Genomic DNA, 72089 nt, shown 5'->3' with positions numbered 1-72089 from the left:
GACTTGACTTAATAGTGAGGGTGGGGGTAGAGGGATTCAGTGAGAATTGTGGTACGGGGTCTAGTGAGGAGGTGAAGAGATTCGAAGTTTGGTTGGTAGAAGAGTAGGAGATGGTGGTGTGTTTAGAACAGGGGTATTGAAGTATTTGAAAGGAAAAGAAATTTCATCTAATACCACATGGCAAACAATGTAGATGCACCCAGTGGAGGTATGTAAATATTTTTTACCAACATGGGATGGGCTATATGTGACGCCCCCAAATTCCGTTTGGGATCGAACGGACATTTGAAGCGTCGAGACATGCAACACAAGATTACCTGCCCCCGTTCATGACATATAAGATGCAATATTCCTAACATGCATATAACAATATGCAATATTCGCAGCGGATAAATTTTTTCTTTAGCAATACTATGCACCAAATTGAAAATATCCCAAATGCTTAAAACATACTTCATACATAAAAATCCATTGAACAACTAGGATCACAACACTAGTCCAAAATGGTTATGATCCAAAAAGTACTAGATATGCAACTCAATCGTACAAGTAGTAATTTACGTTAATTACTATATTAACATTTATGTCGCACCGTCACTTAGTCAACTGTGTCTAGTTGATCAGCTCCTGATTCTCCTTCAGGTCCTGTAACAAGATCTATCATTCGGGGGGAATGGTAGTTGAGACTACCAAAGTGAGATTTGATTACAAATCTCAGTAAGTTAACAAAAAACTTCCACACAAGCTAATAATGCATGGATGACAGTAAAAGCATAAATGCATAATCAAATTCATAAGTAATTAAAGCATAACTTGGCGTACAACATAGCATAATTGACATAACTTAAATTGAAACATGAACTGAACTTGACTTGACATGAATTTGATCTGAAACTTGACTTAGCATGAACTTGCTTTGAAACTTGAATTAACATGAAAAATACATACTCCAAGTTGTTGTGGCCCCATGTATTCTACACAAACTTGACTTAACATGAAAAATACATACTCCACAGTTGTTGTGGCCCCATGTATTCTACGTGTCACAATTGATGTGTCTCACGTAGTGTATGCGCCACAATTACTGTGACCCCATACATAAGTAATCAAGATGAAACGTGACTGGAATACGAAATGACTGAAACCCTGACGTAACATAACGTGACTTGAACATAACTTGAAATACATGACCAACTTGAGATAGAAATATTTCGTAACATGGCATAACATATAATAGATAACATATTGAACATGACATACTTGCAACAGTGAATATTACATGACTTGACATACATGTAATAGATGGCATACTTAGCATGACGTACTTGTAAGGTACAGTAATACATGACATAATATATTATGTAACAAATAAAAATTGATGACAGAATAAATTCTGTATAATAGACAATTACGTGATAACTTGGCATGGCATGACATATATGATAACACACATACATACACTGCAGTTCCTTTACTTAGCACACATACACAACAGACTGCTAGTAAGTTAAAAGCTAACTTACCTCGATCTTCGCATTTCTTATAAAACTTCAAGTGCGACCACGAGGAACTGTAATTAGTGATTCTAAAAATTAGAACTAAATCACTAATAATTTGAAATATGGAAAATACTAACTTAAAGAGTAAAATTTTCATTTTACTCTCTACATGTGGGAAAATAACCGTTTTACCCATAACTTAAGGATTTTGCATACTAACTCCAAAAGTTTCCAATATTTACATTCCTCATGTAAATTTTGTCCTAAACTTAAATATCAATTCAGAAAAATTTAAAACAAAACACAACTATGAAGAACACACTATGGCCGAAACATCCATAAGCCATTTCCCTTGATTTTTGTTGCAATTCCTTCCAACTTCAAAACTCATGCTTAAACCAAAATTTTGCAACAAACATCTTCCAATCTTAAGTTCAAAACCATACTTAAAACATCCATTTAGAAAAATCTAATAATTAACATCAAACTGTTTTGTAAAAAGATCCAAGCACTTGAATCACAAGTTTTGACCTTAAATCAAAACATCTCCAAGAATTTCAAAAATCAAATCTTACTTCTAACATATTCATAATATCATCCTAACATCAACCATGCTTTAAATCATCAAACTAAAGTCACCAAAATCACAAAATAACATTTGGATTTTTGTTTTTACACTTAGTCCAAAAACAGAAACTTTTTCCTCAACTAATTTTGATAAATCTCTTGATCTATGACTTATAAATATATGATCTTCAAACCAAACCATCACATGGTTTAAAAAGATGTCCTAAAACATATATAAGCTTCTAATTCAAGATCACATGGTTAGAAATTAACCAAAACATAAATTTAGCCAAGAATATCCACACTTTGGCTTATTTGAATATCTCTTTGCATAAAATTTCATATCTTTGAAACTGACATAAAATATCTTCAAAATAATAATATAACATGTATATAAGATACTTAAGATCCTCAAATAAAATTATTAAAGTCATTAGAATAGGTTTAGACCACCAAAGAGTTAAACTTTCTCAAAACAGAAACTGTTTTTCTTCTTCCAGTTTCTAAGTTTCTAAATCTAAGAAAGTCTTTCATCAAAACCTTTAATCATGCAAAAATCCTCAACCAATAGTCACATATACATGTTAACAATACTCCATAAAAATTTCGAACCAATATCTATCCATTAACTTGGTCAAAAACTCCAAACTATAACATATTCTCCTGTTTATCTCCCAGAATGACCTTTCTATAGTTTACACAATATTTGACTGACCAAATTATCTTCAAATAGGGCAAATAGGATATCCATGTAAACTAAACTAAAAAAGGAACAACTTATATGAAGGATATTTTATGATAAAACACTTACAAAAGCTTCGAAATGGGTGTGCAAAAGACCTCCTAAAAGCTGTCTGAGAGAGAGTGTTTGATATTCTTTCAATGGAAAGTGTAAATGAAGATAATTTCGTGGGGAGAGGTAGCTGGAGATACTTATGGATGAGATATGGAAGAGATGAGGCTGGAGTTGAGAGTTGAGTGTAGTTTTCTCCTACCCAAAATATCTATAAAAGATTATCTCATAATATTCTATCCAATAGTATTTACAAAAAAATCAACTTAAAATATTTTTATCTAATAATATCTATAAAAATCAACTCAAAATATTTTTATCCAATAATATTCATGAAAATTACCTCAAGATATTTCTTTTTATCCAATAATATCTACAGTTTTGAACAGACGTTTTGTCCGAAAATATGAAAAAATGTTATTGCGCCATAAGACTTTAAATAACCCTCCGAGTCTAATGGCACAAACCATAATACATTTTGACACTTCTAACTATCTCCAATAATAAAAAACACACTTCTGATACCATAGTAAATAATAACACTAACTATGTAGTTAGACAAAAACCTATACGATTAATGGATTCGTGAAAACTTATGAGGTTTTCACGAGGTTTCTAAACTTAATAGAAATTTTACAATTGAATTTCTAGCGGGCTGTTACACTATAGCCAAGAAAGACATAGAGAGAAGACCGAAATTGAAATTTTTATTTGTTGTAGGGACATAAGAATTTCCAACAAGTTGCACCAAAGGTGCAGAGAAGTATGTAGTCTAGTTCATAATTATAGAGACGTCGATATGGAGAGAGACCAGATAATGATGAAGAATGCATTCGGCTTATAGGGAAGCATGTCGTTTGCATGACATCATCCCAATATGACTAAGGAGCATGGCTATGGGTAAAAAGAGCAAAGCCAGTCTCGACAAGATGGCGATGTTTACGCTCTACAATACCATTTTGATGATGAATGTGAGGACAAGTGAGCCTGTGGTGAATTCCTTGGGAGTGAAGGAGATTATGTAAAGGTCCATATTCACCTCCCCAATCACTTTGCACTGACTTGATTTTGCATGAATGATAACACTCAACATGGAGTTAAAAATTTTGGAAAATATTTGTTACTTTAGATTTTGCTTTGATTGGAAATAGCCATGTATATTTTGAGTATGCATCAACAAAAGAGACAGTATTTATTTCCATTGCTTGATAGACAAGGGGTAAGACCCCATACATCAATAAAAATAAGCTCTAAAGGTGCATTGACATTAGAAATAATAGATCAAAATGAAGACGATGACTTTTGGCTTGTTGACATGAATCATTCACAGGTGATATTTTATTTGACTCAAGAGGTAAATTAAATTTGGAGATAACTTGACGAACAATGTGAAGAGCAAGATGTCAAAGACATGAGTGCCATCGAGCAAAGGATGTGCGTTCACCAACTAGAGCCAAAGGTGAGAAGAAAGGCACATTTGAGGGCCATGGATAAAGGCCATTCCTACTCTGACCTTTGAGTAGGCATTGTCCCATGTGCGGCAATCCTTAACACAAAAGGAATTAGTATGAAATTCAAGAAAAACATTGTTATCACGAGTAAACTGACTAACGGAAATAAGATTTTTGTTTATTTGAGGAACATGAAGAAGATTATTTAAGTGGAGGGGACAACGAGAGGGTTTTAGAGAAGTTGAGCTAATATGAGTCATTTTCAAACATTGACCATTGTCGACTTGAATCTGATCTGTGCCATGGTACTCCTCTAACTAGAGTGTGAGATTATTGAATTCTAGAATAAGGTGGTTGATTGCCCCTATGTCTTGATACCAAGTAGGATCAAAGTTTCTTGAATGCAAGGCAGTGTAGGCTCGAGCAGGAGCACCCGAAGTTTAGGATCTTTGGTATAAGGGATCATACCGATTGTAGCATTTTGCAACAATATGACCCACTTTTTCGCATACTTGATAGATGGGACGAGGTGCTCCATTGGTGGAGTTGTTGTGGAGCCCACGAACACGTCCGTGGCCTCTATTGGAATGGTGATATGATCTATAGTTGTTGTTGGAGCTAGGCGAGGATGTGCAAGAGGCTGCTCGATTTTTACTGGCAGTATTAACAGTAACGTTGCTTAGATCTAGAATGTATAATTGTTGGATGTTATTAAAGATTATAAAAATAAAAAATAATTAAAGAAATATAAAAATAATAATATTTTATTATTATATAGAGCATAATAGTCAATCTAACATAAATTTTAAATTTTAAGTAATTAATTAAAAAATTATATATTAATTAAATTTTAAAGATTGGAACGAGTAATGCAATATGAATGCTCTCACAAACGTAACAGTTGCTTGGCTCTCACAAAAGAGAAATATCATCTTTTTATCCCTTTTAGTTTTAGTTGTAATAAATACTCTTGGGTGACATTGTGAGAATCAACAGCCAGACACTGCTCATACAGATGTAGCTCTTCAGCTGAAAGGATCGCGTAGCACCTGAGTCGAGTCTTTTATAGGTACACAACAGACATAGATCCACTTTCAACAACTCTTTTTTTTTTTTTTTTTTTTTTTCTATTAATTATTTCATTCTTTTGATAGGCAATCATTTCAGAAGATTAGACCTGTTTCTATTCTTCATTCATTTATATATCCAGATATTTAGATCTGTTCTAAAAGAATATTCTTAAAAATTTATTTTATGTAAATGATAAAATATTATAAATCTAAAAAAATAATGTTCGGTTTGGAAGTAAAAAATTTTAAAATGAGAATTTTAAATTTTAAAATAAAATATTTAAATATTATATTTGTTTTAAAACTTAAAAAAATTAATAAAAATTAAATTATTTATTATATTTTATATAAAAATTTAAAAAAATTATAATGATGAGATAAAAATTTTAAATTTACAATAAAAAATTTCAAATGACAAACCAAACCAAATTGTTTGAACTGATTCAAAAATGGAACAACTAAATTATAGGCATTAATTCATTTCACATATATAATAAATTAATTAATTTCAATCTTATATCTCAAAAGATTTTTTTTTGGGTGGGGGGGCCATTCACAACCAAACCCAACATATTTTTCGTTGTCACCCGACACGTTAAGGCCACCCCGCCTTAATTAGAATATTACATACATAGATTAACCGGCATTCTCTCTCTCTCTCTCCAAATTGCTTTTGATTAAAGAACGGAAGAGTTTGTTAAACAAAGACGTGGGAAGGGAACACGTTCTCAGTCCAAAAGGGATCCGCCGGACTGACCGGAGAATCTTCCTCCTTCTTCCTTTCTAGTTTCTTTTTTCTTGTCATCGCGGCGGTGGCGGTGACGGTGACGGTGGCGTTTATGTTTTATATGGGTGCTGGTTTTGGAAGAGGAAGACAAATACTCCATACCAACCAAAAGGAAAAGCAAAAGCGAAATGGCTTACCGGAGAAGGCACGGCATTTCGAGAGCATCCACCTTCAAGGAAGAGTTTCATCACCCGCCCGACGACGATCATAATTTACCCGATTCATCCTCCTCTTCTCTTGCCGCTCAGGCTATTCGAGCCTCCGCTGCTCATCGAGAATCGTCTCTCTCCTCCGCCTACGCAGACTCTGCTCATCACCCCTATCCTTCCAAGGTCTTCTTCTCTCTCTCTCTCTCTCTCTCTTTTATGATCTCACTTTTGTTATCTTTTTTTACCCTCTCTCTCTTTTAAGGTAACGCAAAACTATTAAATGTCTCCGAGGTTTTTTCAACAAGCAGATCCTGTTTGTTTGTTCAATGTGGAATGTCATCTAGTCTTTTTTCATCTTTTCCGATATTGGAACCGCTATGATCTTTTTTTATTGGATTTTCTTGCTTCCATTTTCAACACAGGGCATGTTCTTTGTCAAAGATTGTTAGTTCTGCCGATGTTTTCCAGTTTTGATCAGAAATGTAAAAGTTGATCGCTTTCTTCTGTTTCTTTGCTGTAGCAAAATACTTTACCACATGCCACACAAATCCTCAACAATAAGAACAAATCATTGATTATTTGTGAGAACTGAATTTGATTAGTGAAGATATACAAATTTTGTTGTTTAGATTTTTCTGTGGATGTGATGCGATGTCATGTCTGAAAATACAGAGCTTTCCTGCCTATGGGGATGCATCAACAAAAAGTGAGTCCAAATCTGGATTTTGGGGTGTTCTGGCTCGAAAAGCTAAAGCAATTCTGGAGGATGATATCATGTCCCAGCAAGATAATGTGCCTGACCGAATGAGAGCGCCGGGCTATAATACCTCAACAGGTGGCCAGGTAGCATACAAAATTAACATCTTTTTCTTGCATGCCGTGAACACCAGCTAGCAAAGATATGATCACTTAGTTTTGAAGCTGGAATCCGTTGTTTCTATCTAATCCAGTACTACTTACATTTTGGCCATTTCATTCCACTTGCTGAGTTCCATTGTCTGATTTTATATATAAGCTGTCCTTTCTGATATCAATTCCAGCAATCAAATCCAGCACCTGAGAACTTCAGAAAAATGGACAATCCTAAATTACGGAAGGGTTTGGATGCAATCACATCTTCCCTTAATCACATTGGTGACACTTTTGAAAAGGCATTTGAGGTAAAATTTGTTAAATCATTTCATGTTAACGGTTTGTTTTCTTCAATTATGTTATTTTGCTTACCTTGTCATGCCAAATCAATTCTTGGCAAGTTTGACGCTGTATTCATCTCTAAATCTTATTCTCTTGTTTTCATTTTACATGATTAAAATCTTTTTTTTTTATAGGTAACATGATTAAAATCTATATCAAATATTGTCATCACGCCCTTTAAATTACATATATGATGGTTTAGTTATTGCTCCCTTTTCCAGCTGAATATTTTCTAACTGATTGTATTAATTAGGTGTAATTAAAAATTGAGCAATTCTACTCTTCATCTTAGATTTGTTTCCTCTCCAGTTACACCAATTGATTTGGCACATTTTAAGTGGGCTCATAAGTCAACCAGTTAAATGAAAAACTAATTAAAATATGTCACATCAACTGATGTGACTGGGATTATAAAATTCAATATGAATAGAACTGTCATCAAGCTAAAATGAAATCCTCATTTTTGTCCCAATCTCACATGATTTCTTGGACCTTGATGTGGTTTAGAGCATCGTAGAAGAGGTAGCTATGCTCCTAGCTTTATGAGAGAGAGAGAGAGAGAGAGAGAGAGAGGAAACTCAAGTATACTTCATATTTCATATATTTTTTAAGTATTGAAATGTAAATTTATTGCTTCACAATTTCCTTTTGTTTCTCCAGGAAGGTCGTATGATAGTGGAAAATAAGACAGCAGACATCATCCAAGAAACCCGAAAGCTGCAAATTAAGCGAAGAGGAGACAATTCTGAGGCACCAAATCAGGCGCCTGATGTGAATAGTCCATGGCTCATGCAAACAACACAACTGCAGATCCAAACCAAACATGAAACTCAACTCAAGGCATCTCGCGACGTAAGGTGGCAACTATGTAATTGTGCATGACTGGTTCAAGTTGTGGACATAGAGAACGTTCTAATTCATTAGATTCAATAAGAGTTATATTTCATGTCAACTTACTTGGCAGGGGAGGAATACCTCGGTTTATTGATTACACTGAGATCCAAACAGTGTTAATCCCCAACCCTTGCATCCTACATTTATACAAAGTGAAAGAAGTTTACAGCAAATGAATTTAAATTTATAAAACCAGCATTTAAAATAATAATAAAAAAATAAAAAAACTGTTTTATGGAATGCTTATGTGACTCATGCCCACATAAGAGAACACTCCATTGATTTAAGTTCAGGATTTGAGATATCGCAACTCTCAATTGATTTTGTTAACTATGCATGTCAGATTAGCCAATCCAAAGGTTGGTGATGGAGTATGCATCTCATTCAGACTGTTGAATTTGAGTTTTATCGGTTATGTATTTGCACATTTCAGTTTTTATGAACCTATTTTAGCTTTGAAATGCATAATTGGCCTTTGTGTGGGTTACAGGTTGCAATGGCAACAGCTGCCAAAGCAAAACTACTTCTTCGGGAGCTGAAAACGATTAAAGCAGATTTTGCTTTTGCAAAGGAACGATGTGCTCAACTTGAAGAAGAAAATAAACTACTTCGAGAGAATCGCGAGAAGGGAGACAACCGTGCAGATGATGACTTGGTAATTTTACTTTTTATTTGCTTTTGGAGCAACAAGAATAATTAATGCATATGCATCTGTTTCATTTGTTTATTCAGATGTTTAGAGTTCAGCTTGATCATGGATATTCTTATATTAGGTTGTTACATTATTTAGGCTAAGAAGCATGAAGAATGAATCTCAGGTCCACCGTCAACTGTTCCTAATGAACATATTTCTGATCTCAGATCCGCCTTCAATTGGAGACACTTTTGGCTGAGAAGGCACGATTGGCCCATGAGAATTCAATATATGCTCGTGAGAACCGCTTCCTAAGGGAAATTGTTGAATACCACCAACTCACCATGCAGGATGTTGTCTATATAGATGAAGGCATTGAAGAAGTTACAGAAGTTTACCCAGGAGTATCCAAAATGCTCTCCATTTCCCCACCCTCACCTACATCCCCTCCTTCACCATCTGAGGTTCCCCCATCTGTAAGCCCACCGGTAATGAAGGAAAGCTTTCCCGTGCCCATGCCGCCGCAAGAAAATAAGGATGTTCTAGGAAGTAAGGTACCACAGAGTCTGAGTACCTCAGTTTCCGAGGAAGATGATACAAAAAGACCCTCTGAATCTTCTTCCTGAATAGAGTTTGCTTTTATTCATCAAAGATTTAATATTTTGTTCTTTTATTTTTTATTTTTTTCCTTCCATTTTTCATTTATAGGAGAAAGAGGAGCAATGAGGGGAGTTACGTACTTCCTGCAGTTGGTATTAATTGGTGTTTTTATTTTTTTGATGGAGAGTGGATTGGTGTCAAGTGTTTTCTGTAACTCAGTACAGGTTCAAGTATTTTTCATGTCATTCTCGTAGTCCAAGCCAGCAATAGCAAGCGCAAATAAGTCTGCCGTCATTTCAGAGCAAGAAGCAGAACTTGTTTGGGATGATTTGTCATGTTGTTTTGTTATTTATTAAATTTTCATGACAGAAATGGTGTAGCAGCTCTTGCGTCTGTTAAATCATATTTGGGATTTGCTGTGCTCTTCAGTCCAAGTCAGTACGTTTTCCATCCTAAAGATAAATTGCAGTGCTTCAATGTAAAGATTTGGATTTACGAATTTTATTTGTTTATTTTAAAACGCAAATGAACTTAGCATTCATTGATGTTTTTATACCCAATTCTTTAGGCTGAGAACTAATTGCAAGTCATTGTGATGGATCATTGCAAAACAGACAAATATTATATTATACATCATAACTCAATGATGTATATAATTCTGTTTGATACATGAACTATGAAAAGTGGACTCTTCTTTCCGATTGCGGTTACCTGAAATCCAAACCATATGGGGAACTAATTGAAAACAGAAAAAATCACTCTTAATATACAAAGCAATCAAGCAAGAGACATGTTTGACATTGCATGTCTAATTAATCAATATCTCACGCATTCTAATTACACTTTCTTTTTGTACAGCTATTTTAAAATGAAAGTTACTCTTTATAAGATTGAGTACGAAGGAGAATCATTATTTTGTAAAAGCAAAAAGAAAATACTATTTATACTTGCAATTTTCATATATAATTATACGTGCTAACGTGTAAATGTTGAAAATTTTAAAATTCAAACTTAGAATTAAAAAGGGAAAAAAAAAATATCACTCATTTAAAAGGAAAGTATAAGAAAGTTGTCCCTGCCACCACTCATATTGATAGGGTGGTCCATAATGCACCCGAATGGTGAATACACAAGGGACACATTGGTTTAGACAGGTAAAAGGACCTTTGGTTTTGGGCAGTTCTACGGAGACCGATAGAACTGACCGATCATCTCCAAAATGCCTTTCTTTTTTTTCTTTTTTCTTTTTAATATTAAGAAAGATATTTCTTAACCGTTAAGGAAAAAAAAATAATTTAAATCATTTCTTAATAGTTAAGGAAAACTAAAAAGGCACCGATAATCGGTGCAAATGCTTAGCATTTTTCTTTGGCTTTTCCCTCTATTTTATGTTTACTTGAAGCTCACTCTTCCCACTGGAAATTATGTACAAAACACTCACAAGTACACTGTCAAATCACAAGCTTTATGTTGAACTACCGAGCCCGGTATCGTTCATGATCAGATAACATCGCAAAGAAAGAATATGAATGCTCGGTCTGCTACAGCTTTTCTCCCAACGAACTAAATAGCGTCGCACGTTTCCCACAGTTTGGACACATGAAACTTTTTAAGGTTCCACCACACAATAAATCGAAGTGCAGAACATTTCAAAATTGAGAGGTTGTGAGAAATAAACATCAGGCCCATCGAGGAGAATAATGATAAAGTGGGAGAACTGAGACAAACAGAAAGGGGGAAAAAAATCATCCATTCATGGGAAAACGAACAGTTACATATATGGCAAGTCCTCGCGAGAACTTCCTCCGTAGTTACATACATTTCCAACCTTTCTCAATTACAACATATGAACATATTGCCAGTTCGATTCTAGCCAGGCACTTAAAATTAACTTTCCAGAGCAACACATGAACATGGCAGAGTGGCCGAATTACCTGTTTAGATTAAAAGATTGGGAGAAGGCTGCTTCGAATAAGGATTCAGGTCTTCAAAGCAGAAAAACTCCCTGGTTTAAAAAGCAAAAAGAATTTAGAACAACTGGAAAAACAGACTAGTTGATCCATCCCCAAATGATCTGAGATCCGCAGGTTTGACCAAAGCCCTGCACAATGGGCACGTCCGTTCCCTCTCAAACCTGAGAAAACGGAACCATTAGTCATCAAATGGCCTAACAACGTAAGCAGTGTGATTTTGCATTGGAGCACCCCTACCCAATATTCACAGGTAATGCTAGCCTAAACCTTCTAACAATTTAAGGCTAAAAAAAGGGCACAAGTTTTGAAAACCAAAACCAAAAACCAAAAAATGATTTACCAAGCTAAAAGAAAACGTATACTAGGTCCTGGAAGTCCTTATAAATTTGGTCAACTATCAACTCTAAACTGCACAAAGCAGGCAAATTGACCACGCTAAGGCACACAACATCTAAAATTAAGACCAGCCAAGCCAACATACCTAAATAGCAAAAGCAGATAAACAGTATAGAGTGCAAAATTAACAGAAATAAACTAACCACTCTGATACACAGTCTTCACAAAATATGTGTTTACAACGAAGTAGGATGGGAGAATGCATCTTCTCCTGGCAAATAGCACACATGTCGCCCGCAGCATTAACCTGCATTAAATACATAAAAACTTGAAATCCCAGACAGGCCCTGAATTTTCACAAACACTGAAGGAGATGCAAAAAAACCTGAAAATCTTAGACTAAGCAGGGCCCCAATGAAAACTATCGATATTAAAGTGTGACATCACAACTTCAGCATTTTTATTGAGGCATTTAAACTCTACGTTTTTTTAATTTCAAAACGATGTAACATAAGAAAATGTGCAAGGAGCCCCTGCCAAACCGAGGACTAAGACAAAAACCAATGTTTTGTATAATTCAATTGGTTTGAACTATCCCAATGATAGGTTGGCATGGTGTTGCATGTGCAGAAAGCATGGGGAATTTGTAGACCACCTCTTACTCCATTGCAAGGTTGCTAGAGCCAACAATGGTGTAAATCAAGGTTTAACAAATCCATTCATATCTTTATTGCCCACAAAAGATATGTATACAAATTACAGAACTTACTGATCAAATTAAAAGGACAAGATTCGGGAAGAAAGTATGTGACTACTTTGGTGCCAAAATTGTTCCATTTTAATTAAAAGTTTGCAAAATTATCCCAATAAATACAACTTGTTTTTTTTTAAACAGTAAATAAAATTTTATTAAATATAAGAATAGGAAAGCCCAAGTACACGGTTCATGTACAAGAGCAACGCCCATGAGTGATGTTCTAGTGATACAACTTTGTATTATAAGTTACTGCTACCAGCTATCTAGTCTTGTGAGCTTTACAAACCCACACCGCACCGCATACCCTAGTATAAAAGAATAAAAAAAAAAAACCTTAATTTCATTTTATTTTCTCTCTTCTCCCTCTGCAATTTGGCTTCGACTCCTATCTCTCAATGTCTTCTCTCTTCTTCATCTTATCCTCCGTCGCCATCCTAACCCCGCAGCAGGCATTACGTCTTCTCCTCCTATTCTTCTTCTTCCTTTTCTCTTTTCCTCCTCCACTCTTTCTTCTTCGAGGTTGTGAGACACCCACGAGCACATCTTGGTGTGGTGTATATGGAGGGACGCGGATTTTAAAGACCACGAGCGGACGAGGTACAAGCTTAAAACCTTCTTCAATACTTTGTATCTTTGGGCATCTGTTATTGATTTTAATGGGCTGAGTTTTCATTATTTCCTTGTATCTTTTTTTCGTCTCTAATTAGGTGTTTCTATCTTGTACTCCATTTACATCATTCAATAAGATTTTTTTTTTTATTTTTTAAATGTCGGGGAACTTCTCCAAAGTAGGACCCTTGGGACCCACCCCTGCAAAAAGACCTAGGTCCCATGCACCGCACCCTCGGAAATTTCCCTATGCAAAACTGGTTAAATCGCTGACTTTTCGCCGAGGGGTGTGGCCCCAAAAGATTGTTTGCACCCATGAGGTGTTGAACCTTGGACCTTGAAGGGAGTGATACCCCAAGACCAAGGCCTTCACCACTTAGGCCAACCCCTTGAGGTTTTCAATAAGTTTTTCGATTTCCTATCACAAAAACAGGTCGACAAGCTACCTTGCAGCAGGCTTGTAGCTGCTTAAACCCGTACTGATATAATTACAAAGATGATGGATGACATCTGTTGGAATCCCTGGGTTTAAATCATATACTACAAATTAATAACTAAAACTAAAAGAAAAGGAAAAACTCAATCCTAGTGTAAAAACTTGCATTAGTTTCACCATATCGGTAAAAGAAAATAAGTATGGCATGCAACAGAAGAATGTTCCAAATATCAACATATGTACACATGCATACGAACCCAAACTGCACGCACACAAACATGCACATAGTGATATGCTGTTAAGGGAGTATGACAAGTAATCACATGTAAGATGATTTGGTTCTATGCATAACTGCTACAGAAAGGTAAAAGAACAGTTAATGGGACAGAAAAAAAAGCTGTGTCTGCAGCCTATCTGTTCCAAGCCTCAACTACTTTCTTTTGACATTGTGATAATTCCTTTCATACCCGAAAGAGATAAAAAGAAGCTGAAAGACCATGCATCTGTGTGTTTGGATGTGTCTGTGTTTGCATGTGAAAAAGGAAATCCACATTACCTGCTCTGATGTTGCATAAGCCCCATAATGCACCTCTTTACGTGATAATGCCTTTAATGCCGTAAAGAAGGATTGCACCTGAACATCACCACCCAGAGAAGGGAAAACAAAAGGAGGGTTGGAGGAGAAGAAAATGATCTCATGTCAAAAAATGAACTCTTACCAGAAAGTTAATCCTTTATGAAAAGGTCAGAAACATTGTAACATACAAGAATATAGGGAAAAAAATAACTAACAGAAAATAATACCTTCTCGACAACGGATGTAAGCTTGAAAGTAAGATACAACCCTGTCATCAGTGATGAAAAGAGGCTTCCATATTCTTTGTTTAAGAAGAATCGATACCAGACTGGCGTAGGCAGTAAGGCACGGTAGAGCAGCAGCAAATACTCGACCAAAGTAAGCATTTGACCCTGGAAAATATAACACCTCTGGTCAGAAGTTAATGGCAAATAAAAGTTATATATATATGAATCGTGTTAATCTAACACTTTTTACTTCATGGAAAGAATGGGAAAATAGAACAATGATTAAAAATGCTCAAGCACAGAAAAGCCCAAATAAGCTTTTTAAAAAAGCCAGATTCTCACCTGCTTACGATAATTTCGGCCTCTACTGTTCTTGTAATACATCAATAGAATACACTTGAAGATCATTGCTGCCTGCCGAACCAAGGTATCTGAAACAAACGCCAACCTAAGAAACTATTGCAATGCTCCAGAACACACCAGCATACTATCATGATGTATAAAAAAAGACTAACCATACAAAAAAATTCGTAAAATAAGAAAAAGAAATGAAAACTCATAAGAAGCATCCGCACTAAATAATATTATGTGCTTGAGTATTCTGACTAAGACATGATGCAGACAATGAAATTTGCAGTGACGATAACAACAAATTACCTCCTTACCATAAGCACAAAACATAAATATAAAAGGCCATAAAAAAACAGGGTAAGTCTGCCCTTCACTAAAAGTGAAGTGTGTAGCTGCAAAAAATTTTGCTATGACAAACTCCCATGCCATATACACAAACATATACTCCCCCAGATATGTGGGAGCACAAAGAAGAATGAGTTTGAAAGACCACTCACTAGTAGAAAATGAAATGTTCATAGGAATACAAAATTCAGAAGAAAATTAACAACATTTCCACAAAGTGACATGTTCTTAGAACTTTCTCACTGATATACAATGAAGGATCTACTGAGTGCATGTTGAATCACTAAATGTATCCCCCCAACTAAAATATCAATGATTTTATTAATTCACAATAATAGCCATAGAAAAACATACCATTCACCATAATGATGAAAATAGCATGCCAGAAAGGTGGAATAGCTTTTGGAGGAAGCATCACCAATGGATACAAAAGATCATCATTTTGATACCACCAGTATACGCCAACAACGTGAATTGTAAATGCAAGAGATATCCCAGCCAGAACAGACAATTTTCTCTCTCCCTGCAGCCACCAAAAATACCCTTGGTTAATAATGGGAAAACATTTTTTTAGTGATGTAGAACTTCACAGGTAGGGCCCTTAAATCCCACTCCCATAGAGAACACCCCGGATACATGACCCCACAAGCCATAACCATATATCAGGTAATTTAGGGGAACTCCTAGTGTGGAATTAAACCCAGGATGTTTGAGTTTACAGTTCATCCCAGGCCAGCCACTTGATCAATAGGCTGCACCCTAATGGTAGGCCATACCAAAACATTTAAAATACAGATATACAAATTGTAGTACCTTGAGAGCAGTCTGTTTACGTAGAATATCATTTGACTTGAACATGACAGCAGCAATCCATATAGTAACAAAGAAACCTGTAAACCATAGCAGAAAGGCCAAGGTCACTAAACTTTAAAGGAAAAGGGCTTAAAATGTGAGCATTTTTTAGCCCACATTTGTTTTCTTATAAAACAATGTGGGCTAAGACATGCTCATGATCAGAAACCCCAATGCACACAGTTCTAGAAAGGAAAATTTACTTCATACGAACAAAATTTGATTTGGAAAGCAACAAAAGCAAATGCATGCTCAATTCTTCTGTGATTTTCTGATATATAATCTTTAACAACCTAAAACATCAGAAAAGACACTATAAGTGAGCATTTACACTTAATAACTAAGGGAAAATTTTTAAATCATAAACTTATCATACATACGACCTTGGCCAAGTAGCTAAGGGGACAAGAATAGTTGTAATGATTCAAGGAAATACTCAGACCATGCCTAAAATTATACTCCAAAAAGACTAGTTAATGTTATAATTGGAGCCCCTTGGAATCATTATAAAAGGCGAGAATTTCAAAAGCATCATTAGCTGCAAGCATAAAAATAACTTCCCATGGAATATTTACCCTGTGATCATCATTCAATCTATATGAACTTCCTTCAAGCAAACTAACTATCATCAACAACTAATTAATGATATCCTGAAGATGAATATATCATCCAACAAAGCTTGCCATAGAAATTCAATATCATTGGCCCCTTTCCTCCAAAGAATGCATTCACCACCACCATTGTGGTACGGAGGTGCAAGAAATGCTCAGTATTCATATGAGGTTGAATCTAGGGATGTGCACAAATTTTAAAATTCTGACTCCTGCTCTCTACTCAGATTGGAGTTGGAGTTATCAAAGTTCCAAGTCAGATTCAGAGCTGGACTTACAGAAAGTTGTCAAGAGTTGAATTCATAATTCAAGCAGAAGTCCGAAAAATTTCAAACCCAACTCGACTTTAATTAATAAATAGCCCAGCCCTCCTTTCCCATACTCTCCCAGCTAGCCCAACCCCACACATATCAACTTAAAAATAAAAAAAAAAAAAGTTTTAATTAAATAGGCCTCCCTCCTTCCCCCCCCCCCCCCCCCCTCTCTCTCTCTCTCTCTCTCTCTCTCTCTCTCTCTCTCTCTCTCTCTCTCTCTCTCTCTCTCTCTCTCTCTCTCCCCACTGCATACACCTTTTGTCAAGCCAAATCAAGCCTCCTGGGGATTCAAGCGAATCAAACCCGCCATAGCCACTATCCTTCCCATCTCCTCTATCTCTTTGAGCGTTGCCCTGACATTTACAACACCTATTACCGAATCAAGACTCTTAGGATTTCAGGCAAATAGGACCAAGCATAGCCACTATCCATCCCATCTCCACTAGCTCTCGAGCTTTGCCTTGACATCTACCTCCCTAGTCTATAATGATGATGCAAGAATTGATGCTGAGCTTTGATTAGGTGATCCATAGTTGCTTGCGGACAATAACAAGACTCCCATCAGCATTCTCTTCATGGTTCATTTGAAATCATTATCATCTATTTACAGATTTGTTGTGTTAAATTAATTTTGTACAGAATATTTGTTGTCCACCACTTTTTATTTTTTCTTTGCCTTGAATTATCTTAGGTTTTTACACACCCGAGACTTTATTCAAGGGAAAAACACGAATTTTATAATTTTTTTTTCTTGAAATTATTATTATTTTGATATTATAGGCTTTCCTTGAATCCTTGCAAAAGTGGCATCAGAGCCTAAGTTGCTGACTCATATGTCAAGAAAAGCAAGGAGAAAGGAAAAAGACCTTAGATAAAGTATTCCCTAGGACATATTCTAGCATTAAGGTTTGCATGCGACTTGGTTCTGGAAAAATGATGTTTGCTTGATTCAGTTTGGGAAGAAACATACTTATCCCAAAAAAGAAAAAGAAAAAAAGTTTGGTAAGAAACATAATATTTTTTTTTATTAGTAGTAGGGGAAGAAATATCATAAGGTATAGAAACCTAAGAAATATAAAACTCTGAGAACCCAATATTTGTAAGGGAGAGAGTTTGTCAAACCTGAGACTTAATTAAATTTAAAATAGGAATTTCGTAATTTTGCTTTGTTGTTGTTGTTATGATCATATAGGTTTATTTTATGGACTTTGCCAATAGTCACAAATTTTATATGTAATGACTCAAGGAAAGCGCCAAGCACATCTGGGCTAAATCTAGAGACTAGTCGATTTAAAGCGTCCATAAAATCACTCATAAAACCCAATTTCACCTAGTAAATAATCAATGCAGGAATTAGCATACATGACCACCTACTTAAAAAAAAAAAAGAAAAACCCATCCACGACCGCCTTTATAGCTTATTCACTCTGTGAGTCATTTCTGTTCTCAATTTGGGACAGGGGTGTTACACATAGCCCTCTTAAATTATCAACACTCTAATATTACATGACTGGCCTTACTAGGTGGCTTTGATACCACATGTAACAGCTGAGGGAAAGAGCTAGTTTTGTGCCATAATACCACAAGGACTAGTCAAATTGAAGCTTTCTAAAATCATTGGTAAACCCCAATTTCACCTCGTAAGTAGCCAATGTGAGACTTGGCGTCCATCACCACCTTCATAACTTACCCAATCAACATGAATCATTCCTTTTCTAATGCAGGACTTAGGTGTTACAGGCCTCTTTTGCAATATACATATGTTGACGCATTTTTCTTAATATCTAGTTACTAACAGGGATTTATCTCACAAAATGAGAAATTCTTTTAAAATCTCAAAATAAATAGAGAAAATCATATGAATAGGTTTCTGATTCCTATCTGGTATCACATGCTCAATCGATCAACTAATTTCATTCACTTGATTTGTTGTTTTGTTTCTAGATTTTATTCAAATTGGGTGAAAAAAAAAATTTGTGTGTCTAATCTCTTTCTCATCTCATGGGACTCTTAAGGCTCCAACTCCGACTTTGTTCCAACAAGAAGCATTCGGGGCAGAGCTGAAGCTAACTTTGCCTGAGTCGAAGTCTAAAAACAACTCTGACTCTAAGCAAAGTGAGAATTCAAGTTCTAGATTCGGGCTTCTTTGTGTCCGCCCAACTCTGAGGCACTTGGGGAAAATGGTAAAACTTTCATCACAAATTCCTAAACGGATCAAGCTAATAATATCATATCTCTTCCTGGCATATTAAATAAAGTAAGAACAACAAAAAATAATGTCAATATCAAAGCTTAAGTTGGAAAGACAATTACCTTGCAGATGCTGCCGAATGAAGACCACCAAAAGAAGCAAGGAGAAGGGAAGGACCTGCTCAATCCACCTAGCAGCTTGCTGAATATCATATCTCTGGTAAGAAGAATCCCTCCCATTAGCCGCACTTGCATCCGCAGCTTCTCCATCAGCACTTGCATTAACAGACTGGGAAATTCCATCTCCCACACCGCCACGCTCAATCCTAGAGTCTCCTTCCCGAGTCTCCGATGCCATGCCAGCCATCTCATTAGAAGCAGCGACCTCTCCACCCTGATGCTGCCCAACAACCAATCCAGTAGCAGTGGCAGTAGCCGTAGCAGCGCCAGTGGCAGTGGCTTCCCTGTCATCATGGTCGTGCTCCCCTGCACCGATTATCCTAATGGAGACCTCCCCATGATTGGTAGCACTCGCCGTGGTAGGTTGGTCCAGCTGAGCATGAAGAGAAGATACACGCCCGTGAGTCAAACCCTCGGTCTCTTGGTGATTAGACCTGGCAGTGCTGCCACGAACAAGGCCCGAGTACTCCAACAACGCCGAGAGTGGTGCCTGAATGATGCTGGAAGCAGATGGCAATCCGTATCTTCTCCTGTGCGGGGTGTCGGGATTGTTGCTGGAAGTATCCATTCTCCCGAATTCCCTAGCTCTAACCCTAATCATTACGTCATAATCAATATCATAATGAGAACGACAATCATCTTAATCAATCCAAGAATATCGTCAATCACAAAAAACGTCTGTTCATGAGAGGATGGGATAGCATATCATATTCGTGCGAAGCAAGAAAAGGTTGAACCATATATATTCTTTCTTCATTTTTTTTACTATTTAAAAAAAAAAAAAAAAGGCGATGACATTGAAAAAGTCAAGCTTTTACCTTCGAAGGCGAAACTCCGTGGAGGACCTCGGAATTTTAAATATTCATCACGGTCATGCGAGCGCTAACCCTCAGATGCAAGAAGATAGAGGTTCAAGTAGAAGGAAATCGCATATCCGCTACTTCGAAATCGGGGCTAATATGTATCATAAATATGGGGGGATCAAGGATCAGCCAGCCTCCCCGACCGACCGATGAGCGGGCAGAAATGGGAAAACGAAAAAGAAAAGGTTGGGGCTTCGATCGGTGAAAAACTGGGAAATGTGGAAGGGACGAGGGGTAGGAGGAAGGTCAGTTAGGGCAAGGAGTGGGGATCTCTCGCCTCGCTGACCTTTCGGGTTTGATGAATGGAGTTTGGGCCCTGAGAGTGGGGGTTTGGTTTCTTTATTTATTTATTTATATATATATATATATATTCCTGTCTATCTTGCTCGTTCAATAACGAAGGGCGGACGGGGAGAGAGAGAGAGCTCTCGGAAAGAAGAGAAAAATTCCTCTCTCTCTCTAAGCTTCAATAAAATATCGTAAGCATACATATATTATGTTATAAAAATAAAAAAATAATAATGAGAATAAGATATGAGGGAGAGAGAGAAGCATACGTAATATAGGAGTCATGCCAGTGGTGGCTCCCGCTGGGAGTCCTGCTTGGCTCTAGAATTTTTTTTATTTTTTAATTTTTTTTTTTAAATCTTGAATATTTTTAAATATTTTTAAAAATATAAAAAATTTATAATAATTTATTTTAATCATTAAGATAAAAAAAAAAAAAAAAACCAACGGTGGCCCAGTAAGAGCCAACAGCGGTGGCCTAAGAATTATCCAATAGGTGAAAGAAGGGTGGTTGGCCAGGTCTTATTTGTTTATGAAATCTGGGGCCATTTTATTTATAAAAATAATAAAATATTAAATAATAATAATTAATAATAAAAAATAAGTAAAATATAACGATAAAATAATAAATAATAATAAATATTTCACCACCCAATTCAGCCATTAATCATCAGAGTCATTAATTATGCTACCTATTTCATAATGCAATACATACATACATACATATATATATATATATATATATGTGTGTGTATATATGAGTCAAAAAATGGAGGCGTGGCCTTGCTGGAATAGATATATTAGACCATATGTGCATGATATATACATCTGATTATATATCTATCTATAATACCATTTCTTTATTTGATAGTTTTTCATTAATCACCTACTCAAATCCATTGATCTTTATATTTTATTTATTTAAAAGCAAACCCCATATTCATATATATATATATATATATATATAAATTAATATATATTTATATATATAATTCCTTCTCATCATTTTGCATGCATGCATCCTAATCCATATTCATGACTTATAAATCAAACGAAATGATAGTTGTAATCTTGATTGTGTAAATATCACAATCACTTTGTATAAAAATAAAAAATAAAGATTCATATGAAAAAAATAATAATAATAATTTTTTAATAGTAGATCTTACTCTTTTTCAAAACGACTGTACAACACATTAGGGCTATGCAAATTTTTGACTATTCCAATTTCGTCCGAACTCTGCTCCGATTTTGACTCTATAGAGTCGGATTATTCGGAAGTCAAAGTCAGAATTGAAATAGTTCCGATTTATGTAAACGGAGTTTGGAGTCGGAGTCGGAGTTAAGAGTGACTCCGAACTCCGACTTTTTTAAATAAAAAATATAGATACAAAATGACATCATTTTGCTCTTTTTTTTAACTCCTAACTTAAACTATACAGTTCCATTTAAATAGAAACGACGTCATTTTCCATTTAAGTTAAATGCCTTGCCTCGTTGCGCGTTGCCCCTTTCCCAGTTTCCCTTTGGCCTTTCTCGATTCTTCTTCATTTCTTCTTTAGTTCTTCTCACTCTCAGTACTCTCGCCTTTCGGTCTCAACTCTCACGACTATCTCAATCTCTTTCACGGTCTCATTTCTACACTTCTTTATTTCTTCTTCTCTCAGAGTCAGTCTCAGCTCTTCACGCCACTGTCGCCGCTATGCCCACCATTTGCCAATTTGTCGTCATCCTGCCATCTTCCCAATTAGTAATTTTAGGGCTTTTTTTTTTTTTTTGTTCAAATAATGTTTCCTTAATTACAAGAAAAGTGAGAAAAAATATGGGATATGGTGGAAAATTTTGTGTTGTAATGTTGTTGCAATTTTTTTGAAGGGGTTATGCTTGGTTGTGAAGTGGGTTTACATGGTTGTGTAGGCAATTGCAATGAATTTAGTATGCTTAATGTAATGGTCCCTTTTTCTTCAACCTAAGAGATGGTGTATGAATCTAGTTGACTATATGTAATTAGGATGGAAATACAGTAACGGAATGAATGTTACAGGAATGTAAATGGGGTTGTATGCAAACTATTTGTGAAGATGCCTCAAGAACAAAGTGACCTTCGAAGTATCTCTACCTGATTACCAAGAACAAAGTGGTACAAAATTGATAAACAATAATAATTTATATGAATTAAATTGATAAACATTAATAATGATAGGTATCAGTTTGATGTCCTTAGTATCTTACTATCTTGCATGTGAAGTTTCAGATTCTTGATCTCGTGGAAGTAAATCTCTTTCCACGAACCTCCCAATATCTTTGATTTTTTATTTTATTTTTCTTTCAATTTTATAAAAGACAATGAAATACTTCACAGTGGACAGGAAGTCCAACTCTCTCTCTCTCTCTCTCTCTCTCTCTCTCTCTCTCTCTCTGAGAGGAAGTCTTCCTATTAAATTCCACTGGCCTCGCATATGCCTGAATTGCCATTACTTCAAACTGCCATTTTGTTATACTTACATTACCATTAAGTAGATAAGGATGTAGTCACTAAATGATAAGAGCATCAACATGACTTTTGAACTACAATAATCAGTAAAAGCAACCTAGCTAGAGTTATCTTTGATCACTGTAATTTAGCTGGGCTATGGATTTGTCAACTACCTTAAATTGGTCAAGTTTTTGGTGCTTTTAACGTACACAAGTGAATTTCCCATTTTATTATTACGTACTCTAATTATTATTGAATTGAAGGTTAATTAACAAAGCTTGTTATTTCTTGGTTTTTTATTTTATTTTATTTTTATTTATTTTTTTTTTTTTTATAGATATGGATGCTTCACCTAGTGGGACTTCACAAGGGAATCCAGATGCCACAATTCCTACACCGATACCGAGATCTAGACCTACTTATAGAACAACTACTTAACTTCTTATGCAAGTAGTTGATTCTCACTACCAATAGACATAAAAGATGATGATGAATTTAATAAGGAAGATGAGATAGGCCACCTTAGCCACGAATTCCTAAAAAAAGGTATTGAACATGGGAACATTTCACTAAATATTATGGTGATCGTGAGAGCCCACATGCGAGATGTCACCATTGTGGGCAACTTTGTAGATGTCATTCAAAGAAGTAAGGCACCTCTGTCTTAATAGCACATTTTAATGGCTGCCAGCGGTATAAAATAGCGAAGGGATTGGTGGCCACTAATCAGACCAAACTCAGTTACGAAACTTCTACGGCTATTGATGGTAGATGGGTTAAGAAAATGGTCATCTCTCAATATAGTGAGAAGATGTTGAGGGTTTTGAGGGATGTTCTTGCAAAGATGATAATTGAAAATAAGATGTCTTTTATCATAGTTGACAAAAGAGGCTTCTGAAAGTTTGTCAAGACTAGAGGTGGCAATTTGTTACACGACCCGTTAACTCAACACGAACACGATACGATAATAGCGGGTTAGGGTTTAGTCTTAACGGGTTCAGGTCAAAACGGGTTGACCCGTTAAGACACGATTACTTAACGGGTTGATAACGAATCAACACATTTTGACCCGTTATGACACGTTAAGAAATTTAAAATTACAATTATATCCTTCTACCCAAAAGTAAAATTGTTAGAATTTTAATTTCGATATTTTTATTGTTTAGATTGTAATTTTGGACTTGTATTTAGTTTTATAATTTTTATAGATATTATAATTTTAACAATTATAGAAAATTATATTAAATTTAATCAAGTCAAATATATTAATTTCAGGCCTATTCAATACATTTACATAAACAGTTTGAAACAAATTGTATTGTGTCGTGTCAACCTATTTAGTAATATTCACTAATGGGTCAAAACGGGTTGACACGACACGACACGTTATGTTAATGGGTCGTGTTAGGATTTGAGATTGTGACACGATAAGCTTAACGGGTTGGGTTAGGGTCTACCTATATGGTATAATATATATGCTTTGACACGACACGAACACGACCCGTTAACACGATTTGACACCCCTAATCAAGACTACTGAGCTACAATTTTCATTGTCATCACAGTATACAATGATGCAGAATTTAATGAAGAGGCATGCAAAAGACAAGGCGGAGATGAAGAAGATGTTTATTACCACTGGCCAAAGAGTGTCATTTAGTACTGACACATGGACGTCCATACAGAACGTTTCCTACATGTGTATCACAGCATACTACATCGATAGTAAGTGAAATTTGAAAAAACAGATTGTTGGGTTCAAAGAAATTATTGATCATAAGGGTGCATCCATTAGGGCGGAGATGAATGATTGTTTAAATCCATACAGAACGTTTCCTACATGTGTATCACAGCACACTACATCGACAGTAAGTGAAATTTGAAAAAACAGATTGTTGGGTTCAAAGAAATTCTTGATCATAAGGGTGCATCCATTAGGGCGGAGATGAATGATTGTTTAAAGGATTGGAGAATTAAGAAAGTTCTATGTATTACAGTTGATGATGCCATTGCCAACGACACTGCAATTGAATGGTTCAAGCAAAATATGAGTGTGAAAAATGATGTCATTCGTAACCACGAGTTTATTCATGTTTGATGTTCTGCTCATATAATCAACTTGATTGTTGTTGAGGGGTTAAAAGAGATTAACAATTTCATTACTAAAGTCTACAACATTGTGCAGTATGTGAGGGCTTCCCCTCAAAGACTATCCAAATCCAGGGCAATAACATAACAATTTGGGATTTTATGTTCTAGGACATCATGCTTGGATGTTCCGACTTAATGGAACTCGACATACACTATATTGGATGTGGCACAGAAGTACTAAAGAGCATTCGAGTGGATGGAAGTCGAGGATAAGGGCCTTAAGTATGTTTTGCTGGAGTCTGCAGGAAAGGAGATCAATGCGCTGGACACACATGATTGGACTAATGTGGGGTACTTTGTCACATTTTTGTGAATTTTTTATGATATCACTATGCGGATATATATCTAGATCCGCATATATGACTTTAAACTTGTGGTTCAGCAAGGTCTCAACTCTACACCACCACTTGCAAGAAAGTTATGATGACCTTAACGGACTGTTATGTGGTATGGCTGAGAAGATGCAAACCAAATATTATAAATATTGGGGCAAGTTGAAAATATAAATAGATTACTATTTGTAGCTATGATCCTTGACCCCCAAGTTAATTTGGCCGTGATAGAATTTTGGGCAAATTCCGTCCTCAAGGCAATGAAGGTTGCATCGTTTATTACAACGCTTAGAAGTAATCTCGATGACTTATGCAATCACTACAGCAATAGTGGCCAGCCTTCATCCTCAGCGGGTTTCTCACACTTGATTCTAACACCTCCTTTCTATGACCTTAGCTTAGATAGAGCATTGTGTCCACGTCGTGAAGGTTACAACATTATGACAGAGTATCATCAACTTGTTGCATCAAAGAATATTGTGTAGTATACTTATGAGGTTAAACAGTATTTTATAGAAAAGGTCGAGGTACCTAGTGCTGTATTTTAGATATTAACTAGGTGGAAGGCTAATTCCACAAAGTATCCAATCCTTTCCCTTGTTGCCCAAGATGTGCTAGCCATTCCTATGACTACGGTTGCATTTGAGTCGGAGTTTAGCACTAGAGAGTGTTGGATGCTTACCGGAGTTCATTATCACTGTCAATCGTGGAGGCCCTCATTTGTACATAGAACTAGATAAGTGATACACTCATTGGACTAGATACCATTAGCATTGATGCTGAGAGCTATAGGCTTAAATCGAGTGACCTTATTTTACTTGTTTTCTTATTATTAAAGTTTATTGAAAGAATTATTTAAGTATTTCAATTTCTTTATTTAATTCTTTTTATGATTTTATAAATCTATTTAACTTCCATTTTTTATAATTTTATAAATATCATTGTGAACCCTAGCATACTTGCTGATGACTGATAGTCTGAGTTTGAGATGGATAATCATTAGGAGTTGGATGTAATTGATAGAGTACTATGGATAAGTTTTAAATTTTATGATTTTTGAATCAATTTTTTTTCCTTTTATTGATTCAATTTGTTTATGATTTTTTATCTTAATTTCAAGTATCACCAACGACCAAACACAATGATGCAGATGATTTTTACTTTTGTAAACTGTTTAATATGTTTTTCCTTATAGACTATTTGAAATGGATTGTGTTCATTATTGTAAATGTTTTGAACTATTGTATAGGATTTTTTGAATGATGTAGTACATTAAATTTAATTATGATTTTTTTTTTAATTTTAAGGCTCGGAATTGGCCCAATTGGGCCCAAGACAAAATCGGAATTCCGATCGGAGGTCGGATTTTTGATCTCCAAATTTACCTCTGATCGGAGTCGAAGCAAAATTTTGACTCCACTTTCGACTCCAATAGGGTCGGAGCCCAAGCCTACGATACTTGTATATTCTACAACTGTACATAATATTACTCATAGATCAAACCTAGTGCCTATCATTGATATTTTTTCACAAGTTTATTAATTAAATTGGAGAAATTAAGTTTATCGAGTGCATTATTAATAGCTCTTAAACTTTTAAAATGTTGCATTAAACGAAATAAGACAACTAATTTTCATTTTCATTTTGGCTTCAACAAATAAATTAGCATCATGATTAATGTGTTTTGAAAGATTCAATGTATTGTACTACAATTGAAATAGTCATAATGTCAACATCGTGTTTTGTATGCTCTTGGGTCAGGTTCCAATGACTCAAGTCTCTAGTAATGAGCCTGTAAAACTCAGAGAAGGTGAAGCTAAAAGAGGGTGGCCTAGGGGTCGAGGAGCCTCCGATGTCAAATTTAGTAACGATTCTCGGACAATGGCAAATATATGCTAAAGTAAAAAAGTAGAGAGAGTTAGAGAGAGCTTTCCTCGTACCTCAGGATGGGTATTTATATTGGTGTCCGAGGAGGGGGGTAGATCCCCTTTGTCCCTGTGGGTCCCTTGTCCACATCATGACTCCTAGTTCAGTCTCATTAATGCAGCGTGCCTCAACTGCAACACCATTAGTCTGGCACTTAGATTGGGATAGATTACCATAAATGCAGCGTGCTTTAGTAGAGATGATATAAATGCAGTGCTAGGCTTGTCTAACCTTATCTTATACTGCATTCCTCTTGTTCGTCTGTTCTCTAAGGTTTGGGATCAACGACTTTCCTTTCCTTGGTCTTCTCTCGCTGGGTTCAATCTCCAATGGGTGGGATGGTGGTGCAGTGTTTAGGTGGCTGGTCACATCCGTTCCCTGGTCGCTCCATATTCACACACAAATCCCTCCTGGTTTGCCCGGGCTATCGTGGGCTATTGTTGGGGGTTCTTGGGATTGGTTGAGTAAGCGATGAGCCTTATTGTTGACAAGAAGAAAAATGGGAGAAATCTTCTCACACATCACATCAGCAAGTAGCACATGAGATGTAAAGTATATATAAATAGTTAGGAATTAAATCAAAGTTACATATAATTAATTAATTCAACTACATAAGGACATTTAAATGCATGCATGGCCCCTAAAATATAGCTACATGGGTCATTCGATCAGTTTGATTTGAGCTAGCTATAGCTAGGATATATATATCTATATATATTCCTCTGCTCACGAGCCCAACTAGCTACTTCTGATGGACTTTTCCACTTCACTAAAAATGTACACAACAAATAATCCAACAGCTCATCTGATTCTTCTGCTCCCAACCAGGGCTCCACCCTCACCTCACCCCACCCGTAATTTTTGTGGCTACATCTACACGTGGATAAAACGTTAGCAGATATGGCAAATGCACGTCTAGTAAGATGTATTCCTATATAGGCTAATTGAGGAAAAAATGTTAATTGCGGCAACATGATGGGGTTAGTAGAAATTTCAATTTTTTCAATGAATCTTTGTGGCAAGGAAATTTTGCAGTTACACGGAGACATCAATAAATACTATTTCCCATAATGTGCTTTTGCAGCAAAAACTATATTATTGAGAACATAATTCCTTGAAATAATCTACTTTCAAGGAAGGACTATTTGCGGGATAAAGATTATATTTGTGGTGACATGAGCAGCCAATATTGATCGGATTTCCACGAATTTGATTTGTCATAGTAGGTTTTTTTTAGTATTCAACGTCTTGGGAAGAGACCTCTTGCGGGGAAACATACATCACGACAAATAAGTTATATTGAGAAGACCAAATGATTAGGTCCATATATTTGTGACAACGACATTACTTGTGGAAAAAAAAAAAATTAGTTTTTTCCACAACAAATCCAAGCTATTGCGAAAAGGTCATAATTGGCGTTGTATTATCTAAAATTATGTGGCAGTAGAGAGAAGCCATAAAAGATAGTTTTTTGGCCCGTTTTATTGCCTATTATAGTGATTTCTACTGCCGCAAGAAGCCACAAATATTGTAGTGCAGATTGATTTTGATCCGTTTTGAGAAAAATTGAATCGATACTGGACTAGACCGAACCCGATTTTTCTTTTTACCCCTAATCATGGTCTCCTACTTAGACGGTGCAACTCCCTCACACTTGAAGCATTCTTGGACATTGACTGAGCCAGTTATCTTGAGATCGCCTCTCCACTAGGGGTGTTAAATCGTATTAATGGGTTGTGTTCGTGTCGTATCAAAACATGAATATTATATTATATAGGTCAATCATTACCCAACCTGTTAAACTTATCATGTCAAAATCTCAAATCATAACACGATCTATTAATATAATGGGTCGTGTCATATCAACCAGAAACTCTATGGACAACTCTCAACGTACGTGAATTCCCCTTGAGATTGCTGGGGCGTATAGAGACATCTGTTGTGACTCGTCCCAATCAGGAACAGACTTCGGATAGCAGCAATACCAAAGATGAAGCAATGAACGAAGTCAAATTAGATGGATAGAGATAAGTGGCAATAGTTATCATTATTGTTCGGGACGTGTCTCACTTCCAATCTCCCACAGCTCAACCGTTCTTCTTTGATGAAATTCGAGGGGGCTTCTCCTGCAAACACTCCGATACTAAAGTTAGTTCAAAGAGATTATTCATTTAAACCTTAAAGATTACCTGCATATATAGGCTTATTTGCCGTACATATCTCATCCAGAATTTACCGGAATAGATCAAGACTTAGGATTTTGAATAATCCTATCACTTCTTGATATTTTTATCTTTTCGTTAAAGGTGGCATCATGTATGTCTCTTTTTGAATTCCTCTTAACCATCCATTTGTGACTTTTGGGCTCATGTTGAGCCCAAACTCTGGGCTTCTTGATGTTTAATATATTATGGGCCATTTTTATATGCTTCAGGACCCTTCGGCTGGAATGGTCCCTCTAATTATCTGTAACAATATGATAGACATGTGTAGATAGTTATCACATCGATCTCATTGTAACAGAAAACTCCATAAATAATATCATGAACTCCCCAATAGAGGCCTAGACCGGAAATTCATTTACGTAAACTGTTGACATGAATTCTAATGTTCTCATTTGTAGAAATGAAATCTGTTGCAAAAAAAAGGAATATTCAAGTTGTGTATAAATAGCACTCTGTACCGAATGCAATACAATAAGAAAAAGTTAGAAATCCTTTCTCTGTTTTTTGAGTCTATATTTTGTTTCTAATATGGTAATCAGAGCTTTTTAGGACTCACGTCTGTCTCTTTTTTTTTTTTTTTTTTCAGCCTCAAGCCTTCCATGCTTGATTTCATGGCTGAAATACCTGAAGCATCTCCTGAAGCATCCCCTGTCGTACCAATGGCTCCATCATCCAATACTCCCCCTCCTTCTCCCCATTCATCTACTAACTTGATTACTGTCAAGTTAAACAACGACAACTACCTTTTGTGGAAGGCACAAATCATGCCTTACCTCAAAGGACAGAACTTATATGGGTATGTTGATGGGACTATTATTCCCCCCCAACTGCTTGATGAAAGTTCCAGACCATTGTTTCTAGTTTGGCAGCAACAGGATCAAGCCATCATGAGCATTCTCATTTCGTCTCTCTTAGCACCTTTGATTGCACATGTTCTTGGGGCATCCACATCTCGTGAAATATGGGATCTCCTTGATGAACTCTTTGCTGCAAAATCACAGGCTCGTATTATGCAAGTTCAACTTCAACTTTCTACCATTAAAAAGGGTTCAGATTCTATTACTGAATATTATAGGCGTGCTAGACTCCTTCAAGACACTCTAGCTATGGCTGGTAAAGTCCTACCACCTTCTGATTTTATCCCATATCTTCTAGCAGGATTAGGCACTGACTATGACTCGGTAGTCACGTCCATTACAACCTGTGCAGACCCTCTCACCCCATCTCAAGTTTATAGTCACCTTCTCACACATGAGTCCCGATTAAATCATCAAACCACTGTCCTCACAGCATCTCCTGAGTTCTCTGTCAACTCTACCCAGAAATATGCTAGAAATACTTCATCTTGAGGACGTGGCTTCTCTAATGGCAGGGGAGGTTTCATAGGGCGTGGTGGTCGTGACAGAAATGGTGGCCGCATTTTTACTTCTTCTACAACCTTTGCCACACCCAATCGACCCACATGCCAAGTATGTCACAAGCACGGTCACACAGCCAACACCTGTTATCATAGATTTGATTTCAGCTTTCAAACCCCCCTACCATCTTCTCTTTCGGCACACTATACTTCAGGTACACACTACACTACACCAACCTTCACTCCCATTGATCCTAATTGGTACCCTGATTCTGCCGCCACACACCATTTTACACATGATTTTTCCAATCTTTCTCTTAATCCATCTGAATACAAGGGTGATGAACAAGTTCGGATAGGTGATGGCACCTCTCTTCCCATTCAGCATGTTGGCAGCTCTTCCATTTCCTCAACTCATGGCAATCTCCTTCTCTCAAAATTATATCATATTCCTTCAATTTCCAAAAATTTAATTTCTGTCAGAAAATTATGTGAAGATAATTGTATATATTTTGAATTTCACTCTTCTTTCTTTTGTGTAAAGGATTCTCGGACCCATCAAGTTCTTCTTCAAGGCCCCACTAAGGATGGAATGTATGTGTTTCCTTCAACAATTCCATCTCCTCAAGCTCATGTTGGTGAACATGTTTCCTCTTTTCAATGGCATGTTCGGCTGGGTCATCCGTCCATGCACTTAGTTAACAAAATAATTTCACAAGTTTCACTTCCCATAAAGTCATCCTCCTCCAAGGGATTATGCTCATCATGTTGCAAGGCCAAACTTCATCAACTCCCATATGGTCAAGCCTCTTCTCGATCAACAGCTCATCTTCACCTTCTTTTCTCTAATGTGTGGGGTCCTGCACCAATGCTGTCTCGTGGTGGTTTTCGATATTATCTATCCTTTGTTGATGACTACAGTAGGTTTACTTGGATTTTTCCATTAAAATGTAAATCCGATGTAGTCACAGTCTTTTTATCTTTCAAGCGTAATGTAGAAACTCTCTTTAATACAAAAATTCGTGCATTACAATCTGATTGGGGTGGCGAATTTAGATCTCTTAATCGTGTGTTACAATCTTTTGGTATCTCTCATCACCTTTCTTGTCCTTATGCTCACTCTCAAAATGGATCAGTCGAACGAAAACACAGACATATAGTGGAAACAGGTCTTGCACTACTTAATCATTCTTCTCTCCCTCATTTTTACTGGTCCGATGCTTTTATCACTGTTGTCTTCCTCATCAATAAACTTCCCACTCCCATTTTAAATAATAAATCACCTTTTGAAATTTTATTTAACCAAAAACCAGATTACATGTTTTTAAAGACCTTAGGCTGCCAATGCTGGCCTAATCTTAGGCCATACAACAAACACAAACTCAATTCAGATCTCTCCCATGTGTGTTTCTTGGCTATAGTTCATCTCATCATGGTTATATGTGTTTTCACATTCCCACGGCAAAAATGTACATCTCAAGGGATGTCTTATTTGATGAAAATACTTTTCCCCTCTCTGTGTCCAAGTCCGAATGTGCATCCAAATCCAACAACACTCACACTTCATTACCCTTCTCCCTCCTTTTAAATCTCCTGGCCTTCCTTTTCTCACGGGCCTTCTTCTAATCAACACATGACTAGGCCCGTAACCCCATCATCCACTACCCATACACATTCCGGCCCACTAGGTTCTCATCTCAACTCAACCTCATCCAGGGCACCACTCGATACCTCACCTCCTGATAGCTCTCCATCTCTCTCATCATCTCCTTCCCCTGAAATTCCTCCCACCCTTACATCGGTTCATCCCATGCAAACCAGATCCAAGGATCATATCACCTGTCCCAAAGTCAGAACTGATGGCACCACTCTCTGGCCTCCACCGCGCGCTCATGTTACCTCTACTGAAATTCCAGAGGAACCCACTTCAGTCACTCAAGCTTCCAAGTATCCCGAATGGAGGAGTGCAATGCAGTTGGAATTCGATGCTCTCATGACCATAAATACTTGGTCGCTGGTTCCACCTACTCCAAATCAGAATATTGTTGGCTGCCGTTGGATTTTCAAAACAAAGCATTTGTCAAATGGATCGGTTGGACGGAGAAAAGCAAGACTGGTAGCTAAAGGCTACAGTCAACTTGAAGGCTTGGACTACAATGAAACATTTAGCCCTGCGATCAAGCCAACTTCAATCCAGTTAGTACTCTCTATTGCAATCTCGTCTGGTTGGAAGATTCACCAATTAGATGTCCAAAATGCGTTTTTGCATGGGACCATTGATGAAAATGTATTCATGACTCAACCACCCGGATTTACACATCCTCAATTTCCTCATTATGTCTGCAAACTGAACCGAGCATTGTATGGCCTAAAACAGGCTCCACGCGCTTGGTATGCGCGACTTAGCTCTCGGTTACTCGAACTGGGCTTTGTTGTTTCTAAATCTGACACTTCTCTGTTTATTTATCGGCATCAGCATGTGGTTATCTACTTCTTAGTTTATGTTGACGACATTGTGCTTACGGGTTCTAGCCAAAGCGTTATTGCTCAGCTTATTACTACTTTAAGCACTGATTTTCCTCTTAAGGACCTTGGGGATTTACATTATTTTTTGGGACTTGAATGTCAACGAAATGCTACTGGACTTTTTATCTCTTAGAAAAAGTATATTTTGGATTTGCTCAAAAAGACGAATATGCTAAACTGTAAACCAGTCAGTAGTCCCATGTCCCCCTCCACTAAGTTGTTTGCGTTTGATTCATCATCTGTAGAAGATCCTACACTATATAGAAGTATAGTGGGCAGCTTGCAGTATTTACTCTTCACCAGACCAGATCTTGCTTTCTCTGTCAATCGCGTTTGTCAATATATGCATGCCCCATGCATATCCCATTGGCAAAGTGTCAAGCGTATTCTACGCTACTTGAAACATACTCTTCATTTTGGCTTACTTATTCAGCCATCTTCTACTTCATCTTTGGTTGCATATACTGATGCGGATTGGGCAGGGTGCCCTGACGACAGAAAATTAACTAGGGGTTATTGTGTCTTCTATGGCAAAAACTGGGTGTCTTGGAGCTCAAAGAAACAGTCTACAATAGCCCGATCAAGCACAGAAGCTGAATACAAGTCTCTTGCACATGGCACGTGTGAATTACTATGGATACAATCTCTCTTGTCTGAGTTAGGTATTTTCTTACCAAAACCTCCCACTCTCTATTGTGATAATTTGGGAGCAACCTACCTATCCATGAATCCTGTCATACATTCAAGGACTAAACATGTAGACATTGATTATCATTTTGTAAGGGATAGAATTCAAGCTAAAGCTCTTCAAGTCTCTTTTCTGTCAAGTAAAGACCAGCTGGCTGATATTTTTACAAAGCCCCTATCCACTTCCAGATTTTCCTCTCTAAGATCGAGCCTCACTGTACTTCCAGACATGCTTGGCTCGCAAGGGCATATCAGTAATTCCACCTCACATGATCAGGACACCTCAGCAAAGAGTATGACAAGCCAGAATGTTCAAGAATAATTTTCTATTATACACGTGTAATGTCCTCATTTGTAGAAATGAAATCTGTTGCAAAAAAAAGGAATATTCAAGTTGTGTATAAATAGCACTCTGTACCGAATGCAATACAATAAGAAAAAGTTAGAAATCCTTTCTCGTCTATATTTTGTTTCTAATAAATTCAAAGCTAACTGGGTACCCGTGTACACGTGCATGCATACCGCCAATTGGATGATCACCAATACTATTATATATGCATGCTTATAACGCGGCCTCAAAGCATTTTCTCACTACAAGAAATTCAGCATTTTCCCGCAACGAATTTTGCCACAAATAGCAAGGAAAATTGCCGTATATCTCCAATACTGACAAAAACTGATGGTCGCACGTTTGTAGATAATAAACTTCCAATTGTACTATCAAATTCGGCAAAAGTGTAATTTGTCACAAATGTTGACTTATTACAGCAACTCCAATTGTTGCATATAAGAAAAAAAATTGCCAGGAATAAGCCTATTAGATCATTCACTATCGCATGAGATACTTACTTGCTAAGATGATACATTGTACAAAAAGACTTTTTTCGTTAAGATATTCTGTCAGTAGATGTGGAATACTACAAATAGTTAGTGCCATGTATAAAATATATTGGCAGTACATTGTCGCATGAGATACTTACTTGCTAAGATGATACAGTGCAAAGAAATATTTTTTTCGTTAAGAAATTCTGTCACTAATTGTGGAATACGACAAATATTTAGTGCCATGTATAGAATAAATTGGCAGTACATTGTGCCAATATAATTATATTCCCGCAAAGGTTCATCATCAAAACAAGCAGCTAGCAATGAGAATTGGTTATTGTAAATTGGTTCTATTAACATTTTGGCACTGCTACTTTAATACAATTACGGCAATGGATAACATACTAAAACTTTTTTTCTTGGAACTGGTTTTTGTGGGAAATAATTTTATTGACCATCCAACTATGTCACTAAACAAGAAAGTCTGCAAAGCCGCGTAATGATTAATGTGTATTTCCAACAAAATCTTGTTTTGTTAATAAGCTATTGTCATGCAGATTTAGGCTAATATAAATCTATTTCTGCAAACATGCATCTTCAACACAAAATTTTTCGAACGAAGGCTTATTAACCATAAGATGTTTATTGAGGATGGGATATTGCTGGTAAAAGTCTCTTTCCACAAATCAGCATCACCAAAAATCTGGAAAGTGACCAAAATGTATAATAATTTCCACAATTAGATGGCGTAGGAAATTGAGATTTGCGACTATAGTGGGGCAGCATCACAAGCTTTAGCCCAGTACGTACATAAATTTGTTGTAAATTTATCCCCTCTTGCAGTGGGGCGGCTTATAACATTGGACGTGTATAGAACGCTCCTGCTCGATCCTAATTATCATTATATCTATATTTTGGTTGCATTGTAGTCAACATTATTATTTATCTTTACATATTAGCCAAATCCATTCACATAATGATCAGTATGCATGTGCATGGATGGCCAATAAACCCCCAAGATCTGTTATCAATTCACACAATTTAAAGACAACAGATCTTGTATAAACACTACTGCATAAATGCCATCATCATAAAATCTGATTAGCAATATAAACTCTATCAACTCCAAATTTCTGCATTAAGTACTTCCAGATACACACATTTTATATATTACATCTGCTATCATTAAACATGATCCACATAAACCATATAGAGCTGATCTATCAGCCATATAAATATCATCCTAAAACAGAAATTTCCAACAGTTAGGCAACTTTCGAAAGCAGTTTATACATCTAGATTCAAGAGAGACTGACTTATACTTTGATAAGTTAGTGGACAATAGCAGGTGTGGTCTTGGCACAAAAAGCAAGTATTTGAACATTTCTGGAAGTGTCTCGGGCATGCAGCAATCCTTTGTCTCTAGCAGTAGTCCCTTTCAGTCCTTTGCTAATTGAGTCAAACAATGCTGCATAAAAATATCATGTTATCTAAAGCATTGCTATCATGGTATTAATAAAATTTCCACAGAAATTCCTACATTGCAATTACAGCAGGAAGTAGCTTTAAAATTGCCGTAACTATCCACCTATATTACCATTTTCTGCAACTCATTTAATGATTGGTTCTTAGGTAGCCAATGCCAAAAAATATTGACAAACAAAATATGCTATCTTAAAGTCCCAAAAACAAACCCCATCTTGAAAATCTTGAAAGCTAGCTAATAAATAACTGCTCCAGATCTACCACTTGCACACACAGGACAACATACAGCTGCTACCAATAAGCTAAGTAAGAGAATTAACAGGGAACAAGTTATTAAAGGGATGTATTATGCACCTGTCAATATGCAAAGGATGTAGAAGATGACTTCCCTATCACTGAAAATCCAAGCCACATCCTAAGTTGCTCAACAAAAGTTGGAACTCACCACAATCATCCCCATCTACTGTCTGATCAACCCTCAACAGCAGTTCAAAAAACATTTCAAAAGCAGGGATGATTTTGGAAAACTAGCGATGACTAGGCATCAATTGGAGTCTCGTGCTGAGACTCCCTCCGAGACTCATAACGAGACATCCGAGTGTTCATCACTTTCTCATAGTCTTTAAATTGGTTCTTGAATTCCAGTAAATCAGATCTCAGTGCTTCTAACTGGTTCTTGTACAAATTTGCTTCATTCTTGTTCTTCTCGTTCTCCTCAACAACGCGTTGATAATTCCTATTGTTCAGCAATGAAGGAGATGGTTCAGGTATAACAGAGTGGCCTAGACCCGTTGCATAACCTGGTCGATATCCTAAAACCTCCTTGAACACTGCATTAGCTGTTTCATCCATGTTCCCATCCAACTCAGTCTCATTCATCCGCTCAAGCATCAGATTCTACATCCATAGATAATGCACACCATTATATAATATTTTTGAAGTTTTAAATTAAATACTGCTTGCGATTTGGAAACTTACATAATTTTGTTCTGCAGTGTTGGTGATAAATCCACCTTTCTTTTTTGACCAATGCACTTCTTTGTAAAAAGCTACCAAGTTCGGGGCTTGTTCATTCTTTATCATCAGAGGTGACTTTGTTAGGTACTGCAATCACATAGGCAAGAAAGAACACTTTGAAATTGATGCAAGATACTAGGTAGAACTTACAGTTTCCTCCATAACCCTAACGAAAGGCTTTCGGCCACTTGTATGGTTGATTCGCTGTTTTTTCCTATTTGTGCTATTTCTCTGTGACATTTTCTGCAATTTCCAGGAATTTTCACTGTTATGTTTAAATCATCATGCTATAAATAAATCCCTACTACTATCATAGTAATAAGAAATGATAACCATTGTGGTTTAAATAGAAGTGGTACTTAAAAGGACAAGAAGTTGTATAGTAAACAGAGTAATTTTCATACATTGCTCTATCTAGTCGTTAAAATCAAGATCCTTTAATGTATACGCATAAAATCAAACTGATAACCTACTTATGTTGTAACAAAGCCTGAAATTGTTATACATTGCAAATTACGTTGAACAAATAATGGTAGCAAATGGTTATCAGTTCAGCATTCAAATCACGAAGGATACATACTGCTGTTCTAGTAATAAAAACAGACTGATGAATTACAAAGAAAGAAATTTATATACATTAATATAAACCATTTAACAATTAAATTTCCTAACATTAATTCATTCCTCTATTTGCTAATACGCCCTACTGCTGCTCTAGTATCACAACATCCCTCTATGAATTGAGCTTTTAACAGAGAAACAACTCTAAATACATTACTAGCAAATAGAGCATTTTTGAAGATTGAGTCATTACTTCATCTTATCTATACAATTCTGCCTACTGCATTTTCTTTCGTATTCTTCAATAAACCATCATTTCAACTAACAAAGAAATAATGTACTACTATTTAATATTTACCATAAATGGTTCACCCGACCACAATCCACATAAGTAATCCCAAACGGGCTTCTCCACCCAGGTTGTCCCGCCAGAAAGTGCGGCTTCATGTGATGAATAGCCCAAGTATTGCTTGCGTAGAAGGTAGTGGAATGCATTGTATTTTCGATGGAGAGCATTTGTCACACACTCACGATGGGAACTTTGTGTCCAATCTAATATAAAGTCAGCCTATGAAACAATGCATTAGTGAAATATCATGCAGCAATAATAGTTTTACTAAAAAAGGATCTGACAAAACAGATAAATAAAACTTGTATACTCGAACACGGTCAATTAGCTCCTCTTTCTCCTCTTTAGATACTTGTTTCCAGCTTGCATAGCGCATGTTTGCATGAAGTCTAACAATCGTTATCACTCGTCCAGAAAATATGTTGTAATTCTCACAACATGGACCTCTTTGTCCATCCTTAATATTCAGAGGTATTTTCCCAAATTTCCGAATGCGTTCAAAAAGCGTGTCTTTTGCTGGTCCCCGACCACGTTTTCGAGTTGGCAAAGCTTCATTATCTGAAATTGCAAAACATTATCTCTATTAGGTCTCTCATGACAAAAGATAATAAGCGGAATTTAAATTCTACCGTTATGAAATTACTTAGCTCGAATCTGTCAACTTACGTTCAGTGCTCACAACCCTTTCAGCCTCATTTGCTATAGCTTCCACTGTCTCATCACCACCAACATTTGGTGGTTGAGTTGAATCGTCCGAATGTACTTCGTGTTCCCTATCTTGTATATCACTCAAAAGTGGACGTTGTTGGACACGTATGCCTCCTGCTCTATGTATTCCACCTGGTCCGCGCCATCGTCCTCTTACCCATCTCACCATTGAAAATATATGTGTGAAATATATGTGCTGAACCTTATGACAATGAATGAAAAATGCATCAGACTGTGTATATTCTGTATTCAATCACAAGTAATTGAGACTATGTTACAGCTGAATTAACAAAATAGTTTCTGCAATGGTGTTTATTGTCAAAATCCCTTACCATAAACTCTACAAGATCATTGATAAATTTCTGATTGTGAAACGTGAAATTACTCAAGCATTGCAACATTTATTCTTATTGGTAGATTAACTTCCAGCATGGTTTTATTCATGCCCAGTTTTATACCAAATGTCAAAAAATTCCAACCTTTTCCCCTTTAGCCTGCCACAAAAAAATGTTCGTTAAACCACCTACTGGTAGTGACAGACTTTCTACTTCCAAGTCTTTCAATGTACTACTAAGCACTTAAATTTAAGGCTGATACCTTCAGGTTGATTTGCATGGGTGAGTACGTAATAAAAAGCTTCAACCTTTTTACCTCCCACGAGCTAAGAAACATGTAGGCTTTTTAAACCAAAAAACACTACTCAACCTGGTCCTTCACCTAGTTGGAGCATCGATGTGTGGTCATGCTTGATTCATGACCACACGAAGTAATACTACTCCATTGTTACAAGCAAAGGCTGTTTTTTCCCCAGCCACAATAGCACACAAACTATAATGAAAAATTAGGTGTTCCTATTACTATATGAAGAACCTGCCTTCTTAAAAATACTGATACCAGATTTCATTAACTTGCCTCAAGAAATCTAGTTTCCAACGTGAATAAGAGTAGGAGAGGGAATTTGCAAAGCTAGAAAGTTGGATTACTAACCTGGTGTGTATTCCTGGTTCTTTGTTACAGCCCACGTTGGAGTGCTTGAATAGCTTGTCTTCCTCTAAGGAACCTTCCAGATCACCTCCTTTCTGTCCCACTTTCCCTCCACTCTACTGAAAGTTGGACCTTTACTCTGATTGTGTATCTGTGGGATGATATTTACGTACACTGGTTAACCTGACCAATGTTAAGAACCTGTGGTATAGTTACTCAATTTCTTTATTCAGCCTTCAGATCATAAAACATAATATTCTCTCTCTTTGTCTAACCTGTGTTAGATTTTTGGGCTTAATTTGCCCGCGTGAAATATGTACTACTTCCCGCTCACAGTTTCTCTTTATTTTAATGGTAGCTAAAAGTTAACGAAATTTTATCATTTCATTTAATGTCCTTTTTTTTTCCCAGCAATTTATCAACAATTCAGCAGCGATATATATCCTGGCCTGATTTCTTTATGATCCATTCTAAATTAATCAATACGTTCCTCTTTAGTTCTGAATTGATTCTCTCAATGTCACGTTATCTTCTTTCTTTATTCACTATTAACATATGGATTATTTTAAAGAACTTTTTCGATAATTTCAATTTTCTATTTGTAAGTGCTCTCCAAATTCTTTCTTGGCATAGTATTTTAGGGAATGCCATGCATCTCCCATGTTCCATCTCTTCAAATTTTGAGTATATGCAACTATATTGTTTATTCACCTTGCAAGATGTATCCCACTCTTTATTCTCTATCTATTCTACTAATCATCACTTGATTGTTGTTCCTCTTTCATTATTATTTGTTTCTCTCACTTCACTTTATATTCTTTCTTTATATACCATTTGAAATTGATGATATTCTCAATACAACATACAGTCATTTACCAGCCAACTGATACCCATATTGCTCCCCAAATTATGGATGAATATGTGTGCATTGCTGGGAATTTCATGCATGATCCCACTGCATTGTCTATCACCAATATTATGAAGAATTTTTTTGTTACTCTTTATTCACCTTTCAAAATTAGACTGTATCTATTCTATTATTACCCTTTATGGTTTCTATGAATCACCAATATTCATAGAAACCATCTTTAAATTCTGTTGGTTTCCAAATCATTCACTTTAAATTCTGTCTTTACATACTATTAGAACCTGCTTATTTCAATACAATATCTTGTATAATTTTGGATTGCCTTACAATCGCTCTCCAAATTTGGGAAGTGTAACTGTACAATTGAGTCAATTCCATTCACTTCCCACACTCCATGATCTTAAATATGTATATATTGAACCCTAAATTACATCTTATAATTGTCAGTAGGGAATGGGTTGCTGGGGCTCTTACAGTTATCAGAAGTTGAAATATGGTAGTATTCAGTTTTCAGCATGCTGACATCATATTTTTTAATCATTCACACTTGATTGACAGATCATGGAGTATTCATTCATATGTGTGAATGCTAGCATAAAACTTACGCCCATACGCCATTGTTGGAAATGACCCATAGACCTCATTTGCAACTACATTGCTCAACCCCAATATCGATATATCCATCAATTGTATATTTCTTCAATCTTAAAAACACTATCAGCTCGCCTTATATCATAATATGCTATACATCAGACTGTGTGGGAAAGTACTTCTAATTGAGCATAGAAGTATAATAAATTACATATAATCATGTGTTTATAGCCAATGTTGATTAGCATAAATTTTCAGTTTTCATTTATTTGATTGTCATCACCCCTGTATTGTTAATTCATATACCCTAAATATGATCGTTTAAATGTTTATCAGATTTATTGATCAGTTGGGCTTTAATTTTTCAGCATTTATAGGAGGCATGCATGTAGAAGGTTAAGGTAGTCACCTGGGGTAAATGATAGTTTATGTGTTCTTGTACTCCTATTGACCTGTCAAACCATCTTAATTATATAAGAAACACATCAATACTGTATGGAAGTTTAACTTATAATAGTCAATACTGTATGCAAAGTCTTGCTAGAGACTGATGTAATCAGCAGTACTGCCACAAATTCAAACTATTCCTTACTAAGACATGCTCATAAGTTTGCCCATAATAAATAAGAAAACAATCACACCCTGGGTATTTCATTGTAAATACCCAACTGGAAACCACCTTCGTTGAGGCCTGTGGCTGCCACCAAGTAGCTTCGTCTGCATATACATTGAATATATTGTTCAGTTTCTTTCGTATTCATGTATCGCTTGCCTTATTTTGCTGTGGATATATGCTCGTTCTACAGTAAAATATTATTCAAAAGTTCATATTTTAATTTTGAAAAGTAAACCACATATTATGGGGATTCAAGAAACAGTACACCATTAACTTTGCTGGTAAAGATGAACACTGGATGCCCAAATAAAAATGTATGCCCAGATCTTGTTATACATTCCTATGCTGGTTAGATGGTGAATTGTCTTTTTGTTTATGAAATAAGCTTCATATACAAACACTCTAGCTGAACATATATATAGTAGTATGAACATTTTGTAGTGCATTGAAACAATACTCAAAATAGCACTATCATGAGCATAGATGAGAACTTACACCAAGTTTGTCATCATGACCCCATTACCCCAACTCTAGTCCTTCACCTCCACATGCAAAACCTGCATAATGCTCAGAAAGTTGTATTAGTCTGACAATCATTCTGTAGTTCATTTCCTTATCCTTGGTTCAATACATGATATTATCGTGTTATAATGTATGTAGCTTAATAAAGAAGTCAACATACACATTGTGACAACACATTTCATTAACAATAAATAATGACAAGAAGTCGCTGTTTCCGAAATACCAAATAAATACATGATTATGAAAAACATACCATCATCTGAAGCTGATTGACTTCTAATCGGCTTCTGCAATACTGTCTTCTTCGCTGTCCGCACTATTAGTGGAGGCATCGTCAACTCCCAGCTCATCATCAACTCCTTCGGCATCCTCGACGTATTCCTCGTGGTCAGGTAGTTCAGATGGTTGCTGTTCTAGCATGATCGAAGGGTCAAGCAGCAATGGTTCTTCATCTACCCTATTCAACGGGGTCATCAAGTCTAGGTCATTGCTTTGGGCATACGGCACGTTTGTCGGGATGTTTTCATCCTCCTGTAAAGCGTCATCCTCACCAGAATCGGCACCATCATCCGCCACCTCAGCTGCTGATACTAAAGGGATGTTGTATACATTTCTATTCGTTATCTTATGGACCACATACCAACTACCCGCCACACTCACGTCTTTTACATAAAACACTTGCTGCGCTTGGCAAGCAAGAGCAAAAGGCTCATCTTTATACCATGTTGTAGACGTGTTCAGGCTGGTTAGATGGTCCCCAACGCGAATCCCTCTTCGCTTATCACCAACATCCCACCAATCACAATGAAACAAATACACCTTACGCCAACCCATATATCGTAATTCTATGATATCATTCAACACCCCATAGAAGTCTATGGGATTTGATTGATGTTCACCTCGGACAACCAAACCGCTATTTTGCGTTCGCCGGTGCCTCTCTCGATCCTTTGTTTGAAACCTAATTCCATTCATTATGCAACCAGCGTATGACGCAACCCACTTGTCGGGACCACATGCAAGTGCATATATTTCATCTCGTACACTGGTTGGATCCATTGCACGCTTCTCTCGAATCTATTGTCCAAGCAAACAACAAATCCAATCATGCTTGCAAAATAGGAGATACAACTATAATTATATAATAATATCCTTGCTGTTGGTTTTTATTTTAGACAACGTGATTATAGTCAATTAAAGTTGACTATCTTTTATGTCGGATTCAAATGTAATGCACACCAACCGGGGTGCCTCTCATTAAAAGGTTGTTTGTACATTATGCAAGAGAAATACATACATGTTTCTTGAACCACCCGGGAAATTGAGCCTCGTGCCTGCGCGCAGTGTTGGTTGTGAGTTCCCTTGTAATCATGTTATAATGCTCACTGCAAAACAACGTCTTATAGTTACACGGTGTTTTGATGATGAGATGAACATTTCGGTAACTGCAAAGAATTCACCACTTACTCGAGGTAATGCTCGATCTCGCCACAATTATTTAGCACATACTAGTGGGCTCTTGCAAATAATTTCTCGGCAAGCATGTGAATGTTGGCCGCCCCGAGCGGACGTACCTTTTGTGAGAATACAGAAAAAAATTCTTCATTACTCTGTTCTGGAAGGTCTGCGTTTCTTTCAACCCGTTGATATCTGGTCTCAATGTCATTGAGATACATTGAGCAAAACGTCAAACACTCAACATGAACATATGCTTCGGCAATTGAGCCCTCTGGGCGGGCTTTGTTCCGGACGTAACGTTTGAACTTCCCTAGGTACCTCTCAAAAGGATACATCCACCTATATTGCACTGGTCCAGCAAGCAATGCCTCGTCCGGTAAATGAATTGCGAGGTGCACCATTATATCAAAAAATGCAGGTGGGAAGATCATCTCAAGTTTACATAGTATGATAGAAATTTCTGCCTGAAGTCGATGCAATGATTCATAAGTCAATGTTCGAGCACACAATTCTTTGAAAAATGTACATAGCTCGATCAAAGCTAGCCGAATGTCCGGCCGCAGATAACCACCAATCACGACCGGAAGCAACCGTTGGAGGAAAATGTGGCAGTCATGACTTTTCATTCCTGAAATTTTTCCCTCACGAATATTCACACACCGGGCAATGTTAGAGGCGAAGCCATCTGGGAATTTAACTTGTGACACCCACTCACAGAAGGATTTTCTTTCATTTTGGTTTAGGGTGTAACATGCAAGACTCATTCGGCAACGATCGCCATCCGGACGTAAGTGTAATTCCTTCCTCAGTCCTAGATGTTCCAAATCCCTGCGAGAATTCGCAGTGTCCTTACTCTTTCCGTCAATACTCAGCAAGGTGCCCAACACACTATCACATATGTTTTTCTCAATATGCATTACATCTAGGTTATGCCTCAACTCTAATTCTTGCCAGTATGGGAGATCGAAGAAGATGCTTTTCTTTGTCCAGTTTAATTCTTGTGGTGCCCGTTTCCTCTTCCGTGAACTTTTCCCGAATTGCACATTCGGGACCATGGATAATGATTCAAATATAGCTTGGGCCGAAAGATTTGCTGGTTGAATCCGAACCTCGTTGGCACCATTGAAAGCACGTTTTTTCTTTCTCCAAGGGTGGTCCAAGGCCAACCATCGACGGTGGCCCATATAACAATGTTTACGCCCATACGCCAACCACATAGAATCGGTATCAACATTGCACACAGGACAAGCCAACTTCCCCTTCGTGCTCCACCCAGAAAGATTGGCATATGCAGGAAAGTCATTTATAGTCCAAAGTAAAGATGCATGTAATCGAAAAACATCAGAACTGAATGCATCATATGTCTCAATACCAACCTCCCATAATTCTTTCAACTCATCAACTAAAGGACGCAGGAAGACATCGATATCATTTCCTGGTGATTTAGGACCAGGTATCAAGCAGGTCAACATAAAGTATGGGTCTTTCATGCAAGACCAAGGTGGCAAGTTATAAGGTAGAAGTATTACTGGCCATATACTATAGGGCTTGCTCATGTTATTGAACGGGTTGAACCCATCACTCGCCAGTCCAAGACGGACATTACGAGAATCTTTGGCAAACCAATCATATTTCCTGTCAAAATCTTTCCAAACTTTGGAATCAGCTGGATGCCTCATACAGTTCGAATCATCGATACGGCCCTCTTTATGCCATCGCATGGCTTCTGCTGTCTTCTTCGATAGATAAAGGCGTTGCAACCTAGGCTTCAATGGAAAATAACGCATCACTTTCTGAGGTACCCGGTGTTTACTCGTCATTGAGATCCACCTAGATGCGTTGCATTTACGGCATTCATCTTTGTCTTCATCATCTTTCCAAAACAACATACAGTCATTTGGGCATACATGGATTTTGGTGTAACTAAATCCCAACCCACGCTCTAGCTGACGTGCATCATTATAGTCTTCAGGCAAGAGAGCAGTTGGGAATGCAGACTTCAATAGCTTTAGCACCATGTTAAATGACTTCACGTTCCAACCCCCAATTGTCTTGATGTGAAGCAACTTCACTATAAATGATAGCTTTGAGTAGGTTGTACACGAAGGATATAGTGGACGTCGTGCATCCTCGACGTACTGTTCAAACGTATGGTGTATAGAAGTCCCAACGTTGGACTGTGCATTATCATCATCACTGCCACTTGCATTTAAACCGGTAATATCATCCACGAAGGATCCCACCCGAATGTCATCTAACATCTCATCGACGTCATCAATGTACTCTCCAGTATCATCTCCATCATCCGGATCGTCTGACCGGTTGGCATGAAAAGGATCATCTTCTCCATGAAATATCCATTGAGTATAACTTCTATCAATCCCTCTCAAAAATAGATGATCCCTCACAACAGTAAATGGCTGGAAGAAGTTATTACGACAGTCCCGACAGGGACACCTAATGGAGTCACTGGAAGGAGCAATGGATTGAGCCATTGATAAGAAATGATTAACTCCTTCAGCATATTCATGGGACCGCAATCTATCTTCAATATGCATCCAAGATTTATCCATTTAAATCTTGGTAGCACAAAAGTAGGCCACAGTAACTTTGAACTTGATATAAGTTAATATGAAGTGGACTCCATTAAGACCCTGACAGAGTTAAATGGATAGAACAACTTTTAGCAATGTAGTTTGTTAGCATAGAATTGTATGAGAAGTTGAATGGGTGACGTAGTAGGAAAAATGAAGCTTGTTTCGCACTGCAGTACATACTAAAAACATACTGGAATGAGTAAGAATGGGGAGATATATAATTGAAAAAGCAGTGGTTCTACACAACACTACACCTAGAGGGGGGGTGAATAGGTGTAATCTAATTTTTATGGCCTTTTGAAAATTAATCAAACAAGCAGTTAATAAATAAATCAAATAACACAAATAATCAACACATGATTTTGTTCACGGAGTGGAAACTCATTTGAAGAACATCTTCAAAATCTAAAACCACTCCGGGTGTAAGACACCACCTCAAATCCACTATAGAAACTTTAGTTTGTTACAACCAATTTAGAGACACTCACAAAACCTTTGTAGTAGCTAAACTTGGCTTGCAACACCACGAGTGACCCACTCGATCTCTACACGCATGTAGTGTCGGAACTCCGACCTTCCTATAGCTTCCCACGAGAACTTCTCGATCTCTGCATCAACGGCAGCTCCGGACTCTTCCGGCCAACAAAAATGTCCACTTCAATGGACTCAAGTAAGAGTTGATTTTGTATGTGTTGTGATGGAGAAATATTTATCCAAGAAAGAATCAACCAAATGGGGGAGAGGTTGCTCTAAGAAGTTCTTGGAGGCCCTTAGGGTTTTTGCTCTGATTCTCCACACATAGAACAGAAGCTAACATGTTCTATTTATAGTTCCCATCAAATGAGGCGTTCAAAACCCTACATTGTAAGTGATCTGGAACATTGGCTCGAGCGAAGTGTCGAGCGAAGGTCGAGCGCCGAAATCTGCCTGAGTTCGCTCGAGCGCCATGTCGAGCGAGTATCGAGCGGTTGACTCTGCCTGAGTTCGCTCGAGCTCAGTGTCGAGCGAGGGTCGAGCGACACACTCTGCCTGGGTTCGCTCGAGCTCAGTGTCGAGCGAGGGTCGAGCGGTTGAATCTGCCTGAGTTCGCTCGAGCCGTATGTCGAGCGAGGGTCGAGCGGTTGAATCTGCCTGAGTTCGCTCGAGCCGTATGTCGAGCGAGGGTCGAGCGGTTGAATCTGCCTGAGTTCGCTCGAGCCGTATGTCGAGCGAGGGTCGAGCGGTTGAATCTGCCTGAGTTCGCTCGAGCCGTATGTCGAGCAATGGTCGAGCGGTTGAATCTGCCTGAGTTCGCTCGAGCGCTCTGTCGAGCGAGGGTCGAGCGAAGTTGCTTCTTTTGACCAATAATGAGCACACTTCAAGCCCACTTCAAGCCTTCCGCAACAACACTTGTTACAACACTATTTTACACAGGTTTTCACAAGAATATGCCAACACGCTCATTTTTCCCTCAACAATAATCATGCTTGCAGGCATGATTATATCTATTGGTACAACATTACTTATAGAAAGCATATGACTTATAACTAAGAAGCAAGCAGATTTCTTGCACAAGCATGTTATCTAGTGTCAACACATGTATACGCATCGGAGCTATAAATGAGTATTGTCTACTGTATAATAATTAAATACTGCTCCCAATAAATTAGAGGGAGGGCGCGCAACGACATTAAAAAAGGCCTACCAATTGTGTAGTACATGCATGGCCCTATAAGAGAATTAACAAGTTTGTCACCTAGATGCTTGAATCATATCCTCAAAAGGAACAAATTTTCATACCCTACTAACTTGTATGGATTATGCAATGTCACTTAAAAATCCATTAATGGATAATGAAAATGTCCCTAAGTGAATTTCTGAAATTGTATTACAATCTGCATTATATAGCATGTTTGAGCCAATAAAAATGGTTTTATTCCTGTCACCCTCTAGCAATCATAAAGTACTTCAATTCAGTTTTCAAAAAAATGCTATCTATAAAAGCAAGTATTCCGAATCATATGATGAAGATTCTACAACATAGGTATTCAGCATCTAGTACCAATCTGATCAGTAGCTCATATGTAAATACCAAACAGAAATATCCCTACTTAAGTAACTGTGTTTATGTAAAAGTGCAGGTTTATTTGGCTTATGATGTTGTGAAACTGATAAGCATTCCAAACTTTCAACTTGACTTTCAGAGATATTAGTTTACAGTCCACAACCAGAACTTGGGGATCATTGGGAAAACAATTCCAAATTCACCAAATGATTTTATCAAACATGCCACAAAACGCTCCGACGTCAACCACATAATTTTATCAAGAACTGAATGGCTCTTATAAAAGTGCACAATCCAGGACAGGAATGAAAGAGAAGGGCTGGACGTTGGAGAAGTAAAATTTTTATTATTGAGATGTATATTGACATTTACATATCAAAAACAAAATAAATTAGATAAAAAAACAAACTCGGGCTTCTACACATTTGAATGCAATTAAAAGTTCCAATGTTTAATTTCAGCAAGGCCTAGAAGTGCTTGCACTACATCCAACAAATGTTTAAGTTCTACCGGTAACTAGCATTGTACTAGGCAGTCATCAAGCATGATAAGAAAATCTATTCCAAAAAATTACTAGCAAAGGATGATACTATATATGCATAGAATCCCCACATCCAACTTCAATCACATGTGGTTTGCCAATGATGAAAAACATTCCATGGATTCATTGCCCTCAAATACATATCAGCACAAGCAAGCATTTACATACAAAGCTATGTCAGAACATAAGGCAATATTACATGATCCTTTAAAGCAAGCTGCAGGCCAACACCTTATTAACACCATTAATCGGCCTTAGTTTTGCAATGTATTTGTGTTAGATACCTTGGCAATCACATGAGTAATGCCAAAGTCCAAAAAGGATGCGATATTTGTGTGGGAGTGAAATCATGATTTTGGTGGCAACCAAGGATCTGTTTATGTGAAAGGAGTGCAATACTTCCAACCTGCTTTGATATAGAAACTTTATTTATATAGATTGCTGTTGTATATTTCTTACAACAGAGATGGGTTGACCCCATAACCAGACATGCATGCATCCCCAGCCATCTTAAATAATTATTAAGTACTCAAAACCATAAGAAAAACATAAGATAGAAAACAAAAGTCATGGAACCTGCATATGTTTCAGCTAGCAGAATGTTCATGGGCACTTTGGAGTTGCTGCACTCACTAGATGGCATCTTCCAAATTATTTTTTTTTTGGAAGATACTCTAGGATGATGCCAATAAATAAAGCAAGCATCAATTGAGATTGAGTCTAAAATTTATGCTCTAGCCTCTTCGTATAGCTCCAGATTCAACAAAAAACAGTCTCATATAAAGCAAGCAGGCAATTCATACAATGGTTATAGCTGCATATGTTGAATTACAAATGCCTACTGCAGAAATTTGAGACTTGGAACGAAGCAGGGAAACAAAGGAGCAAAGGGCCAATTGAAGCAAAGGAAATGAAGATATCTTCAAATTTCTGCAGTTATCCTTTTAAAACATACCATTTCGATAAAATCTAAACCATATAGAGGCTACACTGAACATTCCTCTAAAAAATGAATCTGTATAAACAGAGCTAAATTGGTTCTTCTTTCATATTTCAATAAAACCAAAACCATACTGATAATTTTTAAAAACTCTGCCACAGTTTCCTATAAGTTGTTTTGATTCTGCCCTAACATTGCAAAACCATCCAACTTTCCTGTATGTAAATGGATATATATATATATATATATATATACTCAATTAATTTATGAAAGGATCATGTTTGGTATAAGTTTCACCGATGTGAAAAAAAGCCTCTCACTAATAAGGGTCTAACAACACATAGGGTTTTAGTTCACCTATAATTAAGAAGATTAAACATCAAGGCTAGCTACTTGAATATATACTGACAAAAGCTGTTCGGGTATACAGACAACCATAAATTCTTTCTATGCCCATGCAGATTTAGTGGAATTAGTTTTGCTGCAACTAATTCACCCTATTGATTGGCATGCCAACAAGATGTTTTGGCTAATATAAACCGAGAAACCCACCTAAATCTAGGAGCAAATACTTCCTATCCCCTCATCATACATCTTAACAAAACTTAGACAAACAACTTATTACAGCAAAACAGGGGCGGCAATGGAAAATAATGCAGGAATTTTTACCTGACCGTATCATAGTTAGCCACTCCGATTTTCACACAAAAATCAGTTATGGCTGAATATAATTGATTTTTGTTTCGAAATTTAAGGGGTGGGGAGAACTGACTACTCACAGTAGGGGATCGAGAACCTCCCCAAACTACCGCTTGATAATCGGTAAAATGATCCCCAAGCCATCAACGCCGCTCACTATCAAGACGATTCAGATGATGCACTGCAGTTCAAAACCCAAGTCCAGAAGCATAGGATTCTCGATCTATGATAACTCTGGAATTCTCCATCGGCCGATGTGGTTTCGCCCAATTTTTGTGTATGCGTAACGAAGAGGGACCGATGAGAAGAGGGGAAAAATCGGGGCACTCAATCTCATCCTAATTTATATAACCCACTTTTAGCAGCGACCTTTACTCGTCACATTAAGATTGAGTCATCTTAATAATGGGGAATGCAAGGTGCGGCGACTGTATGTCGTTATAACACATACAAAACACACCGAAACTGACTTGTAACATCAAAATCTTATCCAGCTAAAATTTGTTGCCGATAATATTGCTTTTTATTGACAGATTCTTTAACATTTTTCTGGAGACCATATTTTTGTGAATAAAAGTATGTATTATTGACAAGTTTTGATTTGCTGGAAAAATAATGGTAGCAAAAGGCTGAATTTGTTGTAGTGTCTTCTCTTCTGCTGCCTTTTCTTCCATGCATGCATGGTGGTGCAGTACGATGTCTGATATTACTGGTCAAAAAAAAAAAAAAAAAGGATAAATTCAAACCAAATCGAATTGTAGGCGCGCAGAGAGTCAAGTAGTATTGAACGTCCCCCATGCAGCTAGCTAGCTAGCTTGATCCTTCATGAATCTTTCTGGTCATCCTCATGCATGTTGGCTGCCTTGACTTTTTCTAATTAAAAGAATTGTTAGCTAGCTAGATTAGCACGTAAGTACGTACTTCATGACCTGTGCGCATGCGTGCGTATATGTGCGGAATTAGTAAGTCATGTAGATCAGCGAGAAGTATTTTCCATTTTCATAGCCACGTACACTTATATATATATATATATATATATATATATATTTGAAGCTAAGGGACATATTATTATATATATATATATTATTTCGTGTATTTTGAAGTAGAAGATCATGATCAAATTAGCATACGTACCAAAATAAGCAAAAAAGAATTAATGGCTTAGCGGATCACAATATCCTAACCAACTATATATCGAGCTATCCATATAATCATCTACATTAATTAATTAATTAATTAATGGTCCTTAATTTTACAGTACGCGTAAAGTAGTTTCTTTCTTCTTCTTCTTCTTTTTTTTTTTTTTGGTATTTATGGAGACATTAAAGAATAAGATTTTAAAACTAGATCGAATTTAATTAGGCAATCACTGTGATAAAAGAGAGATCAAGAGAGACGTGCATGCATGGGGCCCGGCCGTAGGAAGAACGACAAAGAACAAAATGGCCCTAATTTTCTCTAGCATCACACGCAATCATGACTTATACACACAAACACAAAGAACATGAGCTAGATATATAGCTTATAATTCATTTATATATATATATATATATATAAGCATTAGCATCTAGAAGACGACGAGATTAATGGATAGTTCATCACGAGAGCCAACAACAATTGATCCCTTAAATACAAAAACTTCTTATAACGTAGTAACTTTCCAATTAATCTCGGGCTTTCATTGCTCATTCATGTCAAACGTACGCTGTACGTGTTCGGCCGAGGGGATGAGGCCAGGGACGGAGGGGGGGTGGGGCAAACGGTCATTGCACGGTCTTCCGTCACGCAGTCCTTAATGCATAACTTTCGCCCTACGTGCGTACAATATTTGACAACCCAAGGGCCAAGGCCAAGGAAGCTTTTGCTTTTACTTTTAAGGCTTTTAGCTTTAGGGAGGAGTTGTGTAATTTAGTGCAGGTAAAGTTTCGAAAATAGTCGTTTTGGGTCGACACGTGAAGAGGAATGTAGTTTGGGATCTCGTCCCAGGCCGGTGGATAGAAAGGTTCTAGTAATTATTACTGGACTCCGTGTGCGTGTGTGTATTCGGTCCTTAAGTCCTAAGGTATGTTCAATGGTTGGAATGATTGATTCAGGCCCAGTCGGGACTCGGAAGGTCGTACTTTCTTCCAACAAAAAAATAATAATAATAATAAAAAAGGGCGTGGACAGGATACAGTCTGTCAATTTGAGGAAAAACGTAATAAGTGATTTGCGCGTCCTCATTATTCATACTTCAAGTTTCAACAGTGGCTGGCCCCTCTCCATCTCCCTCAGCTAATATATTATATATATATTTTCTCTCTCTACATTTTATTATAATTTACATAAATCTCTCCAAAAAAACATTAATTACTCTTGTAGCCATATTTAGTTTTATTTTCATGATCCTAAATTTCTTAATTTTACTCAGTTGTCACGTTGTCGACATTCAAATGTGCAACGTAAGTCTCTCTCCTAACCTTACTTATTAGTGATATCCGTCTCTTATTAGCTACACAGTCTTACAATACCTATCGTGCATTTCGAACCAAAACATGTAGGCTAAGTCAAAGAAAAGATATGCATGACACTCTTTAAGAAAATACCGAATACATATGCGTTGGTGGTCTTACAATATATGCTTACGGTATAAGAAAGGTAATGCCGACAAGTCTATGCAATCCAATTAATACTTAGGAAAATCTTGGGAATATCATGTGTTTCGCAATCAGGTGTGAATAGAAAAATTAGGAGGAGAAAGAGAAGAAAGATGGATGGATGGATGGATGGATGGATTAGGGAATGGAACTGAAATATTGAGAGTGAGAAAGGAAGTGGTTTTGTGGACCAGTTAGTTGCAAGAGATTATCTTTATTTTGTCTTTAAAGAATGAGTTTGATAAGGTAGGCCTTGCCATTCTGTTTTCTTCCAAAAAAATAGTTGGCTCACAACATCTCACACTGAAAACAAATTAAGTAATTAATTAAAAAGTGTATAAGACAAAATAATTATGTAAAAATTAATTTTGTTATTTTTATTTTTTAATTTTTAATTTTTCTTCTACTTTTAATTCTCGACCTATTTTAATTTATTTCAACTCATTTTATTTAATTATTATAATTTTTTTAAATTTTAATATAAAATATAATAAATAATTCAATTTTTTAAAATTTTAAAATAATAATAATATTAAAAACTAATATTTTAATAATATTTAATTTAATTTTTTAATCCATCTCAATTCAATTCAACTTAATACCAAACGCATCGCAAGACTGCCATACCAAACCCAGCAATTTACATTGATATATAGAAAATTCTATATGCAGTCATTTTTACGGACTCTTTTGTGTATTTCAGTGATATGATTGGTTGTATATTAAAAAAAAATTAATCTAACCAATCATATCAGTAGAGTGCATAGAAAATGTATAAAAATAACTGTACGTAGCATTACTCTTTATATATATATATATATATATATATATAGCACTCAAGTATCTCTGTCTTCACTTGCTCTCTTTCATCGGGTCCTGCCTTTTCTAATTTTATTTTATTTTTTACTCGCCTCCGTCCGTCCTACTCTGCAGCCCATCTGCGTCCACAAGGTTATCACTCTCCTTTGCTATTTTTCAGATTTTCTCCAAAAAGATTTTGTCTTTCCAACTTCCAAGCCCAGTGCTCGCTCTCTTTTGCTACTAGTCTTTGTTCTCTCCACGACCAAGTCTTTCCCATTTCCATTGACATCAAAAAGTAAGGAGAAAGAAACCCCAACTCTGCGACTATTCCTCTCACCACTTTATTCGGAAAAGCTCTGGATCCCTTGCACACTCCCTGATAATCATCGCCCATCACGTCTATCTCGGCGATAATATCCGGATTTAGTCAAAATGCAGACCGTTTGAAGACTCTGATACGGGTCGGTGGTGTTGCTGAGCCGTCCCTGTGATCTTGCCTAGAAATTTAATGATGATATTCTTGAAGATTCTTGGGCTTTATGCGTTTTCTTCTAGGCGATATATTATTTGTTCTGGTCTTTAATAGTTGTGCCATTGTGGGTTTCTGCGCGCGCGCGAGTTTGGGCTTTGCATGCCTTACTCAGCTTCGAGCAAACTATTGAAAGCAGGACATTTTGCCTTTTTGGTTTTTTTGGACGGCTGAAACTTCGGCCAAGATTTAGGGTTTTTCTACTGGAACCCCTTCTTCGCTGTTCCTAAGGAGATCAGGTATTTAGTGCCTCTGCTGATAATATTGATACGGTTTCCTTTTGATTCTTGGTCCAAATATAGAAATTCTACAGTAGTAATTACTGGGGCTTTTATTTTGTTGACCGTTCAAACATTGAAGAAGAAGATTTCTCCCTCGAGTTAATTGTTTTCTTTGCTTTAATTTCAATTCTTGTTCGGTTTATTATTTCGGATGGGGAAATGGCGAGGAATCAGGGTTTCAATTCCTTGGAGAAATGAAATAATGCTTAAAAGATTCCCCAAGTGTTGCAGAATTTCTTTTTCCAGGGTTCCAAAAGGGAAATAAAGATATTTAGTCTGAGCTGAGGGCAGAAGGGGTAACAACGGTTGAAACCTTCAAAGCTGCTTTATACGACCCCCTACCCTCCCTGAGAATATAACTCTCTTTTGGCACTCCCCCTATCCGCTGTTTCCATTTATTAGAGATAGACGTGCCTCCAATTATGCAATTTGAAGCTTCTTTGCACAAATTTGCATGTTTCCGTTATTATTCTATTGATCTGAGGGATTAAATATAGCTTTTGTTGTTGACCATTTGGGTACCCTCTGGGATTTTACAAGCTCGAATCGTCAGTTCATTGAGCTGAATCTGTCAAATATTCCAAAGCATCGATGGGGCTTCTTCTCCAGAGTCTCTCGATGATTATTCTACTGATGTGGTTCTTCTGCCTGCCGGCCCTGAGGGCTCAATCAACTAATGGGTCTTCCTTAAGCCCTGCTCGTGCTCTGGATGCACTGCTACAAGCCTACGCTTACAAGGCTTTTCATCGTCCAAAGACTGGCATTCCCTATGAGGGGGCTGTTCCCTCGAATTTGACCGGGATCAACATTACAGCACTGAGGCTGAGGAGCGGTAGCCTATTTAGATACGGTGTTGCTAAGTACAACGAGTTCCATATTCCCAAAGGAGTTAGCGAGCAACCATACGTGAAGAGGCTTGTTTTGGTCTACCAAAACTTGGGCAATCGGTCCGCAACGTATTACCAGTTATCTGGTTACACTTACTTAACTCCAGTGCTGGGTCTGCTTGCATATAATGCTTCAAACTTGTTAGCTACAGATTTACCAGAATTGAACATTACGGCGACTCGCGATCCCATATCAATTAGATTTTCAGATGTGAAATCAGCCCCTGATGGGGCTGTAGCAAAATGTGTTCAGTTTGATTTGTATGGTCAACACAGTTTCAGCAACGTGTCATCTAATAATCAGTGTTCAACAATTCAGCATGGTCATTTCTCTATTGTAGTTGAGTCTATTGCTCCCCCACCAATCTCTCCTACACCAAGTGGTGAAGGAAAGAAAAATAATTCGAAAGTTGGGATAATTGTTGGATCCGTGCTAGGTGGACTTGCACTGTTGATGATATTGACATTCCTGGTTCTGTGGGTGCAGAAGTTCAAGCACCGGAAGAAAGTGCAACAGATGGAGAGGGCTGCAGATGTTGGAGAAGCCTTGCATATGACCACGGTTGGGAATACGAAAGCCCCTGCTGCAACAGTGACTCGAACACAACCAGTCCTGGAGACTGAATATGCTCCCTGACTCCCACAGAGTGTACAAGTCTCTGCTCTCATCCAAATACCATTCATATTCAAGTTCAATTCCTGTATTCAGTAATTCTTCCAAATCACACCTATTTTTGTGGTCTCATCTCCCGTTTTGTTTCTTGGTAGACTGTTGGTTTTAGCGTGGTTAATATAGGATTTTTGTGTAATCAGTCACAAAGCCGTCCATAGTTTTATGATTCATTGTTGTGTGTAGCCCAAAGTGATTTTAAATGTGATGAATTGAGTCGTCCAAATTGAGGAGGAATAAAATTTCTAATGGCAAGTTTTTTGTTTTTTGGTGTTGCTGCTATCAATTTTTAAAGAATGTAATATGTAAATGAGTTGATAAGAATGATCAGGATTTGGGCATTGCAGCGTCCCCTGCAAGAAATTAAGTCCATATCATGTTATGTGCAGGTTCCTCGAGAGTCATGACTAATATGATATGCCTATAGATATATTTTCTATTTCTGTCTGACCTCAACTGCGTCCTTTCCTAAGCTGTAGGCAATTCTGAGCTATAAACTCAGGTCTCGAAGATCATTCTGAATAATGGAGCATTTTATGTTATAGGTAGTTTCTTTTCTCTCTTTGCCCAGTTGTTTACTTGTGCTTTCTGGTAACTAAAGCATATTACTTTTGCTGCATGCGTAAAGCGGAAAGTTCTCGTATAGTTTGAGCGAGGATTGAAATGGTGTAAACTGTATATGCATGAAGTACTAGAAGTAGAAGAAGAAGAAGAAGAAGAAGAAGAAAGCCAAAAGTCATCACAATAATACATCCATCCCAAGTAATAATTGTGAATGCTGATAACATGTCATGTCCTATAAAAAGAAAACAGTTAATTAGTGCATGAACACTTTTGTTTTAGACACGCAGGGTGTTGGGCATAATGCTTAATTGGCGTGGCATGGTTGTAGACAAGTCTCAATTAACAACGTTTATTTTAAGATCCCTGCACATTGCGGCCTCCTCCTTTGGTCTGGTGGCCACCCCATCCATGAAAGTGACTGGAGCAGTTAACCGCAATTAAAAAATCACTAATTTTTTTTCATTTCTTATTTCTTCAAGCAATTGGAGGCTTATGCGATGCTTCTCTTCCAGACCATCCAAAGAATAAGGAAAAAAAAAAATGCAACATAAAGATTCCACATGCGGGCCGAAGAGGCTAAAAACAAACGACTAGTCCATGCAGAAGCTCCTCTTTTTATATCTCATCTATATATCCATCTAACCATCATTGAGAATTATAATAATGAGTCCATGCCAAGATGGAGATGTCATTTTGGGAATCAGAGTTCAGCACCGCCAAAACTTTATATATAATGATGATGAAGCAACTGAAAGTTTGTAATCGCACCTATCTTCTTATCCTCCGGACAGCTGCGAAATCACATTATTACTGACTGATTTATCAACAACCTGATCATTACTAGAAATAAAAGTAGAACAAAATGGGGTTTTGCAAGAAAAGGTTTGTATGACGGCCGACAACGAGAAGGCCTTCTTCCTTGCTCTCTCTCTCTCTGACTCTCCGGGCATCTCATTGGTTGGGGGCACTTTTTGTTTCGTGTTGGTGAACTTTCATCACCTTTTAATGTCCTCAATTATTTCATTGCTTCCCCTTTTGAATAAGTCCAGCCATACTGATCTGATTTCCTTGTCTTTTTTTCTCCCTTCTTGCGTAGGGGGGGTAGTTGGTGGGTTTCTTTCTACTTACTAACATACATCTAGGAAATTAGCTATGAATGATGGCAGCATGATTAATGTTTGTAATTAATTATACATTAAATATTATCTCTTTTTTTGGGGATTTTCAAAATAATGAGTTAATTTTGTAGGGATTATAATCACATCAATTTAAAACACTTTATTATTTATTTTGAAAATATCGAATCAAGTAGATTTTTTAAGAATATTGTTTGTAACTATATATTTTAAATTAATATATAGAACACTGGATAAACTTTCTGTTTACGTCATGTAACATGTGCATAAATGCACGAATATTGCTGGTTAGTTTTTAAATTGTGGTCTTTGAAAGAGATTCCCAACTAAATGCTGAAGAGGAGTTGTGGGCCTTGATCGGCATCAGCAACAACACAACTTCTGTAGCATACCATCATAATCAATGCCAATCTCCAGTCAGCCGGATTATCATGTCGATCTATAGTTGTTATTGACAAAGATATAGACAGTATACACATCGCTATTGCTCTAAACACATGTTAATTTACCAAATAAGAATTCGCCAATTCACGACTCTTCTTATTTCTCCCTTCTGTTTCGTCTCACCTCCTTGTATCGCCAAGGTTCCGATTCCCAGGATCATCTACCAAATACATAGTTCTTAAGATTGTATTGGAGCAAGCCCCTCGATATTCTGAGGAATGACAGAAACAGATTAGGTTACAAGGCAACTCATAATCAACAAAACTCTTGCAGCCCAAATTCAAAGAGTCAACACAAGAAGCTGACGAGCAGATGGCCTCTTTTCCTAAACGATTCCGAGCGAATGCAACTTACTTGACATACAAAAGAAAAATGGAAAAGCCAAAACAATACAAAAAATCTAAAACAAGATCACAGTTTCTCTTGAGGCTCTTAAGCATTGCTGGCAGTTCATTCCAGCTTCCAGAGTTCCTGCATTTATGGTAAATAACACAACTTCTCCGTGAATATACTCGATCAACACAGATAAACAAACGCGCATGTACATGCAATGGCAGAATGAGAAGAATTTAAACTGCCCGTTTAAAATAGAACCCCCATGGAAACCGAAGGCATATACAAGTGCATGTAAAACAACGAAGGCATATGTAAGGGTCGGGCTGGAAGTATACTATATAAGCCTATGAGTTGATATAATACACGCACAACGAGCAGTTTTAGGGGAGGTTTGGTGAGTGAGATGAGATAAGAATTTTGTGGATGGTAGTAAGATAATTTGTGAATAATTTCTATCCTTATAAAAAAGGTTTAAAAAATGATTGCAAACAATACATGTATTAGGCGAAACCCAAAAAGTTGTAATAACTCCCATTTTCATAAAGAAAGAAAAAAAAAAAAAAAATACAGTCTGAAAGCCATTGTTAAAGGTCTAAGAAAACTGAAGACCCAACCCCCTCCCAGCCCCAAAAGAAAGGCAAAGAAAAACACTGCAGTTTACACAGAAATAGCTCATTGCAATTTCAGAAACCAGCTTGAATCAGACCATGCAATGCCGCGCTGCCTTCCAATTAGTCCAACCGACTCCAGCTTGATAGAATCGATATATCAAGTTATTAAATCATGTGCAATATTGTGAAATTCCAACTTGTTTTGGTTGCATTATCCTTAATGTTTAGAGTCATTGGTCCTCCATAGATTTGTCTAAATCTGTTTAATCACCTTTTGGGTTGGGCACAGATGCATATTCAACTATTATGCATCATATCATTTCCACATTAAGATAAGCAGAGATCCTTACCTCATAAATCAGTCATCTTACTTTGCGGGGCGACGTGACAATTACAGCAAAAAAATCTTCAAGGAAACATGTAGACACGACACACACAATTGGATAGGTAACTGAAATGCTGCGAAATGCAAAATGTCTATTGTACGGTTCAATCTCGGACTCAAGAGACCGTGCAAACACAATGTCTTTTTCGGTTAAATCCAGGGCTCGTGTAATGCATCCACATCACACGGATCTTTGATGACAAGGAACTCCGGAGGCGAGGAACTTCAGAGACTATGCAAATGCAACGTGTATTTTACCCCCTTAAATGATTTTTTTTTTTTTTTAAAGTGACTGGAGAAAAATAAATATAAATAAAGAAAGATCACCAAAAAAAAAAAAAAACCTTATTTTTTCCTTTTTATTGTTAATAATGAGCAGCAGCAGAGAGCTTCTCAATGAGCTTCTTGTCCCTCCGTTCCTTTGCCAGATCCCACACGCTGTTGCTGATATGCTTCGGCTGAAAGAAAAAAATAGAATCAGTAAAGCAATTATTAGAAAGAACATCAGTCGGAGAAATAATGATTTCAAGGATAATTGATAAGAAATAATCTACAAGTTAAAAAAAACAAAAAAAACAAAAAAAAAGATACCCGGTCATGAACGGCGCGCCTTTGTGCATGTAATACTGAGCACTACCCATAACACAGCATTCATGCTACGATTCCCAGACGTAGCGCTGCTTCCCACCAAACCCACGCCATCTTGTGTCGAGTCGAGTCTAGTCTCGATGATCGGATCTCTCTCTCTTCTCTTCTCTCTCTCTGTTTTTACCCCCTGCTGCTGACAGGCTTGGAAAGGAGGGAGTTGGTTGGTTGGTTATCTGCCACGAGTCCTCAGCCCAGCTCCTAGAGTATGGGCCTTGGGCTTCTCTAAGAAATGTATACAGACAGAGAGACAAAAAGTGGGCTGGCTGGCTCCATAGCGTCCATTAATTAATTCAAAAAAGTTGTGTTTGTAACTGATTTTCATAGTAATGGTTTCAAAAGCTATTTTTAAGTTATTTTGGGAGTCTGAATATTCTCTTTATTAATGTGTATTCCATGAGCTTTACCTTTTCGATTACACAGTTAAACACCATTTAAATAAACCAAAGGGCTTTGCTACATACAGTCGGTAAATGTAGTTGGCGTGCAGTCGGCTGTAAGGAAATGAATAAAAAAAATTATAATTTTTTTTTTTTATATTCAAGAGGACTTACATGAATAAAAAAAAGTTAAAAAAAAATTTTTTTTTTATATAGGTCCTGTATTAATTCACTTTTTTACAACCGACTGCACGCCGACTGCATCTGCCGACTGTAAAAAATATTTCTCTAAACGAAAATATATATATACATGTTATAAACAGTCCAACTTCCCCGTGACCAATTTGTATATTGTCGGATCTTGTTTAGGCATTGGTGTGAGTGGTAGGTATTAGGCCGTAATGTTGGTGACAATTTGGTTAAACTTTGTCCTGTCTCAGCCCAATTGGTCATCGTTCATTGAGGTCCCCACCGGTCTTGACTTCCGCCTCCCAAAACATATTTGCGTGCGTCTCAATTATGAGTTATATATATATGATATAGATATAGACATCAAATATAAATTATATATTCTTATCTATCTATAATTACATTGACGAATGGATAGTCAGTCTTCTATTTTTTATTAGAATATTCGTTAAATAAAATAAAAAAATATCACCAATATTAACTGTGAGTGTGTGAACCTGCATTGCTTGCTTGAGCGTGACAAGTTTTTGTTCTTTATTCCTGGCTTGCGTACTTTTGGAATTAATCCAAGTGAGAGCCCCAGATATCTCCCGCCAAAGATCTTGTACGTCTAATTAAAACTCTCTGTTTTTTATTTCAAAAAAAAAAAACTCTCTGTTTTTATGTGGCCTTATGTTTATGCTTTTCCTAGTTACAACTATCAGGGTTGTTTGGCTGAGGAAGATCGGAGCTGGAGGAGGAAGAAAGTGTTGCGTATCAAAACTGTCCAAAATCACACAAGATGATATTTAAGTAGTTCAACAACTTGCATATATCTACTGGAGCTAAAATTCAGTATATTTGTATGAGATTACAAACACTCAAAATTTTTCACGTCCACTTTTTGATTTTTGCACACTCTCTTCACACATCAGAGCTCTCATTTTATAGGAGAAACTTTGCTAAATATCTATTAAATATCAACCAATATTGATGACAAATAGTGAGTTGCAGCAGTTATGCTTAATTTGCAACATATAAGTCGGTGCAGTGTTTGGACGGTGCAGAGCAGCTTTTCTTGACTTTGGTTTCACACTTAGGTGGCTGCTTTCAACAATCACCCCATCCACCCAAATGTGTTATACTAGGCTGCTTTACAAACTGATTCATTCTTCAAATGAATGCACCTCATTCTTTTACATGAGAGACTTCCGTTATCAAATGCTCCCTAAGGTGCCAATGCACTCGAAGGTGCTCAGCAGTGTGCAATATTGATCAAGTCCAAATAGTATTAGAACTTGATCCCTGTGACAACTTTCGTCAACATATCTATTAGATTATTTTCAGTGCCAATCTTTTGAAGTATGATGTCTTCTTCTTCTAATATTTCATGTACAAAATGAAATCGGACATCTACGTATTTTGTTCGAAAGTGATACACTTGATTTTTGACCAAATGAATTGAATTTTGATTATCACAGTAAGCAGTAACATCTTGCTGCTTAAAGCCCAAGTTTGTTACCAGTGCCTATAACCAAATGGCTTCTTTCACGGCTTCTGTTACAACCATGTATTTAGCCTCTGTGGATGATAGTTCAATTGTATATTACAAATTTGATCGCCAACTAACTGGTCCTCCAGCTATAGTGAACATATATCCAGTTGTTGATTGGTGTTTGTCAAAATCACCTGCATAGTCTGAGTCAATATATCCAGTTACAAGACTATCTTCACTTTTCTTCAACTTTAAACCAAGATCTATGGTCCTTAAAATATACCGTAAAATCTATAGCCACATGCCAATGTGTCTTTCCAGAATTATGCATATAGCGACTAACTAAGCTAACGGCGGCCTGGAAGATATCAGGTCGTATACACACCATGACATAGATTAGGCTTCCAACAATACTTGCATACGAAACATTTGTCATGTAGTCCCGCTATTCATCATTTTTAAGAGACTGTAATGCACTAAATTTGAAATATGGGGCCATTAGAGTACTCACCGACTTCGTCTTTGAGTCCATGTTAAAGCGTTGTAATATTCTCTTCAGATACTACGTACTGTTGAGTAAGGTGAAATGTACGTTTCACCATATCTCTGTTGATCTCCATCCTCAATATTCATGCTTCTCCCAGATCTTTCATTTCAAACTCATGACTCAATTGAGTTTTCAAATGATTTATCTCCACCTTACTTTTACATACAATCAGCAAATCATCTACATATAAAAGTAAATAAATGAAATATCCATTTGTAAGTTTTTTGAAATATACACAGTGATCGTATTGACAACAAGTGTATTTTAGGTCTATCATAAAGCAGTCAAACTGTAACAGCCCGCTAGAAATTCAATGATAAAATTTCTATTGGTTTTAGGAATCTTGTGAAAACCCCATAAGTTTTCACGAATCTATTAATCGTATAGGTTTTATTTTAACTACATAGTTAGTGTTATTACTCACTATGGTATCAGAAGTGTGTTTTTGATTATTGGAGGTAGTTAGAAAAGTTGTAATTAGACACATGGAAAGATCTTAGCCACCTCACTCTTCAAAATCTACTCTCCATCTTTAGAAAATAGCTTAAACTTATTTTCGTGGATATTATTGGGTAAAAATATCTTGAGCTAATTTTTGTGGATATTATTGGGTAAAAATATCTTGAGCTGATTTTTTTTAGATATTATTGGGTAAGAGAGACTTATACTCAACTCTCACTCTAGCCTCATCATCTTCCATATTTTGTCCATAAATACCTCCAGCCACTCCCCACGAAATCATCTTCCTTTACACCTTTCATTGAAAGAACACCAAACACTCTCTCGGACAGCTTTTAAGTATTTTTTTGCATGCCCATTTCAAAATTTTTGTAAGTGTTTTATCATAAAATCTCCTTCATAAAAGTTGTTTATTTTTTAGTCTAGTTTACGTATATATCTTATTTGTTCTATTTTAAGATCATTTGATCAGTTAAATATTGTTTAAACTCTAGAAAAGTCATTATGTGGGATAAACTGGAGAATATATTATAGTTTAGAGTTTTTGACCAAGCTAATGGATAGATATTGATCGAAATTTTTATATAGTATTGTTAACATGTGTATATGATTATTGGTTGAGGATTGTTGCATGATTAAAGGTTTTGATGAAATATTTTCTTAGATCTAGAAACTTAGAAACTTGAAGAGGAAAAACAGTTTATGTTTTGAAAAAGTTTAAATCTTTGGTGGTCTAAACCTATTCCAATGGCCTTGATAATTTTATTGGAGGATCCTAAACCTCTTATATACATGTTATAATATTATTTTGAAAATATTTGATGTTAGTTTCAAAGATATGAAATTTTATGCAAAAAATATTCGGATAGGCCAAAGTGTGGATGTTCTTGGCTAAATTTATGTTTTGGTTAATTTTTAACCATGTGATCTTGAATTAGAAGCTTATATATGTTTTAGGAAATTTTTTTAAATCATGTGATGGCTTGGTTTGAAAATCACATCTTTATAAGTAATAGATCAAAAGGTTGATCAAAACAAGTTAGAAACAAAAAATCAAAAGAAATAGCATATGGGAATTTTGGCCTTATGGAGTTTTAATAATTGTGATTAGTTTTAAATTTTTCTAAATTGATATTTAAGTTTAAGATAAAATTTACATGATGCATATAAATTTTGGTGACTTTTGGAGTTAGCATGCAAAACCCTTAAATTATAGGTAAAATGATCATTTTCTCACATGTAGATGGTAAAATGAAAATTTTACTCTTAAGTTAGTATTTTTCCATATTTCAAATTTATTAGTGATTTAGTTCTAACTTTTAGAATCACTAATTACAGTTCCTTGTTATCGCGCTTGAGCTTTTATAAGAAACGCGGAGATCAAGGTAAGTTAGTTTTTAATTTACTAGCAGTCTACTGTGTATGTGTGATAAGTAAAGGAACTACAGTGTATGTATGTGTGTTATCATATATGCCATGCCATGCTAAGTTATCACATATTTGTCTGTTATACAGAATTTATTCTGTCATGAGTTTCATCTGTTACACAAGATATTTTGTCATATATTGCAAGTACATAATGTTAAATATGCCATCTATTACATGTATGTCATGTCATGTTCACTGTTGCAAGTATGTCAGGTTAATTATGTTTCCGTTACATGTGATATCATGTTATGAAATATTGTGTGTTACATGTTAAAGTCACGTTACGATAAAACCCTATCTCAAGTTGGTCATGTCTTTCAAGTTATGTTAAAGTCACGTTATGTTATGTCAGGGCTTCTGTTATTTCGTATTCCAGTCACGTTTCATCTTGAGTTACATTCAGTTTAGTGGGGTCCACAACGACTGTGGCACACAAAGTATGGGGTCACAGTAATTGTGACGCATACATTATGTGAGACACAGTAATTGTGACACGTAGAATACATTGGGCCACAACAACTGTGGAGTATGTATTTAAGCAGTTAAAGTTAAGTTTCAGAGCAAGTTCATGTTAAGTCAAGTTTCAAATCAAGTTCATGTCAAGTTCAGTTCAGTTCATGTTTCAATTTAAGTTATGTTAGTTATGTTATGTTGTACGTCAAGTTATAATTTAATTATTTATGAATTTGATTATACATTCATGCTTTTACTGTCATCCATGCATCATTAGTCTGTGTGGAAGTTTTTTATTAACTTACTAAGATTTGTAATCAAATCTCATTGTAGTAGTCCCAACTACCATTCCTCCCGAATGGTAGATCTTATTACAGGACTTGAAGGAGAATCAAGAACTGACCAACTAGACACAGTTGACTGAGCGACAATGCGACGTTAATGTTAATATAGTAGTTAACGTAAATTAATACTTGTACGATGGAGTTGCATCTCCAATACTTTTGGATCATAAGCATTTTAGACTAGTGTTGTGATCTTAGTTGTTCAATTAGTCTTTATATATAAAGTATGTTTTAAGCATTTAGGATATTTTCAATTTGGTGCATAGTATTGCTAAAGAAAAAAATTTATCTACTGTGAATATTACATAATGTTAGGTGCATGTTAGGAATATTGCATCTTATATGTCATGAACGGGTGCAGGTAACCTTGTGTTGCATGTCTCGATGCTTCAAATGTCCATCCGATCCCAAACGGAATTTGAGGCGTCACACAAACTGCATATACCATTGCCGAGATGATTGCTTCAATCCATAGAGAGACTTCTTCAGACTGCAAACCTATTTTTCTTTACTAGCTTCTTTAAAATCTTCTAGTTGAGACAAATAAATCTCTTCTTCTAGATCACCATGTAAGAAAGTTGTCTTTACATCAAGCTGTGCTAACTCAAGATCATTTTGTACAACTAAAGCTAGCAATATCTAAATGGATGAATGCTTCACAATATGAGAGAATATTTCACTGTAGTCAATTCTCTCTGTTTGAGCGTAGCTATTGGCTACCAATCTAGCTTTGTATCATACTCAATTTTTAGCAACTTGATCTTTTTCTAATTAAAAACCCACTTACAGCCAATTGATTTGGTTTCTCTATAAATAGTTGGGATCTCACCCCCTTTAGCTAGTTGTGCATATGTCACAAAATCTGCATAACATGTCGGTACACGTTTCTCTCGTCTCGACCTGTTGGTTGCTATTGATTCGGTTTGATGTACATGTACTATAACTGGACTATCAACCTCATTTTGTCCATGCTCTCCATCTGTGTCTCTTGAATCTTTTGAAGTAGTAAACTCCACATTCTGCGAATCACAGAGTGTTTCGCCATCATGGTTGCCTTCATTGAAATCTTTATGCGTATGTGACTTAAGAATTTTAGATTCGTTGAATGTAACATCTCTACTGATAATTATCTTCTTAGATTCTATACACCAGAGCCAATACCCTTTTACACTTGTACTAAAGCTTAAGAATTTTACTTTCTTGACTCTAGGATCAAGCTTACTTTCTTTAGCATGATAGTAAGCAGGACATCCAAAAACGTGTAAAGAGTCATAATCATTAGCATATATATCTTTCCACATTTCAATGGGTGTCTTCTCATCATTAGTAGTTGCGGGTAGTCTGTTGATAAGTTGGCAAACATATGTCATAGCTTCAACCCAAATTGTTTTACTGAATTCAGCATCCAGTAACATACATCGTACTTTCTCCAATAAAGTACGATTCATTCATTCTGCCACACTATTCTGTTACGGTGTGCCTTGTACTGTGAAGTATCTGACAATTTCCTCTTTCCGGCATACTTCCATGAAGGGATCTAAAGTGTACTCACCTCCATTATCAGATCTAAGCTGCATGATTTTTCTGCCGGTCTGAGTTTCAATAATTTTCTTCCAAACAAGGAAGATGCTCAGCACTTCATCTTTATTATTCATTGTATATATCCATATACGATGAGAATAATCATCTACAAAAGTTACAAACCAATGCTTACTTCTCAAATATGCAATTTTGGTAGGTCCCCAAACATCAGAGTGCATATAGTCAAGTATTCCCCGTGTATTGTATACAATGGTTCCGAACTTGATCCCCGTCTGCTTCCCCAATACACAGTGCTCACAAAAAGACAATTTAACAGTATTGGCACTATTGAGTAAGCCTTACTTCACTAGTGTTTGCAAAAAAATTTCTCCTGCGTGTTCCATGCGCATATGTCAAAGACTGGTGGTGTCAACATCAGTCTCATCTAACTTCTCACAACCTGTAGAAGCTCTACAATCAACAGTACTTCCTTGCAAGAAGTACAAGTTTCCTCACTTCAAACCCTTCATAGCCACTTAAAACTCCTATTATTACTTTGAGAGTTTCATCTTCAATAGTGATTCTGAATCCCTTTGAATTTAGAGATCCAAGTGAGATGAGATTTTTCCACAAGTCCGAAATGAACCGAACTTCTATTAGAGTCTTGACACTTCCATCGTGCAGTTTCAACCGAATGCTTTCTATTCCTTGAGTCTTACAGTCACTGTAGTTACCCATAAGTATTGCTTCACTATCAATCTTTGTGAAGTCAGTAAACCAGTCCCGATTGGGACACATGTGATTTGCACATCCTGAATCCATAATCCATTTATCAGAGTGACAAATGGATGATGAACTTATCAAGGCAATGTCTAAATCTTTATCTCTATCCGCGATATTAGCTGTGGTAGGTTGATTCTTCTGTTGTCCCTTTAGTTTAGGACAATCCTTCTTCCAGTGTCCTTTGTTGTGACAAAAAGAACACTCATCTTTGGCGAGTTTTCATCTGATTGATGAATCAAATGATGTGGCCAGAGTTTTCGATTGAAAAACTTTCTTCTTCCTAGATACTTTGACTATGGTCTCCCTCTTGCCGTTAATGTTTCATTTGATGTATCTAGCTGTACCTGCTTATCTTTTCTGCAGTACTCATTGCTAATCAAATAACTAGATACATCATCAAAACTGATTTTTTTCCTTCTCATACAATAGTGTAGTAATTAAATGTTCATATGTATCAAGCAAAGAATTTAATAACAGTAAAGCCTTATCTTCATCTTAGATTTCAACATCTAAGTTTAATAGATTAGTAAGAATTTGATTGTAACTATTGATGTGTTTAGATATAGAAATACATTCATGAAACTAGAGTCTGAAGAGCTTTTTCTTCAAATATAAACGGCTCTTAATACTATTTTTCATGAACTTATCTTCCAATTTTTGTCAAAATTCACTTGCATTTATCTCTCTCATGACAAAATACTTTTGATATTTGGTAAGGCACAAACGGATTGTACTACAAGCTTGGGTATTAAGCTTCCTCTAATCTTTTTTGGTCATATCATCTGGTTTTTCTTCTAACGTGATATCCAACTCTTGTTGGATCAAAACGTCTATCACTTCACATTGCCACATGCCAAAATTGTTAGTTCTATCAAACTTCTCAACTTCAAATTTAGAATTTGAAACTGTGGGCTTACACCTAAAGCTATTGACATTTCCAGAGCTTTTATCTTCTTTAGAACATTTCATAAGAATTTAGAAAAATTTAGACAATAAATTTTAAAATTCTAATTATACGAATGAGTCTGAAATGATCGAAATAGTTAGAAAGCACTATTTGATTGTTGAAATCGGACTTCAAATGGCTTAAATCAAGCCCAAAAAGGATCTAAAAAACGGACAGTCCTGATCGTCTGAAGCGTGGGATACACGCATTGAGGCAGGGCATGTGGGGGCGCGTGCTTCTTAAGCGTCTTCAACCTCCAGATGCGCATGGGGGCGCGTGCACGTAAGTTGTCTTCAACCTTTAGATGCGAGTGGGGTAGGTGGATTCATGCTCCGATTTCTCGGGGCGTGTGTGGGCTCCTTCAAGCTCTGTTGTCGATTTTGTTTGCGGCAACTGATTAGTCTTGATGCGAGGAATGCCTTAGAGTTGTTAAAAGTTTATTTCGATCAACTTGATTTCTCAACAGTGCAAATCAAAGCTCTAATACCAATTGTTGTGTATCAAAACTGCCTCAAATCACACAAGATGATATTTAAGTGGTTCAGCAACTTGCCTACGTCCACTAGAGCCAAAATTCAGTATGTTTGTATGAGATTACAAACACTCAAAATTTCTTACATCCACTCTCTGATTTTTGCACACTCTCTTCACACATCAGAGCTCTCCTTTTATAGAAGAAGCTTTGCTAAATATCTACTAAATATCAACTAATATTGATGACAAATAGTGAGTTGTAGTAGCTATGCTTAATCTGCAACATATAGATCGGTGCAATGCTTGGGTGGTGCAGAGCATTAAACCAGATGGTGTAGAGCAGCCTTTTCTGACTTTAATTTCACACTTAAGTGGCTGCTTTCAACATAAAGGAGGTACTCTTTTAGCCCCAAATATAGGGAATGATGAATTGGAGAGAGAGAGAGAGAGAGAGAGAGAGAGAGAGAGAGAGAGTAGCAGAGCTATGGTGGTTTATGGAGAAATTACGAGAGAGTTACTTCATTTGTATAGAATGGGGCTGCGGGCAAAGAGAGTGGGTGAGCATGGTTGATTGTGTATTGGAAAATGTTAAAGTGAGTTCCATAAGATTTTCAGGTCTATGTACGAATTGCATTGCCTTCCAGTTCCAGTCAAATTTTTTGAAAATTTTTTTACTTTTTTATTACGTTCACTATTTGATCTGGGAAGAATCAAGTAATGGCAAGCTTGATGCTGAAGTGACCACATCGGTAATGGCATGTAAAGTTGCTTGGAAAAAATAAAATGGCGCACGCTAATTTCCAAATGATGAGGGAAGGCCGAGGCAAAGGCAGATCAAAATTGAAAATAGTGGAAAAATAAAGCAGAATGAGGAAGCCAAGCAAAACTACCCTTGTTCGTTCTACTCACTCGCAAGCAGAACGAGGGCAATACAATCAAACTGGACCGCCCAACTAATATAGCGTTAGTAGAAAACATCATTTGCCATTAGGAGGCTTCCTCTGCCTATGCTACGCTTGTGAGGGAGGGGACCCCTTAACACAACCTTGAATTCTCACATGCCCCACACGTCTTTAGCCGCTACATACTTCTCCCTACGCTCTTCCTTGACAAATGAAATGACATGTATGGCGATAATGTGCAAAATAATATTATTAATACAGTGTATAAGTATGGTATAATTATTTAAAAAAAATATTTATTATTAAAAAATTAATTAATTTTATATAAATCTTATATTTATTTAATTTTCTTTTACAAAAATACACGATATTTCTATATAAATATCATTCCTCCGTTAATATTGGCGGAACAAATCTCAATTCCACCTCAGCGGTAAATTAATTAAAAAACAAAAACCAAAGGCGAAAACCTCTCACAGTCCCTCACTCTCGTCTCTCTTTCCTCTCTCGCTCAGCCACTGTAATAATTTTGCTGCAGATTCTTTGGGCTTAAGTTCTCGGCTTCCGGAAAGATCCCAAACTCATTTGAGTTCACACTGCCGGCTGCTCTTTTCAATCATGAGTTGTGTTTTTTACATATAGGCACGTAAATATATTATTATAAATTATTTTAATTATAAAAAGGTTGGTTAATGTGATAAATTTATACATAAATAATAGAATTTGTTTTAACAAAACTCAAAGGCAAAGGCAAAGAATGAATATTAAAAATAGAAAATTAGTGGAACCGAAAAGAAGAAAATAATTAAAGGTTTTGCTTCCCTTTCTGCAAATTTGACAGAGCTGTCGACCCATTTATTTCCTGCTTCTTTCTCTCTCTTTTCTTCCCTTATTACAGACTCCCTTTATTGATGGTGCTTTGTCTCTCCTTTTTCTTCTGCAACAAGAACAACCAAACCCTTTTTTCAATCTCATTCCTTTGTTTGTTCGAATTCTCTCTAAAATATAAGCAAAAAAGCCATGTCAGGTCTGTACAATCCCAGCTTCTCACCCGCAAGGGCTGCTTCCCCACAGATTAGAAGCACCCCAGATGTTGACAGGTACGCCTCCAAAAGTACTGTACAATTAAACAGGATTGAACCGCAGACAGAGATATAGTCTTGGTCAAGTTGTTGAATTTCTTTCGTGGAATCGATATTTTGTGTCTCTCAAAGTCCTGTTCTTTTGATCTC

The 72089-nt window shown here is 36.7% G+C and overlaps 7 protein-coding genes across 10 annotated transcripts in view; 3 read left to right on the top strand and 4 right to left on the bottom strand.

The window, feature by feature from the left end:
* The first annotated feature begins 6008 nt into the window (after positions 1-6008).
* LOC122275749 lies at positions 6009-10198 on the top strand. Of its 2 annotated transcripts, XM_043084963.1 has the most exons (7): positions 6009-6499; positions 6989-7159; positions 7357-7476; positions 8171-8362; positions 8895-9059; positions 9266-9592; positions 9747-10198. In XM_043084963.1, exons 1-7 carry the CDS (start codon positions 6296-6298, stop codon positions 9762-9764), a joined length of 1197 nt encoding a protein of 398 aa, XP_042940897.1. In that variant the 5' UTR covers positions 6009-6295; the 3' UTR covers positions 9765-10198. The 2 variants fall into 2 exon arrangements, with proteins under 2 accessions (XP_042940897.1, XP_042940896.1); XM_043084962.1 differs by having other exon boundaries at positions 9266-10198.
* A 1165-nt stretch (positions 10199-11363) lies between these two features.
* LOC122275748 (RING finger and transmembrane domain-containing protein 2) lies at positions 11364-20707 on the bottom strand. The gene is made up of 9 exons (XM_043084961.1): positions 20215-20707; positions 19340-19989; positions 16063-16139; positions 15604-15772; positions 14896-14984; positions 14554-14718; positions 14306-14383; positions 12151-12254; positions 11364-11772 (listed from the first exon to the last, which is right to left on the bottom strand). Exons 2-9 carry the CDS (start codon positions 19962-19964, stop codon positions 11667-11669), a joined length of 1413 nt encoding a protein of 470 aa, XP_042940895.1. The 5' UTR covers positions 19965-19989; positions 20215-20707; the 3' UTR covers positions 11364-11666.
* Positions 20708-36178: 15471 nt separating this feature from the next.
* On the bottom strand, positions 36179-38852 carry LOC122277468. The gene is made up of 5 exons (XM_043087449.1): positions 38474-38852; positions 37705-37797; positions 37516-37611; positions 36892-37434; positions 36179-36520 (listed from the first exon to the last, which is right to left on the bottom strand). The coding sequence occupies exons 1-4, from the start codon at positions 38474-38476 to the stop codon at positions 37075-37077; spliced, it is 552 nt and encodes a 183-aa protein (XP_042943383.1). The 5' UTR covers positions 38477-38852; the 3' UTR covers positions 36179-36520; positions 36892-37074.
* Positions 38853-38874: 22 nt separating this feature from the next.
* LOC122277467 lies at positions 38875-44236 on the bottom strand. 2 transcript variants are annotated; one of them, XR_006229017.1, is made up of 6 exons: positions 43007-44236; positions 42727-42788; positions 42025-42067; positions 40160-40307; positions 39131-39374; positions 38875-39022 (listed from the first exon to the last, which is right to left on the bottom strand). XR_006229017.1 is itself a non-coding variant. In XM_043087448.1 (4 exons), exons 1-2 carry the CDS (start codon positions 44123-44125, stop codon positions 43030-43032), a joined length of 876 nt encoding a protein of 291 aa, XP_042943382.1. In that variant the 5' UTR covers positions 44126-44236; the 3' UTR covers positions 42078-42332; positions 42727-42788; positions 43007-43029. The 2 variants fall into 2 exon arrangements, 1 of the variants encoding a protein (XP_042943382.1); XM_043087448.1 differs by lacking the exons at positions 38875-39022; positions 39131-39374; positions 40160-40307; positions 42025-42067 and adding an exon at positions 42078-42332 and having other exon boundaries at positions 43007-43830; positions 44051-44236.
* Positions 44237-44261: 25 nt separating this feature from the next.
* LOC122277136 lies at positions 44262-46784 on the bottom strand. The gene has a single exon (XM_043087013.1). The coding sequence runs from the start codon at positions 46782-46784 to the stop codon at positions 44262-44264; it is 2523 nt and encodes an 840-aa protein (XP_042942947.1).
* Positions 46785-54522: 7738 nt separating this feature from the next.
* Positions 54523-57101, top strand: LOC122276504. The gene is made up of 2 exons (XM_043086287.1): positions 54523-55237; positions 55820-57101. Exon 2 carries the CDS (start codon positions 55871-55873, stop codon positions 56801-56803), a length of 933 nt encoding a protein of 310 aa, XP_042942221.1. The 5' UTR covers positions 54523-55237; positions 55820-55870; the 3' UTR covers positions 56804-57101.
* A 14507-nt stretch (positions 57102-71608) lies between these two features.
* Positions 71609-72089, top strand: part of LOC122277362 (KH domain-containing protein At2g38610) — a 5059-nt gene continuing 4578 nt past the window's right edge. Inside the window, exon 1 of one of the 2 annotated variants that reach the window (XM_043087326.1) lies at positions 71609-71957. In XM_043087326.1, the coding sequence (XP_042943260.1) occupies positions 71878-71957 (80 nt within the window). In that variant the 5' untranslated portion in view covers positions 71609-71877. The remainder of the gene's footprint in view (positions 71958-72089) is intronic. The other variant, XM_043087325.1, reaches the window with a different exon arrangement.

Source organism: Carya illinoinensis, chromosome 9 (genome assembly GCF_018687715.1).
Source record: "Carya illinoinensis cultivar Pawnee chromosome 9, C.illinoinensisPawnee_v1, whole genome shotgun sequence".
Lineage (NCBI taxonomy): Eukaryota > Viridiplantae > Streptophyta > Magnoliopsida > Fagales > Juglandaceae > Carya > Carya illinoinensis.
Note: the sequence above shows the minus strand (reverse complement) of the source record. Positions and strands in the feature narration are given on the sequence as shown.

What these genes read in the sequence shown, in the direction of transcription:
- LOC122277468 (XM_043087449.1), bottom strand. An exon ending in TTAGGGTTATGGAGGAAACT is followed by an intron (nt 37,612 to 37,704) that starts GTAAGTTCTACC and finishes CTGATGATAAAG; the next exon opens with AATGAACAAGCCCCGAACTT. An exon ending in ACACTGCAGAACAAAATTAT is followed by an intron (nt 37,435 to 37,515) that starts GTAAGTTTCCAA and finishes CTATGGATGTAG; the next exon opens with AATCTGATGCTTGAGCGGAT.
- LOC122275749 (XM_043084962.1), top strand. Translation starts at nt 6,296, where the DNA reads ATGGCTTACCGGAGAAGGCACGGCATTTCGAGAGCATCCACCTTCAAG. An exon ending in CTTTTGAAAAGGCATTTGAG is followed by an intron (nt 7,477 to 8,170) that starts GTAAAATTTGTT and finishes TTGTTTCTCCAG; the next exon opens with GAAGGTCGTATGATAGTGGA. An exon ending in AACTCAAGGCATCTCGCGAC is followed by an intron (nt 8,363 to 8,894) that starts GTAAGGTGGCAA and finishes TGTGGGTTACAG; the next exon opens with GTTGCAATGGCAACAGCTGC.
- LOC122277467 (XM_043087448.1), bottom strand. Translation starts at nt 44,125, where the DNA reads ATGATTACAAGGGAACTCACAACCAACACTGCGCGCAGGCACGAGGCT. An exon ending in CCGGGTGGTTCAAGAAACAT is followed by an intron (nt 43,831 to 44,050) that starts GTATGTATTTCT and finishes CTTGGACAATAG; the next exon opens with ATTCGAGAGAAGCGTGCAAT.
- LOC122277136 (XM_043087013.1), bottom strand. Translation starts at nt 46,784, where the DNA reads ATGGATAAATCTTGGATGCATATTGAAGATAGATTGCGGTCCCATGAA.
- LOC122276504 (XM_043086287.1), top strand. Translation starts at nt 55,871, where the DNA reads ATGGGGCTTCTTCTCCAGAGTCTCTCGATGATTATTCTACTGATGTGG.
- LOC122275748 (XM_043084961.1), bottom strand. Translation starts at nt 19,964, where the DNA reads ATGGATACTTCCAGCAACAATCCCGACACCCCGCACAGGAGAAGATAC. An exon ending in TTTCATCATTATGGTGAATG is followed by an intron (nt 14,985 to 15,603) that starts GTATGTTTTTCT and finishes CGTTTGTTTCAG; the next exon opens with ATACCTTGGTTCGGCAGGCA. An exon ending in TTACATCCGTTGTCGAGAAG is followed by an intron (nt 14,384 to 14,553) that starts GTATTATTTTCT and finishes GGTGATGTTCAG; the next exon opens with GTGCAATCCTTCTTTACGGC.